This window comes from Musca vetustissima, unplaced genomic scaffold, assembly GCF_032173495.1.
Source record: "Musca vetustissima isolate MV318-11 ecotype Yass unplaced genomic scaffold, APGP_CSIRO_Mvet_v1 utg215328, whole genome shotgun sequence".
Lineage (NCBI taxonomy): Eukaryota > Metazoa > Arthropoda > Insecta > Diptera > Muscidae > Musca > Musca vetustissima.
The window spans coordinates 19,485-91,573 of record NW_026873190.1 but is presented as its reverse complement, the minus strand read 5'-3'; the positions used below and the strand labels follow the sequence as shown (position 1 = coordinate 91,573).

The 72,089-nt window shown below is 35.4% G+C and overlaps 3 protein-coding genes and 1 pseudogene across 4 annotated transcripts in view; 1 reads left to right on the top strand and 3 right to left on the bottom strand.

The window, feature by feature from the left end:
• The window catches only part of LOC133323295 (LIM/homeobox protein Awh), a 26,014-nt gene extending 21,180 nt beyond the window's left edge, over positions 1-4,834 (bottom strand). For both annotated transcript variants that reach the window (XM_061532237.1, XM_061532245.1), the window contains exon 1: positions 4,782-4,834. In XM_061532237.1, coding sequence (XP_061388221.1) covers positions 4,782-4,787 — 6 coding nt within the window. In that variant the 5' untranslated portion in view covers positions 4,788-4,834. The remainder of the gene's footprint in view (positions 1-4,781) is intronic.
• Positions 4,835-37,702: 32,868 nt separating this feature from the next.
• On the bottom strand, positions 37,703-40,156 carry LOC133323333 (serine protease inhibitor 88Ea-like; annotated as a pseudogene).
• An 841-nt stretch (positions 40,157-40,997) lies between these two features.
• Positions 40,998-41,786, top strand: LOC133323324 (uncharacterized). Its single transcript, XM_061532265.1, has one exon. The coding sequence runs from the start codon at positions 40,998-41,000 to the stop codon at positions 41,784-41,786; it is 789 nt and encodes a 262-aa protein (XP_061388249.1).
• An 11,453-nt stretch (positions 41,787-53,239) lies between these two features.
• Positions 53,240-67,203, bottom strand: LOC133323313 (protein encore). The gene is made up of 15 exons (XM_061532257.1): positions 67,031-67,203; positions 64,149-65,328; positions 63,941-64,082; positions 63,728-63,878; positions 63,333-63,656; positions 63,062-63,270; positions 62,686-62,934; positions 58,370-58,716; positions 58,127-58,302; positions 57,793-58,062; positions 57,667-57,726; positions 57,287-57,611; positions 55,030-57,224; positions 53,470-53,575; positions 53,240-53,399 (listed from the first exon to the last, which is right to left on the bottom strand). The coding sequence occupies exons 1-15, from the start codon at positions 67,166-67,168 to the stop codon at positions 53,338-53,340; spliced, it is 5,934 nt and encodes a 1,977-aa protein (XP_061388241.1). The 5' UTR covers positions 67,169-67,203; the 3' UTR covers positions 53,240-53,337.
• Positions 67,204-72,089: the final 4,886 nt, after the last annotated feature.

Below are 72,089 nucleotides of genomic sequence, written 5' to 3'. Positions count from 1 at the left end.
CATACAAAAAGTACATAAAAAACAATTTTTAGTTCCCATACAGAGTTTATTAGTATCCAGCTATAGACACAGGCCCCACCTACAGCCTTAGTATAACAACCCACTAGACTTGAGTATAATCGATTGGTTACTGTTTTGCTTAATTATTAATGTCATCGATTATTTGGACTCTTGAACAATTTAAATATGGAAATTATGAGTATCAACAACACCTTTAACTGATTATCAACGCTAATGAAATCCGATACACAATAAACCGATATCCAGGCGGCAATAAACAAAAAAAAAAAAACACAGAAACAGAAACATACGCACAGTCAGGCACACAAATCAAGTGACGATCATAATTTTTAAATGCGTAAGAAATTCGTGTGGGTGGTATTTATCATAAACATTTGGATTATCATCATCGTGTAACATGAATAAAACCAAAACCAAATGGAAAACAAAAATAACAACTCTACGAACATATCACCTCAGCACACACGAACCGACCGACCGACCGTCCGCTAATACTACCATCGAATGTGGGGAATGTGTTGAAGGAAATTAACAACAAATTGAAGCATTTAAAACTTATCAAAAAATACTCAGCGGGATGGTGGTGTATATAAGCGCAAATATCTTAGCAAAAAGAAACGATTAAGCACACACACTCATCTCCAATCGATTTGGAATTTGAATCGAAACAAACCGAAAAAAACGAAAAAACGCCACATTCATGCTGACAGATGCGATGGATGTCCGCCGCCGTCCCGACTGTAAATTTATAATAAAAAAACAGTGGAAATAACAACAACAACGGCCAATCTTATTGTTAGTAAAAGGAATTCAATCATTGTAAGACATCAAAAAAAAAAAATTAAAAAAAAAACAACTGGGTAAGACTCTTCGGTATGCCGAAAAAAAAAATTAAAATTAAAAAAAAACAGCACGATATGCATAATCGACGGATCAATGTAATACATGCCATATACTTACTACAATAAAAATCTACATTGTTTTGTTTTCTCTCTTTTTTTTTTGCTGTATCACTTCACTGGCAAAGTGAATTGAATTTACGCGATCTGATAAAAAAGGAGCCGACAACATCAGCCGCTTTTGACGAAATAAAAATGACTTGTTTCGATGGTGTTGAATATTTTCGACAGAATCACTTCACTCGCCAACTGTTGGTCTTGCTCTGCTGCCTGGCTCATCGTTGTATCGATTTAACAGATTGCCGGACAAAAAAAAAACAACAACAACAACAAAAAGAACACACCAATTCCATCCCCACCACCTCCAAACCACCTACAACAATATGATATTGCCGGGGATGCCGCAGACGAACACACTCCCGCAGCGAAGAACAACTTATTTTCTCGTATAGGCCCAATGCATTAAATGTTACTTGCCAATCTCCAGCTGGGCATTTCAAAGCGTTGATCTGCAAGACCCGCCTGTCAATAAATTTTTGAAGATGTTTTTTCCCCTCTTTTGCTTGACCACTCTTCCCATCCATCCGCTACCTTTATTGTTGTCATATTTTGTTGGGCTTTTATGATCGATCCATTGGGCCTCACAAATGAAACTATCATCGATGCATTTTCACCGATCGCCTTGACTTATTGCATTCATCAAAGCCATTTCTTGGCATTGGGTGATGATAGCTGCATGAATTGATCATGACTCAGACGTTCCGAAGTATTTGTTAATTGCTACACTATGTTGCATTTTCAAAATATTTGTAGTTTTTTTTTTTTTTTTTTTTTTGTTCAAAATTAACTGTTCTTTGAAATGAGATCTTTGCATTACGGTAGCAAAAGGAAACATCAAATCATATTTTTTAATAATAATATTTTAAATTCCTTTTTAAGTATGGACTGTATTGTAGCTTAAAGGGAAGCTACAATACAAATCAGTAATACGTTTTATATTTTAATTGAACAGTTTAAATGTAAATATATAACAAGAAGTGAGAATTAGTTTCCTTTTGGAATATAAATACATACATATATATTGGAAAGCATGTAGAATCCGATGATTTGTGTAATATAATCGGAGAACCACCAAAGAAAATATCACGAAGTTTTGCGTCGATATGACTTGAAATGGATTATGGGAAGCATATAGGAACATATACTATTTGCTATTTCAAATTAAAACTGCAGATAATAGTGAAACAATAAATTCAAACAGTTTTACAATATTATTTATTATTATTAAATATTATTATCTTGTTTCTACGCAGTTCTGCCCTAAATATGCGTCAAATTCTTCTCTTCGATGGGACCATTTTCATCTATGTCCTCTCCATCATATTATTTTAACTCTACGGTCAATAATTGGGTACATTCTGGGATGGTCCGTGTAACGAACTTTTAGTGTAAACGTTGAGAACGTCATATATTAATTGTAATAATAATATTATAACCATAAACAGTTAATTTAAAGGATATATATATATATATATATATATTTACATATATCTGAATATTACTTACTAAAACTGAAATTTTGTCAAAAACCTAATGGCTTTGGGCGGGTTTCTGACCTATGTATTGAAGGACCATGTCTGGGTCCATTTGCACCTTTTATTGGTTACAAATGCTGTAAAAATTTCAATAATGGAGATATTTGTATCAACTTTTGTGGAATCATTCTTGAGGCGTTCTTACTCATAACTGATAGAAAAATTTAAAATACTTCCATATATATAATTTTTATAAATTTTTATACCTCCACCATAGTATGGTGGAGGTATAATTTTGTCATTCCGTTTGTAACTCATCGAAATATTCATTTCCGACCCTATAAAGTATATATATTCTTGATCTGGGTAAAATTCTAAGACGATATAGCCATGTCCATCCGTCCGTCTGTTGTAATCACGCTATCTTCTGAAGGAATTGAGATAGGGTGATGAAATTTTTCATAGGGTTGTCTTTTGTCTGCAGGCAAGTCAAGTTCGAAGATGGGATATATCGGTCCACGTTTAGGCATAACATCGGTCCACGCCAAATTTCGGTATTTTGGGGTTCTTGGGCGCGTTTTTCGACCGAATTCACTGAAATTTGGTACATTGGGTTCCTATTGGGTACTAAATTTCACCACAAAAAATTATAAGTATAGGTCCACTTTTTCTGGTAGCCCCCATATAACGGTACCTCCTAATTTTCAGTATTTTGAGGATTTTGGTCGTATTTTTACACCGAATTGGCTGTAATTTTGTATTTTGATTTCTTAATAGGTACCAAATCTCTCCAAAAAAATTATGAATATAGGTCAATTTTTTTCGGATTCGCTGAAATTTGGTATTTTGTAGTCGTATATGGTAACAAATCTCCCTACCAAAAATTATTAATATTAACCCCCTTTTTGGCGTAGTCCCCATATAACCCCCTTTTTTATATTAAAATAGTTATCTGATTTGTTCTGCGTTTGGTTCTGTTGTAATCATTTCACCTGCGGAGGATAGAACGTAAGGTTCGATAATGTACTATATATGAACTATAGCCCGGATTTAGGCCTAGGCCTAGCCCCTGTGTGGGACGTACCAGAAGAAGTGGACCGATATTTCCCATCTTCGAACTGGAACAAAGTTTGGATGAAATCAAAATTTTCTGAAATGGATTTGGTCTAAAAAACGTGGGGTCTAGAACCAATATTTCGACGAGGCACATTTTCACTGTATCAAAGTGTATACACGTTCATTAGCCATAAGGCTGAGGGTATAAATATTCATTAAAAATTGTTGAAAATTGTATTTGGTGTACATTATGGTTTACATAATCAGTTTTTTAGAAAGTTCACTTTTTGGTATGTTCCCTATATTTTCATTTCAAGTACCTGTCAGTATATCTAAGGTGGAGGGTATCCAAAGTTCGGCCCGCATTTTCACTTGTTAAAATTATTACCTACGTAGATCAATAACTGTGGCACATTTGTACCCATTCAAAGTTTGCGCTGTGATTCCTTCCAACATTGGGCTATCATGCGAATTTTTTATAAAGTAGTCTTTGGGGAACTAATCTATATGAACGTACTTAAAATTATATATATAACCTAGATAACATGGGACCATCAGGGCGACTCGTAGAATTCAGCGCAACACATTGGTTATCCTTTGGTATACGGCGACTAAAACAATGATTATTGTTTTATATAGATTATCATTTTAATTCCTACATCTAGCTCAGATTCGTATAGATTAATTGATAAAAAAAAACGCCAAAAATATCCCACTTCTAAATGAACTATAGTGCAATATTTAAATGAATACAAATGAACCCGGTTATTTATTTTCATTTACTTTTTTGGTTATTGACCGTAGGGTAAATTATATTTTGTTTGCGTAGGTCTGTAATTAGTACGCAATTGCTTTTATTAATAGAAATAAATTTATTAACGTCTCTAAGATCGGAGTATTGAATCGTGCAAAAGACATTTTTTTTATTTTCATTAATACTTTTAATAAAAAATTATAGAAGAGGAATTTGTATGTTAGACCTTGAGAATGTCTTCGAGTTTCTCACACCGTTATCATATATAACAGTAACTCATCGAACTTTGAATTCATACCATTGTATAGTTATTCCACCTATTACAGTAAATGAAGTAAAAAATCAATATAAAATGTGTACGCAGTATACTTCATATAAACTAAAAATCTTCTCAAAAAACCATTCGCCGGTCAACACCGGTTTATCCAATTTCCATTTCTTTTTTATTATAATCCAAACGTAAATATTGTTGATACCGACGGTTAATCGCCACATGGGGACTGTAAAAACACTCACCTTCATTTTAAGTGCCTCCACAATTTTGGCGGTTTATAATCCACAGCAGAGATTTAGGTATGATAATTCCGAATATTTTGAACTGTCTACTTCCGATTTAGTAGGCAGCAGTGTTGAACTTATTTTTTCGTTTTAATGGGTTGAAACTTTGCACAGCCCTAATACACTTTTCCAATTTGTTGTTGGAAACTTTTCTCCATTTATCAATCAATCAATCAATCTTTTATCGACTTTTCTTATTGCAATTTCAAGAATTCCTTTATTCTATTAACTATTTATTTTATCCATGCACTTCTTGGGGGGTTCACAAAAATATTTATGTTTGGCGGTATGCAGGTTTTTTAATGATAAATCGCCACATTACCACAACAACAACCGCTTCGATTTGAATTTTTATGTTTCTTTTTATTTCAAGTATTTAATTTTAATTCACCATGAGATACGCGAACGCGGGCACAATAGATGGCCACGAAAATTGTTTGTGGCTGGACCTTTCGTACAGAGCTGCAGAGGAGCACAACCACGTCAAACACTAAAAAATTGATGCCATTCACACAGACCCTCCATACAAAACGTCGTTACAACGCAAGACCACTCGTTGGACTGATTCGAGCCAGAAGCTGAACACAAGGCCAACAGCATTCAGATGCGGCGGCAATAGCACTCAAATGGATTCGCTGTGGCCGAGTAGCGAGTAGCGGAGAAGTGGTTGTTATTTCTTGGCTTATTTTCGTAAAACAACAACACTGTGAAAACCTGTCTGAGCCAGCTAAGCAGCAACCAACCAACCAACGAATACCGACAACAACCATGATCACAAACTCGCACAGCCATTCATTCATTCATTCAATCAAACACCACCAACACTAACAACGACTAGCATGGAAGGCAACCAAAAAATACACACAACTTCATCCACCCAGATTAGTTGCAGTTTACAGTGAGTGCAATAGCTATGGGCCCGGTCGTCTAGTTAGGGTGGTTAGTGATTGGCAGATAACTGGCGAAGCGCCGCCTATTTTGGTTAAATACAAATGGAACGAGTTCTATTACTGGAGAGATCCATTTTGAGTGGAATTTCGTTGTTATGCTCTTCTTAGGATATTTCGCTTTGAGTGCGCAGCTGCCAACATTGAGTTCGTAGTCACGCTCCACACTCTTTACGGACAAGGCGAATCCAAGCAAAGTAATTTCGAACACTAGCGGCCAGAACCAAATCGACGCACTCACACTCTTGGGACATGAATCAGAACGCGAATGCCTAGGTATTTCGAGGTTTCAAGAAAATCTGGTCAAAGATGCAAACTGCCAACAACTGCTTGTAGTCGAATACAATCTTGTTTGGATGGCACTTGACCAAAACCAAATGGATCCAGCAACGCCCCTCGCGAACATCGCCATATCTTCAGCGCTGGCACCCCAACCAACACTCACATAGAGTCTTTCGTTGTTGAATATCGCACACCCCACGCTACCATACCAGCACAGAGCTTGACGCGATATTGCTGCTACATTGGCTGTTAGTCTGTTGTTGTCTCTTTCCATTCGCCTGAAGAAATGGGAGCTTTTCAAGTGTTTGAGATTACTCAAGCCCACACCACTTGTCAAAGACTTTTCAACAAGAAGTGTTTATGTATTTTTCGATACAAAGCTCGGTAAGTGCACCGTGCAAAGTGTACTTGTATTCATTGTGTTCATCGTACATACACACATACATACAAACGTAACGATATGCTTGGGTACACAGCATAGCTTAAAGCATAACAGCAACAACAAACAAACAACAAACACACGAAAATTCCGACTTCTTATGTTTTGGTAGCTCTTCCATTTTGCCGCATAGCTGTCAAACGTCAAGTACTATTAAAGGATTAAAAACACAAATTATGGATCAATGTTTGTACAAGCTGCCTTTGAGGTGGCATTTTTTCAGCTCTCCACATCCGCCTCACAAGGACTTGAGACTTTATTTACGTTCTTTGTTCTTTGTGTTGGATGCATTTATGAGCTGATGATTGCACACTTAGTTGCATTATCGGGGTATCTTGTGTGTCTGTCAGCGTCTTCCACGTTGCACAGTGGTATAAAATGCAGAGCTAGTTTGCTGAAAATAAAGCGTCATGTTTTATTGTATGTTCATTCATTATTTCGATAAGCATAGCTAAGGGAGGACAATTTTACTACATTTGTGAATATTTTTGGTAATTTTTTTCTAAATAGAGATCGCAATATTAAATATTGTGAATATTGAATATTGCAATGACATTGATATTGCTACCAGGATATTTGTGATTGCTAATGAAGTATATCGGTCCACGTTTTAGTATAGCTCCAATACAAAGGTCCAGCGACCTTTCCGGTATTTTGAAGCTATAAGCTGCATTTTCCAACAGAAAAGCTTCTATTTTGGCATGTTGGGGTTTTGAAGTCTGACATACATCTTCACAGGAAATGATCATTATAGGCCCATGTCTTGTTATAGCCCCTACATGAAGGTCTCTCCCAATTTTCAGTATTTTGTGTTTTATAGCGACACTTTCCAACCGAAAAGACTTCGATATATATATTGGCAAACTTAGAGATATATATACCTATGCAATATAATCAGATATCATCATCTGAAGGCTACAACACTTCGTTTCTTACACGATCTCCTTTTCTAACGTTCTCCTTCTAATTTCATACATATATTGAGTGACACAAATAAGTTTAAAATAAGAATTTATTTGCAGAAATAGTTCAATTCACATCTTCACATTGCCTACCGGTCAAATGACCACTTTTTTTGTGCAAATTTAATAGCGGCAACAATATCAAAGTATTCGTCATGAAATTTGGTCCAACTGATTTTTTTGTTACTAGAATGGTCATTGTTGAATTTGGAAGAAATCGGTTCAGATTTGGATATAGCTCCCATACATATATTTTCGTGCGATTTAAGGTAAATGGTAAATTTGTCGATTTGCACGAAATTTGGTATAACGTATTGAATTGAGCCTAGAATGATGTCTGCCAAGTTTCCAGAAAATCGGCCCAGATTTAGATATAGCTCCCATATATAGTTTCGTCCGATTTCATGTAAATGGGGCACCAAAGTCCCTATATATCTTTCGATTTGCTCAAAATTTGACACAACATACTGAATTGAGCCTAGAGTGATGTCTGCCAAGTTTCGTGAAAATCGGTCCAGATTTAGATATAGCTCCCATATATATTTTCGTCCTATTTAATGTAAATGGTGCACCAAAGTCCATATATATCATTCGATTTGCACGAATTTTGGCATAGCATACTGAATTTAGTCCAGAATGATGTGTGCCAATATTTAGATATAGCTCCCTTATATTATAGATTGATTTTAAGTAATTGACGCTCTAAGGAACCAATATATGGCTGATAGGAACAAAACATACTATAATTAGTATAACCTATCCGGTGACAAGTTTCGTTGAAATCGGTTCATATTTGGATATAGCTTCCATATATATTTTCGCCCGATTTTAAGTAAATTGTGATTGACATCAAATTTTGCTCAACGTACAAAATTGAGCATATAATTACGTAGTTGCGTTTTCGGATGACCTATTGATATTTGACGAATGTCATGTTTATGGATGGATCTAGGTAGATTCACATTTAGATAAATATCACATGTTTTCTTTCTTTGAAAACACTAATCTTTCTGTGATATTTTGCCCTAATTTTAAGCAAAATAAAGGTACTATTTGCTTTAAAAATTTCTCTCTTTCATCTGAAATGTTGTCGACATCAATTTTGCTCACTACATGTTGAAAACAGCACCAGCATTTTTCTTTTTGTTACCATCTTTTTGCCATATTTCAAAAAGATCGATTTTTTTATACGGAGGTTGCCTAGAAAAAGAGGCATTACATGCAAAACCCAAAAAATCGCAACTTGAAACAAATTTAAATTAACTCATTACTTATCACTTAATTTATGTGCAAAATTTCAAAGAGGTCATATCGGGTCATTTTTAATAGCTTACTGAAAGTCAATCTATCAAATTACTTTATATCTTTAAAGTCTTCATAGACTAAAGGGTTATTTTCAAGAATAGTGTCGCAAACATAAAAATGTTTTGATTTAATATAAATATGCTCACTTCTATTTATATTTTCCATTTTACACTAATTAATTATTGCAAACACAATCGAAACAATACGCACTCAAAGTTGACTCAGCCCCACAGAAATATAAGCATATTTATAGAATACATTGTATTGAGCGACTTGCACGGCCAGCTGTGTAACTTTGATTTTTTTCAATTTTGCACAGAAAAACCGGTCATTTGACCTATAGTGCATTGTTTCGAAAAAACAAATTGAATGCTTGAGAAGCACACTTGATGCGGACACCATAAATCGCCTATAACATCAAGAAGAGTTTTGAAATTTTAACATCAAGAGAGAAATTCTTGAGTTGTGGGTTCGTATCAAATAATAAAAAAATTCATTGTTATTGATACCGAGAATGGAAAGCTTTTTATGAAATATATTACTGCGTTGAACGAAAAATAATAGGGTGATTTTTTAGCTATTAACAAAACTAAACACTGACTCATACCAAAAAATTTAATTTTTATTTTTTCCTGAAGAAAACTGTTGCATTTCACTTTAAATAAAATAGTCATTATTAGCAAACTCATAGAAAACTTTTTTTAAATATAAATATAATTTTTATACATGCTGCCTCAGGGCATAAGTGTCTGCCTTGCTGGATGTTGGGCACGACACATTGCACATGGCAATATTGTTTCGAAGTCTAAACCAAGATGAATGATGAAGAATATCAGACCATTCCTACAAGTACCTCCCCTATAAATGGTCAAAATGTTGCTGAAAAATAAATATATATGGAATGGATTATCCGTTTTGATCCAAACTTAATATTTTTACTAAACCCATATCTTGTTCAAAGATGGAAATTAATGGTTCGCTCCTTCTGGTGTTTGTTGATACATGTTTTAAGAATCAAATACTTTAAAATTGTAAATATTGATATATTTTGAAAATGGTTTCAGTGGATCTACTCGCCCCACATAACTTTAAAAATTCTTAGAGTCAAATTTGCTCACAACCGTAAACATAGGCATATAATATTCAATAATGCGATATGAGGGGTAACAAATCCCCAATGTATGATCTTTAAATTAATATTAAATTTTTAATATGTATATATAGTTATAAAATTTGAAATGAGTCAAATTGACTCACCCCGTAAATCTAGTGTTAAAAAACGCTCATACATTTTGTTTCACCTTCAAATATCTTCAGTTAGGTTTACAATATCAGTCGATATGGAAAATTTATAAAAAAAAAATGAGAAACGAAATGAATTTTTTTCATTTTTTTTTTTTTTTTGAGTCCTGGAACTGGTTATTTCGACCATTTACATACTGCAATAGCCAAAAATAAAAATGCTTTTGAATAGAAACAGGAATGTGCTACAATTTATAGTTCTTTACTTATTTGTGATTGTACTTTTTAGGACAAATAAACGGGGTAACCCTTTAAACCCTCGCATGTCATTATTTAGGCACTTAAAAACATCATTAAAACAATATAAGTTTTAAAGTGCGTTTAGATTTACGAAATCCACTCGATCTCAAATGCCAATTCCATAGCGTATATATCTGGTGGAAAGGTTTAAATTTGGTTTCTGATACTTCAGTGAACGTAATTTTGGTGCGGTTATATAAACCCACGAGTACTTGACAGATATTCGTTAAATTCTCTTCATGATTACCAATCCGCAGAATAATAACTCATTGCTCATTTAGCAGACCAATAAAGTCATCAAAATCTTATCAACAAATTAAATGTTTCACATTTAATAACCCTCCGAAATAAAAGGTACATTAGAAAGGAAAACATGACATTTAAGAAGATAATATGATCTGTTGTGCATACATATTTTCATTGAAAGAATAAGGGATGAATTATCACGCACACACCCCCAATCCAATGTCCAAACAAAATAAGTCATCAACTTTCTTTCTTAACTACAGGCCAAAATGTTTGGTCGGTTTCGTTGCGGTACCTACCACTACCGACAACAGGTGAACACAGTGCAACCACACGAAGAAAGGCAATCTGTCGATGATGATTTTTTTTTTTTTTTTTTGTTAACCGCACATTTATCCATGAGATCAGATCGAAGGCAATTCTTGTAAACTGGTGAGACCGAATAAGCAGAAAATATCTAAAGTGAAACAATGCAACAAAGGTCTCTAATATCTAAAAAAAACTTGTTCTGTACGTGTAAAAACATAAATCTTCTAGAAAAAAGAACAAAAAATATTGGATTCTAGTAGACACATTAACGATAGATTCCTCTTGACGACATGTTACAGAATGTCTGGACCATGTTACACATTTGATGACCTGCAGTAATTTTCGCTGTTTTGTGGCAAACTAGGATGTTTCCAATAACTATTAAATTTTTGTTATATATCTTTCACTATATTTGTTTTTCCACTTGAATAGAAAGCTGCAAGGCCCAAGATCACAAATTGTAAATCTTTTTTATGATTTCTTTTTACATCTACAGCAAAAACCAAATTTAAGAAAAAAACATATTTGTGAATAAACAAAAATTCGTTAGTGAAAGGATAATGTCCTGTTGTATTCAATGTACTCCATCTGCCTGCTGGGAAAATTTGAAGCAGTAAGTTTATTTTAATTGAAAATTGCCAGATACATATAGTTTTATCCGTGTTAAGTTTTCAATTGACTCACACCTTATAAGGAACAGAGGAACTTCTACATCTTCTCGTTACAAACGTACCCGACTTCTCTGTTCCATAAACTATACACCACATTCATAGCTAATTGGGTCGAATGCCGTGTGCCATGATTGCTTTAAATCGATTCATTCATTAAACGGCATTTACATTAGAACTTTTTGCAGTTTTATGAGGATTTATTTGACAAACATGCAATGGAAACCCACTGGTTTAACTATATCCGGTAAACGTACTATTAAATTTGTATGGGTAGTTTTCTTTTTAATTGAAACTGTGATTTTTCCAAAACTATTTACAAAAAGTTATTAAAGTATTACGCGAACTGTAAACTTTTTAGCAAACGATATTGACAGTTTTCTAAAACTGATCAGGAAAGTTCAAAGGTATAACTGTGTGCCACAAAGTGGTAAACACATTGACCATCTGATCGTGAAACATTGTATATTTTGATAACTTATTTAAGTCGACCATTTATCGAAGGCGTGTGACCACAGTAACCATACCTATGCACGAACATACATAAATACATCAAATGACAGTCACTTACCTGAATTCGTGCGTCCAGACGTACACACACGCACACAGCATTCACAGGGACAAGTGAAATGTCACAGTTTGGTATTTGACAAGGGTCAACCTGTTGACCTGTCATAGAAAATAAATTTGTTGTGAATTTCCCAATGGCATCTTACAGTGCCACCAAATGTCTACACCTTCGCATAGCTGCATCTTTGAGGGCAATACCCAGATGCCCAACAATGGTAATAGATGAAAGGATGACTGCGACACTGTCAAGTGTTCCACGCACTTGTCTGTGGCCAGAAACATGATTTTCTCAATGTTGTCTTCTTTGAAATCTCGTAGAGGCTACCCTTTTCAGTCGGATGCTAGTAGTTGGGTAACCGATAGATGCATAGATAGCGCCCAAGCAGTACAAATGTATTGGAAATAGCGGCCGAAATCAAATGGATTGAGATTGGCCCTATCGCCGCGTCTCATTGTTACTGGTGACATTTAAAAATATGGGTTGGTAAATGGAACGAAACGAAATGGCCTCTGTTTGCCTGCTGTTTTGAATCAATTGATGGGCATTCATAATTCAAATTTATTTACATTCGAACTTACAGGTAGTCTAGAAAATGTGTATTGTTATTAAAATTTGTTGGTGGCACGACTGAACAGATACAATTTACTGGCTATACAAAGATGCATTCGATTTCGGTGTGCATTTTCAAAACAAACCACCGATAGCAAGTCATTTGACGAATTAGTCTAATACTTTCAATAAACTTGGTTGGTAAAAAAAAAAAAAACATTTCTAAAGCAATTTGTCATATTGGCCTCGGCTATCGTAAAGGTTTTAAATATATGTACACGACAAGGACTACCATAGACATTAGGAATGTTCCATCCCAAGACTATGAGCTCCATTTTGTCGCATAATGTAATTAATGAATGAAGTTAAGTTGCAATTCAGGTGGTCTTACATTTTTCTACTGATCAAGGAAATTTTAACACATAAGATAATAATAAATCGTTATTAATTTCATTTATTACTAGCTGACCCGGCAAACGTTGCTTTGCCTTATAACATTTCCATCAATACAAAAAAAGAAACAAAGCATAAAGGAAATATGAATTTTTCAATAGCAATATGAAATAATTGGGCATATTTTATTATTTTTCCAATTTATTTCTCGATTTTGTTTAGCTCGCTATGTGATATGGACTCGACGTATTGGGGTAATACGGCCTTACAAAACATTTCGCCATAGTGGGGAATTTGAATATTTTTGTACGCCTCGTTGGAATTTAGGTAACGTTGTTATAGACCCAAGAATTAAAAAAGGCACAATATTGCCTCTTATAGTATACCGATGTATCTCGACTGCCATTATAATTTATTATGAATCATTCGTCGTTTGTATGTAGGTTCTGCAAAAAGACGACACCTATCGGATAGGGTAATGATCGGCTAATATTTATGGGATCAAATGGGCCAACAAATTTATTTTTATCTTTTTTCTGGTCCATCTAGAGATCTCAATATGCTCTGGAAATAACCATAGATGTTCTCATGAATGAAGTGGTTATCATTTAAATATATACTAAAAATTATGACGTATATACTCGGATGTATGAATTGAATAAAATATCGTGCCGAACGTTACAACATGTTTAAAGTTCCAGGTGACACCTATAGTTTTCGGTAACGACTGGTTAATATCTATGGGATAAAAGGCCATGTTTATAATCCGAAAGCCTTTCTACTTTGTTATTATTATTAGAGACACAAATATGGGCAATTGTCACTGAAAATTTAAATCTATTCTGCTCCGCTCACTTGTTCTATTTTGGGTAAACAAGTAAAAAACTGTCAGTTGGTGTTTCCGACAAATATATACCCTTAACCTATGGATTGCGGAGGTCTACGGAATTATTCTCTAGGTGGATAATTTTTTTACTTGAGGTTGATAATTTTTTTTTATTAAATTGTGACTGTTTGTGGGGGAGGTATAACAGATGATGGTAGCCGATAATTGTCCCAAATTTGCCTTGTTCAAATTGGATATTCCATTCGCCTAATATTAGGTTTATAAATACAGAACATTTTGACACTTTGTGGGGATGTACCAGAAGAATTGAACTGATGCATCTCAACTTTGGACTTGATCTAGGCTCAAAATATTGATCCTTTCATAAGGCTGAGTGTATAAATATTAGTAAAAATTCCTGTTGATGTTTATAGTTGACCTAATATATATTGTTAATGTTTTGATGATGTTTCGGCTAAACGTCAATGAAAAAAACGTTTGTTTATGTTTTATTTAGTTTTTGTTCTTCCAATATTTCTATTGTCATCTTCATAGGGTACTGAATTAGGTCCAAAATTATATGTGCTAAGTTTCAAGAAAATCGGTTCAGATTTAGATATAGCTCCCATATATCGTTTTCTCCGATTTAAGGTAAATGGTGCTCCAAAGACCGTATATATCTTTCGATATGCGCGAAATTTTGCATGGTGTTCTCAATTGAGTCTAGAATGACGTGTGGCATACTTCGACTTGTGCCATATTTCACCCATATATATTTTCGTCCGATTTAAGATAAATGGTGCACCAAAGATCCTAAATATGCTTCGATTTGCACGAAATTTGGAATAGCGTACTGAATTAAGTCTAGAAAGATGTATGTTAAATTTCGTACAAATCGGTTCAGATTTAGATATAGCTTCCATATATATTTTCGTCCGATTTTATGTAAATGATGCACCAAAGCCCCTAATTATTTCTTCCGATTTGCACGAAATTTTGCATAGTATTCTGAACTGTGCCTAGAATGATATATATCAAGTTTCGAGGAAATCGGTTCAGTTTTAAATATAGCTCATAAATATATTTTTGTCCGATTTCAGGTAAATGAGGCACCCAAGTCCCTATATGCATGAAATTTGGCACAGTGTACCCAATTTAGTCTAGAATGACGTGTGTTAATTTTCGAGAAACTCGGTTCAGAGTTAGATATAGCTCACATATATAGTTCTGTCAGATTTAATGTAAATGGTGCGTCAAAGTCCCTAAATATCCTTCGATGTGCACGAAATTTGGCATGGTGTACTCAAATGAGTCTAGAATGACGTGTGTTAAGTTTCGAGGAAATCGGTTCAGATTTAGATATAGCTCCCATATATATTTTTATCCGATTTAATGTAAATGATGAACCAAACTCCCTATATAACTTTCGATTTGCACGAAATTTGGTATAGCGCACTGAATTAAGTCTAGAATGATGTGTATGAAGTTTCCTGAATATCGGTTCACATCTATAGCACCCATATATATTTTCCAATTTAAGGTAAATGGTGCGCCAAAGTCCCTAAATATCTTTCGATGTGCACGAAATTTGTCTTGAAACTGAGGTTTGCAAGTTTATAACTCGAAATAAGAACATATTGCATATAATTTAAATTCATTTTTGTAAAATGAAGTGTTCCTGTCAAAATCTTAAAATATTGGTAATAAATAATAAGTTTCGTGGAAGCTGTGATGGTGGTAATGTAAAGAAATGGGTGAAAATGTGTTGAAGCCAACGAGTTTTTTTGAGTTCCTTCCTAATTTGTGGCTAAACAACACAACGCACGTACATGTGATCAGTGAATAAGTTGCAGAATACCCCATCGACAATATGGCTCTAATGTATGATTTTTCGATATAATCACTGCATCCACCCAAAACGGATGCTGAGATTTTGAAGCCGGATTTTCGGTGTTTTTTGAATATTTCTTATAATCAGGACGCGCATCCAGATACTGGGTTGAACTGATTATAGAATCGTGATTTTGCTTCGTTTAGTGCATATCTCATGAATGTGCGAAAGACGAAAATTTGGTGCGTAAATTTTTATAAAAACCCTATTTTTTGAGTCTAAATTTAAGAAGATCCACTCAAATGTCATTGAACCTCGCGTAATTTTAGTTATTTTTTTACGCGCTGAATGTTAATGAGCCCAGCCATGTTCAATTCCGCCCAATAAAACGGCGGATATAGGTACCTTGAAAGTGCGAAAAACTGCAAAAACTTATTTTGACTAATTCGGGTATATAATCGCGTTTTTCTTCGAACTGATTTTACCTACATTCATGCTTGTATTATGATATTCGCGAATCTGTGTGAAAATAGGTCAAAAATACATCGATACGCGAATAATATGCCTATTTTATCAACAATTGATTGTGGCGGCACATCCGCGGTTCTTAACCAATTGTTTTAAAATAGATGTAATTTTGTGTTTTTCATTGAAGAATACTGAAATCTGATGCGCATAAAAATCTCATGCCTCATTTTTAGCCATTTTTATGGTTTTTGCACAGTAAACTGCATCGAGCGGCACACTTTGGCCACAAATGAAACATCGAAAAATTCATAATTATTGGAAGAGATTGATTCGGTTTTACGAAAACCGCATGCGCAACAAATGTTTTCCACGAATACGTAAATTGCATGCTTTTCAATATTGACCATTTTTATATATTGTAAGTGCAATATATTTAGTAATTTTAACGTCGAAACTCTTATTAGATGAATCAACGAATATTTAACAAACATTTAAAAAAAAATTGGAAAAATTTGAGTTATCGTGCCCGCCATTCGCTAAAAAATGTTTAGAGAAAATCGCGTTTAAAGTTTGAGAAGCCCTTCAGCCGTCACTTGATGCTGACACAATAAATCGGATATATCTTCAACAGTTCTTGAGATTTTCACTTGAAATTTTGTAGAGACATTCTTTAATCAGTGTAGATTCGAATTATATCAACAAAAATTTTGACCCCGAGAATGGGGGGGTCCCCTTAATTAAAAAATTAATTTATTTTATTTTCAGATATCTTCTATGCTTCTATTTGTTTTTCGCGACTATTATACCGTATTTCAATGCGATTTGACAAGTATGCAAAGAAAACAAATGTGTGTATCCATTTATGAAGAAATTCGCGAATTACAACAAATAGGAATCAACGTAATTTATATTTGAAATACAAGATTTAAAACCGCTATAACTTTTGCGCTCAGCATCCGAATTTGTGAACGCGAACAGATTTCTAATCAGCATATATTTCTTAACCTATGTACCAAAAATCATAAAAGTGTTCGCAAAAAAAATTTTCAAATTTTTTTAATGGAATTTTAAAAGAATTTTGTAATTTCCCATATAACTCCCATATATATTTTTATCCGATTTTATGTAAATGATGAACCAATGTCCCTATATAACTTTCGATTTGCACGAAGTTTGGAATAGCGCACTGAATACAGTCTAGAAGGATGTGTGTTAAATTTCGTGAATATTGGTTCAGATTTAGATATAGCTCCTATATATATTTTCGTCCGATATCTTTCGTTCAACTTCATGTCAATGTTATTTCGAAAAGGCGACGTCTGTTAGGAGACTATGTAGAATATACTCAAAGTTGTGAACGGTATCGTATAGTCGGTCCAGTCCGACTTCCAACATTCCTTATTGGTTAAATCTTAATTTTTTGGGCATAATTGTTGATTTTTGGCACTTTTTATGGGAAATTGTGGGCGGAAAAAAATTTTAGCGGCAACACTGATTATGGTATTGAGGTGCATACCAGTTAAAGGCGTGGGAAAATTTACCTTTTAAGAATCCACAATGGATCACTCGGTTATTTAAATATTAGTTTGGGGAAAAATAAATCCATTATTTTTATATGAACTATAGGACTTTATTTAACATGCTTCCGAATGTCCAAATATGCACCGTTTTGTTGTATGATTTGTTGCCATTTTAAAGGTAACTTCATAATGCCTCTCTCGTAGATGTCCTGCTCTCTATTTCCAAAAAACTCTAGTAGTCGATTTTCATAATCCTCCCTAGATACAAATTTTTTATCATTAAAGAAATTTTGCCATGCAAGAAAAAGATGATAATCGATTTGTGCCAAGTCCGGACTGTATGGCGGATGCATTAAAACTTCCCAAATAATCTCCCGAAGTTTCTGACGAGGCACTGTAGAAGTGTGAAGCCTAGCGTTGTCCTGGTGGAACACGACCCCTCTCCTGTTGGCCAATTCTGGCTGTTTCTGGTCAATTGCTATCTTCAAATGTTCCAGTTGTTGACAGTAGAGATCCGAATTTAGCGTTTGGCCATATGGAAGCAACTCATAATAAATAATCCCCTTCCAGTCCCACCAAATGCATAGCAGAACCTTCCTGGCCATTAGTCCTGCTTTGACCATGGTTTGAGGTGCTTCACCGCTCTTTGACCACGATCGTTTCCGCACAGGGTTATCGTATGTGATCCAGTCTATCTCATTCCGTTTGGGCAAGGCTTCGCAGGTGGAAATTCGATCCATTCTATTTTTTTCTGTTAATTGGTGTTGTACCCAAACATCGAGCTTCTTTTTGAAACAAGCTATGTTTAAATGGTTTAAAACAAATTTATGGCAGATTTTTAGCTCCTGTGTGATGTTACGACTTCTAACATGCCACATTTAACATTTTTAAAACCTACTAAAAACAAAATACCACCTTCAACAAATAATTGTTAAAAACATTAAACACTTTAGACTCTAAAGTCAATAGCATTTTTGAGTTTGATAAATGCGTACAAATACTTGTTGTGGTAAGAGGCGTAATATATATAAAAACGATGTCCTAGAGTTGACATCGAGAGGAGGAGTTTACCGGCATAATTATACAAGATAGTTTCATGTTAACTTATAATTTCATTTTTTTTTTTTTAATTTTACTTTTGCCAACATTCAGCTTTCAAAAGACAATAGAAAATTTTTCGCTTTCACATTCTCGCCTCATTCTGAATGTATAGGGAGACGCAAAAATGCGAGATGCGGATTCGAGTTTTCGAAAATGGTGGTTGAAAAAAAGATTTGTGTTGCCATATTGTAATTTAAGTTGTAATGTGTGTGGTAATATTGTAATTTAAGTTGCAATGTGTATTGCCCCATTGTAATTTAATTTAGTAATATTTTTTCAATATTTTATTTATTGATGTTTTATTTAAAATGTTTACTTTTTATTGTTATTCAATACAAATGTGAAATATTAATAATCCGCTGTATAAATGCTTTGTAATTAAAATAAATTAAAGTTTAAAAATATGGCAACCTACAATATGGCTTGTGAAACAGCTGTTCATTGTTTTGATGCAATTTGGTGCAACAACTACAATAGATTACAAACACAAGAACATTTTTTATGATGGCAAAAACACAACGAATAATGGGAAGAAATTTGCGATTTAATTAATTAATTCACAGATTATTATTTCACTACGTAATTGTGTGCCTTTTCATTTAATTTCGATATTTTATCTCCACAAGTTCTTAAAGTGGCCAGATATGATTTGCTCCTACTCCGTTATTTCTTCCTTCAGATCATGCACACGATAATTTAAAATATATATATATATATATACAGTATTTTTCGGTTCGGTTTACATACATATTTGACATAATTTGTGAAAAAGACTAGGTGCATCTCTACTAATTCAAACATATGTTTATTGCTAAGGAAAAACTGCGAGAAAGCGTAATTTGTATTTGACATTGGATCTTTTTAAATCATTAGTAGTTGCAATTATTCGTGATTACTGTAATTGAACAAACTATTCAATTAAGCGGGTTCGGATAATTGGTTCCTCGGTTAATTGAACAAAAATTTGTGCAAATTTTAATGTGCAATTAACCGAAAAATACTGTATATATATATATATATATAGGGGAGAGGGGGCACCTTTGAACAGCGCTCATAAAATCTTGGTTTAATATTTTTCCGACCCACAACCACATTTTTGTATATGACAATCTTGTTTTCTATATGCGTAAACCACTTTGGCTTGCTTTTTCAGTTGTCGAAAAATTGTACATGGGTGACCATGTTTTCTCAGTGTCATTGTAAACTTTTATTCGTTTGGTTGTAAGGGCGCAGGAAGAATTCTGTCATAGTTTTCTTTCGTCAAACAAATTTTTTGCATTCCAACAATCATTTCAAACACAACTAATGTAATTTCTTTCATATATATTTATTACAAAAAAAGGTATTATAAATTTCCGAAAAATGCCATGGGTGTGGCACCTTTGAACATGCCGATTAAACTCGAGTAAAAAAGGAGTTTTTAACTTTTGGCTTCGATTTCTCAAAATTTTAAATGGGCTAATAAGATTACGAAATTTACAGTATTTTTCAACATATTAATTTTTGTTTTTAAATCATTTTATGTTTTAAGAACTTTTGATTTAAATTTTTTAAATTTTGAACATTTTTTATATATTTTTTAATGAATTAATGTAAAAAACGATGTCGTTCAAAAATGCCAACCCCTGTTCAAAGCTGCTCCCCTGGGGGGGCAAATTTGGTTTTTTAATTTTTTTTTCTTGAGAGGCTGATCCTCATCCAATATGTCTATATTTGGCCTCCAAAATGCATCGAACTCGACTTAAATATTCGTTATTACCTTTATACATTTCGTGGCAATATTTGGTTCAGCATGCATCGTTATCAATAGGATTTCCAATGGCATTTTATTTGTTGTTTACCAGTTAAATTTGCATACAATCATTTATAATATTCTAAACCGTAATAGAATAAGTATTGTGTAAATATTTTTCATAAAAATATTTATTACTTATGTTTTTGTAGTCAGCTCCCTTTGAAATTTTAAATTTAAATTAGGTATTCTGTAATCCAGAATACCTAATTTTCCCCCTAATTTTTCCGGCCGAGGAGATCATCAAATATCGAAAATTCACACTGGCCATTTTCAAATGTACTAAGCCGACTGCGCAGCCGACCAACAGATAAATAATAAATATGTGTGAAATCCAAGCAAATCAATGAATGGGAAACGTTGAATGAGCAACAACCACCAAATGGACGGATGTAGCGTGCACGAATTGTCTGACAAAGGTATATATCGTCGTCGTCGCCGCCGTTATGGTTGCTGTTGTTGTTGGTTGATATTCCCATGGTTGAAGTAAATAAATAAAACTGATGTACGTGTTCGAACGTCGTTATGCGTTACGTTGTGACGTAGTGCATATTATAAACCAGTGAGCGGAGCAGTATAGTCGGACGGGGCCGACCATATGATACCCTGCACAACTTTCACGAAAATCTAACTTTGCGCCCTTTGCACCCTCTTGACTCCCAACTAAAGGTCAACAAATATTACTAATATTCAGTAGACGAGGGCTGTACTTGTACAGATTCTCTTTACCGTAGGTTATGTTGTGATGATGGGCTTTCAATTGCCAAAAAAAAAACCAGTAAGGAAAGTAGTAAAGTCGGACGGGGCCGACTATATGATACCCTTCACCACTATGGGTATATTAAACAGGACTATTGACATGAAATTGGATGAAATAAGATATGTGATATTTATCTAAATATGAATCTACGTAGATCTATCCATAAAGTATGTAAATCGACTTCAAACAAATATAAATGGGTCATCCGTTGGGCTATGTCTGTACTTCTAGAAAACGCAACTACATAATTCTATGCTCAATTTTGTACGTTGTGCAAAATTTGATGTCAAACTGATTAACATGAGGAGTTTGATGCCCAATTTACTTGAAATCGGGCGAAAATATAAATGGAAGCTCTATCCAAATATTAAGCGATTTCAAACAAACTTGTCACAGGATAGGTTATACTAATTTCAGAACGTTTTGTTCCTATTGGTTCTTGGTGCGTCAATTACTTAAAATCAATCTATAATAAAAGGGAGCTATATCTAAATCTGGACCGATTTTCACGAAACAACGCAGACATCACTCTAGGCTCAATTCAGTACGTTATGCCAAATTTTGTGCAAAACGAAATATATATAGGGACTTTGGTGCAACATTTACATGAAATCGGACGAAACTATATGTGGGAGCTATATAGAAATCTGGACTGATTTTCTCGAAACTTGGCAGACATCATTCTAGACTCAATTCAGTACGTTATGCCAAATTTCGTGCAAATCGAAGGATATATAGGGACTTTGGTGCACCATTTACATGAAATCGGACGAAACTATATATGGGAGCTATATGTAAATCTTGACCTATTTTCACGAAACTTGGCAGACATCATTCTAGGCCTAAATGATTAGGCTGTACCAAATTTCGTGCAAATCAAAAGATATATAGGGACTTTGGGGCACCATTTACATGAAATCGGACGAAACTATATATGGAAGATATATATAAATCAGGACAGATTTTCATGAAACTTGGCAGACATCATTCTGGGCTCAATTAAGTACGTTATGCCACATTTCGTGCAAATCGAAGGATATATAGGGACTTTGGTGCACCATTTACATGTAATCGGACGAAACTATATATGGGAGCTATATCTAAATCTGGACCGATTTTCTCGAAACTTGGCAGACATCATTCTAGGCTCATTTCAGTACGTTATGCCAAATTTCGTGCAAATCGAAAGATATATAGGGAGTTTGGGGCACCATTTACATGAAATCGGACGAAACTATATATGGGAGCTATATCTAAATCTGGACCGATTTTCACGAAACTTGGCAGACATCATTCTAGGCTCAATTCAGTCCGTTATACCAAATTTCGTGCAAATCGAAAGATATATAAGAACATTAGGGCACCATTTACATGAAATCGGACGAAACTATATATGGGAGCTATATCTAAATCTGGACCGATTTTCTCGAAACTTGGCAGACATCATTCTGGGCTCAATTAAGTACGTTATGCCAAATTTCGTGCAAATCGAAAGATATATAAGAACATTAGGGCACCATTTACATGAAATCGGACGAAACTATATATGGGAGCTATATCTAAATCTGGACCGATTTTCTCGAAACTTGGCAGACATCATTCTTGGCTCAGTTCAGTACGTTATACCAAATTTCGTTCAAATCGAAAGATATATAAGAATATTAGGGCACCATTTACATGAAATCGGACGAAACTATATATGGGAGCTATATCTAAATCTGGACCGATTTTCACAAAAATTGGCAGACATCACTCTAGGCTTAATTCAGTACGTTATGCCAAATTTCGTGCAAATCAAAAGATATATAGGGACTTTGGGGCACCATTTATATGAAATCGGACGGAACTATATATGGGAGCTATATCTAAATCTGGACCGATTTTCACGAAACTTGGCAGACATCACTCTAGGCTTAATTCAGTACGTTATGCCAAATTTCGTGCAAATCAAAAGATATATAGGGACTTTGGGGCACCATTTACATGAAATCGGACGTAGCTATATATGGGAGCTATATCTAAATCTGGACCGATTTTCACGAAAATTGGCAGACATCATTATAGGCCTAAATGATTAGCCTGTTCCAAATTTCGTGCAAATCGAAAGATATATAGGGACCGTTTACATTAAATCGGTTAAATATATATATGGGAGCTATATCTAAATCTGAACCGATTTTTCCCAATTTCAATAGGGTTCGTCCTTGGGCCGAATAAGTGATCTATGCCAAATTTCATCCAATTCGGATCATAAATGCGACCTGTACTTTGTTTACAATTTAACATGGACAGACAGACGGACAGACGGACGGACGGACGGACGGACATGCATAAATCGACTTAGAAAGTGATTCTATGCATATTCTCAAAAGGAACCATGGGTCTATCTCAATTATTTTTGCCTGTTACAAACATATGCACAAAGACATAATACCCTGTACCACAGTGTGGTGAAGGGTATAAAAAACACAAAAAATAAGTTTTCGGTCCATTTCATCCCAAAATTATTATCTGATCATCACCGAAAATTATAATCGTTGTCCTTGACCATAATTGGGATCTCATTCAAAATTTCAAAGCGATCAACGCTATATTTCCACCCTATAGTGTTGTAATGGGTTACTAAATAATGTCTGAATACGTAAGCACCTGTAAATATTTAAATGTAACTCCTACATCTGAGTACATACGACCATGTAATTGGTATCTATTTAAAGGTCAACCACTCCTCTTGAACATACTATCAACTTCTCGGGTATAGGTCCTTCAGGAGCAGATATATACGACCCAGAATAAAAATTTTGTAGTTTTTCACACAAAAGTCAAGGTCCATTTGACTCGCTAAATATTAACCGATCTTCATCAGGCATGCTTATTCTTTGGCCCGATCCCCTTCTTCATGCAAAATTTCGAGGTGTTTTGGTCATAATTGCGGCCTGCGGAGGTATAAGAAAAACCTACATAAATAAAGTTTTTGGTCCATTTCAACCCCTAAATATTAACCGATCCAAAAACAATAGGGCCCTTCATTGGCGAGAACCCATTCTACATGCAAAATTTCGTGAAGATTGATCCATAACTGTGGCCTGTATCGTGTTTACAAATTATAATGGACAGAAGGACGGACACACATGTCTAGATCGACTCAGCTAGTCGAGTTATGACGATTGATATAAAGGTGGGTCTAGGACCAATATTTCGCGGTGTTACAAACTTTTGGGGCTGCACAAAGTTATAATACCCTGACAACATAGTTGTGTAGGGTTTACCTCTCCGAAACCGTTCAAACTCGCACGTTTGTACTGTGAATAAAAGTGCATACATACACACGCACATACCAATCACCGTACGTGTTCACGTTGTTATTTTGTTCCCTCCACGAATAGCTACATACTATCATCTATTAGCTAAAAATCGATTGTGTGATTTGAAGAGCTCAGTATGATAGTTGGGGAGAAGGAATGTTAATTGTTACACTCTTTCATACACACACTCACGCAGAGAAGAAAAACTGAATATAAAGCTATGGGGTTTTTGGGGAAATAGAAAGAGCGCTTAGGGGGAAATAGAAAGAGCCTTAAGAGATTCGAAATGTAAGAGAACGTTTGAAATTCTTGTAATATTTCGAGTATATGACACAAATTGTAAGTAAATTGAGCCATGATTAAATTGTGATATTCGAAAAGAACAAAATCTTTCAAGGCAGTATTTAGAAATTGCATATGACTTTCTGGTAATAAATCACAAACCTTAACCCTGGATAGACAGATAAAAACATTATTCGGATCACATTTGATTTAGCGGGTCAAATAATTCTTAAAAAATGGCTGTCCACATGTTTATCTATTGTAATATGGATTAGGAAACACATAAGAATATGGCTTGTTAAGCTTTCAGACCCAAATACATTTATAATTTTTGTAGAAAAGTTCGTTCCCAGTTTTTACACCCTCCACCATAGTATGGAGGGTATATTAATTTTGTCATTCTGTTTGTAACTCATCGAAATATACATGTCCGACTTTTTAAAGTATATATATATTCTTGATCAGGGTAAAATTCTAAGACGATCTAGCCATGTCCGTCCGTCTGTTGTAATCACGCTATCCTCTGAAGGAATTGAGATAGGGTGCTGAAATTTTGTATAGGTTTGTCTTTTGTCTGCAGGCAGGTCATTTCGAAGATGGCATATATCGGTCCACGTTTAGACATAGCTTCCATATAAGGGTACCCTCCAATTTTCGGTATTTTAGAGTTCTTGAGCGCGTTTTTCAACCGAATACAAATGTCCCTACCAATGATTTTTCCGGGTTTGTGTTTGTTTCTAAGACTCTGTTTTAATCATTTCATATATATTCATATATATGAACTCTAATATTTAAAACCATAATCGGTTTGTATAAATGTCGGTATAGGTACACTTTTTGGTATGTTCCAAGTACCTGTCATTATATCTATGGTGGAGGGTATCCAAAGTTCGGCCCGATCGGACTTAACGCTTTTCCACTTGCTTTTATTTCTATTGTGTGGAAGGAATAAAAAATAGCTTAGAACCTATGTTCAGACCTACAGAATCTAAATACACAATTTTATTAAAATTTGTCAAGCCCTTGCGGATGAGTATTCATACGAACACTGTGACAACATAGCTTTTTCTGTTTCTAAGATTGTATGTTTTCATGGACTTAGGTATTTTTCTTATAACATGCCTGTCATTATATTTCTTAGTTACTACATTGTTTTGGAATCATAATTTATTAACAAATATGAAGATAAACAAGTAAAAACTTTAAATTTAACGTTAAGGGCCAAACATTTTATACTCTCTAACATGAGGTACACAGTCAAATACTAAAAATCAATCTGGACTTTTATATGGGTGTTATGCTAAGGTAAATTACTGCTAGACTATGGGCTATTGGAAATTTGTACGTACCGAAATCCTCAAATTGTCCAAAATTGGGGGTACAGTTTTATGAGGGCTATACCAAATCGCGGCAGATATCGATAATTTTTCGTTGGGAGATTGGACACCCAATGACAAACATGAATATCAAATTCAAACCAATTCGATTGAAAAACCTACCAAAATACCGAATAATGGGGAAAACGTTATATGAGGCTACTACGAAACTTGGCCAATATTGATAGTTTTTGGTAGGGATATTTTGGGAGGTAAAAGACGATATGCGGCACGCATAGAGAGTAGTGTGTATGCTGTTTGGTTTTTATTTTATTTATTTTTTTCTTTTATTTTTTATTTAGTTTTTAAGTCGTATTGAGATTTTAGTACCCAAAATTACGATATTCTCGGGAAGGAATTCTTCTACAACATTACTGTAATATAATTAATGTTTTCCCTTTTTTTCACATACTTAAACATGGTGCTGTACACACAATATTGTAAATTTTGATAACACATTATAATGTTAAATTAGCCCATTGAAAATATTGAACATTTTAAATCGAGAATCGAGATAGAAGAAATCGAGAAAGAAATTCGACGAATGAACCGGAAGAAGGAATTTTTTGAAACAGTGTAAATTGTTCCCGTTAAATTTGGTCAATCTCAATTTATTTACGTGGTGGTCCATCAAATAGAACACTACGTTTTATAGTAAACAGATGTGAAATACCTCCATTACCGTTCTGCTTCGGAACAGTAACGCTGAACCCTTTTTTATAACAGTGTTTCAGTTTGAATACCTACCACTTCTTTTTACCGAATGCTGTAGTTTCATTTGCCGGATTTTTCCATTGAATGTATCGGAATTACGAACATTTATTTTACTACACCTCTTTCACATGTTATTCAAAACATATCAAATGTAACTCGAGAATTCCATTTGTAATTCACAACATACAATTTGCAAGTAAAAACTTTAAATTTAACGATAAGGGCCAAACATTTTATACTCTCTAACATGAGGTACACAGTCAAATACTAAAAATCAATCTGGACTTTTATATGGGTGTTATGCTAAGGTAAATTACTGCTAGACTATGGGCTATTGGAAATTTGTACGTACCGAAATCCTCAAATTGTCCAAAATTGGGGGTACAGTTTTATGAGGGCTATACCAAATCGCGGCAGATATCGATAATTTTTCGTTGGGAGATTGGACACCCAATGACAAACATGAATATCAAATTCAAACCAATTCGATTGAAAAACCTACCAAAATACCGAATAATGGGGAAAACGTTATATGAGGCTACTACGAAACTTGGCCAATATTGATAGTTTTTGGTAGGGATATTTTGGGAGGTAAAAGACGATATGCGGCACGCATAGAGAGTAGTGTGTATGCTGTTTGGTTTTTATTTTATTTATTTTTTTCTTTTGTTTTTTTTTATTTAGTTTTTAAGTCGTATTGAGATTTTAGTACCCAAAATTACGATATTCTCGGGAAGGAATTCTTCTACAACATTACTGTAATATAATTAATGTTTTCCCTTTTTTTCACATACTTAAACATGGTGCTGTACACACAATATTGTAAATTTTGATAACACATTATAATGTTAAATTAGCCCATTGAAAATATTGAACATTTTAAATCGAGAATCGAGATAGAAGAAATCGAGAAAGAAATTCGACGAATGAACCGGAAGAAGGAATTTTTTGAAACAGTGTAAATTGTTCCCGTTAAATTTGGTCAATCTCAATTTATTTACGTGGTGGTCCATCAAATAGAACACTACGTTTTATAGTAAACAGATGTGAAATACCTCCATTACCGTTCTGCTTCGGAACAGTAACGCTGAACCCTTTTTTATAACAGAGTTTCAGTTTGAATACCTACCACTTCTTTTTACCGAATGCTGTAGTTTCATTTGCCGGAGTTTTCCATTGAATGTATCGGAATTACGAACATTTATTTTACTACACCTTTTTCACATGTTATTCAAAACATATCAAATGTAACTCGAGAACTCCATTTGTAATTCACAACATACAATTTGCAATTAGAGAATTTCATTTACAATTCGTAAAATATCAGTTGTAATTCGAGAATTTCATTTGTAATTTATAGAATAACTTTCGAAATTCATAGAATTCCATTTGGAATCCATATACCTTCATTTGAATTTCCAAGGAATGCATTTGAAATTCATAAAATTCCATTTGAAATTCTTACCATTTGATTAGAAATACATAACATTTCATTTGTTTTTCATAACATTTTATTTTAAATTCGAAAACTATTAATGTGAACATATGTATGATTTGAAATGAATTGTTATGAATTACAACTGAAATATTTTGAATTACAAGTGAAACGTGATACATTTCAAGTTGAATTATTTGAATTTCAAATGAATTTCTTGGAATTTCAAATGCAATTTTTTGAATTTCATATGAAAAGTTTAAAATTACCAATAAAATGTTGTGAATTACCAATTAAATACTCGAATTACAAGTGAAATGTTATGAATTGCAAATTGAGTTTTCGAATTACGAATGAAATTCTCGAATTGCAATTGAAATGTTTTGAATAACACTTGAAAAAGGTGTATTTCGATGGTTTTTGCCAATTGGTGACATATTTGGCTGATATTTTTTTTTCGGTTATATCTTCTATCTTCTTCTATATTATGTATGTATGTATATAAAAATGAATTGCTGTTCGTTAGTCTCGCTAAAACTCGAAAACGGCTGAACGGATTTTTCTTATCTTAGTCTTCAAATGTTCGTGCAGCTTCAGGAAGGTTTAAAAGGTGAGAAAAATGTTTTTTTGAGATATTTTGGCATAAAATTGTTGGTGGATCATTCCTAAAAACCTTCATCTGTCAATTATTGAAAAATTTCAAAATATTTAATTTTTTCAATTGAATTGACATTGTATTGAAACAATTTTATGTGAGAATAAAAAAAATTATTGAGAAGTATGTACATATATCATTTAATGTACACGCTATCATTGTATGTACACGTTGTCCATAAATTGCACGTAAATTGTGGGTCGAACGATATGATTCTAAGATATATGACCTAGATTATTTTTCTTGAAAATAATAATAATAGTTCCACAGAGCCACGTTGTTCCTTAAAATACCTAAAATGTTGCTATGCCACGGGAAATACCATCATAATCATAATCGTTGGTTAATGTTTTTGAACTCATTAACACAATACCTCGAATATATCCGATATCAAAATTGTGTGTCACAGAGAAAACTAATTTAAACCAGTAAGGAAAGTTCAAAAGTCGGACTGGGCCGACTTTTCTTGAGCAGAAAATCTCTCTACTTAAAATTATCAATATTGGCCCAAGTATATTTGGTATTTGGCTGTAATTTTATATTTTGGATGATCATCGAGTAGAAAATGTTCCTAACAAAATTTGGCCAAGCTTCCGAAAAGCCTCCATATAATGGCACTCCACATTGTACGATCCTTTGGGGATTTGTACACGTTTTTCAATCTAATAAGCTGTAATTGGTTGTTTTATTTGGTAGCATGAATCCTAATAAAATTTTCAACATCAGTTCACTCTTCTGTATTTTGGGGGGTTTTGTCACGTGTTAGAACAAACTTGGGTGTAATTTTATATTTTAGATGATCAGTGAGTACAAAATCTACTTACTAAAAAGTATCAATATTGATCCAAGTTTCCGGGTAGCACCCATATAATGGTATCCCCCATATTTTCTCATGTGGTGTCAAATCTTTATACCAACAATTAGTTAATCCCCATTCCCATTGTATGTCTAAATATAATAAAATATGTCATTTCGGGATATTGGGGGTGAAAAATTATCTATTTAGGACCAAGTTTTGATATAGCATATAAGTACAAATCCCGCCCCATTTTCGGTTCTATAAAGACTGTGAATAAAAAACAGAAATACGCCATAATTATTTCCCGTTCAATTTTCGGTATGTTGAAGTTCTTACTCCCGTTTACCAACCTGAGTGTTATCGGTAGTTTGCATGTTCAATACTATTCGTAACATCGGACGGAGGTTTTGGTAAAACCTTCAAATTAGATAATATGTCTTGAAGATTTTTTCTAATATTGCTGATTTTAGTTGTTCTCTTTCCAGCTGATCTCAATGATCGATTTTTGCACATTTTTGGTATCGGATATATGAGAGGTGTTCTGTTTATAAGCTCAAAGATATTGAAAAATGATTAGGCTTATAACCACCTGATTTGATATTTCACGTGGCATAGCAACATTTCTGGTACTTTAAGGAACAACATGTTCATATTATTATTATTATTTCCAAACAAATTAATCTAGGGCATGGGTCTTAGAATCATTCATATCCTGAATGGACACGAACTCGATTCAGAATGCCTTCTGATTTTCCCTCCTTGCATTAGTCCTAAAATGTACGTGCATTCTATGGAAAACGTGTACATACAATGTTCGCGTGTACATTCATTGATATACTTTTCAATTATTTGTTGTAGTCTCCTAAAAATGTTTCAATACAATGTCAACCCAATTGAAAAAAATTCAAAATTTTGAAAATTTTCAATATTTGACAAATGGAGGCTTAGGGAATGATACGATACCGATTTCCGCCAAAAATGTCTCAAAATAACAACTACGACGTGGTGCAATCCAAATAGCTCGATACTAAATTCGTGAAAATGAAAATATTTTGCAAAATACTTTTTACAAAATTTTCGCGGTTTTTTGACTTTTCCTCATCTTTTAAACCTTCCCTGGAGCTCCACGAACATTTCAAGACTACGATAAGAAAAATCTGTTCAGCCGTTCTCGAGTTTTAGCGAGACTAACGAACAGCAATTCATTTTTATATACAGTGAGTGTAATAAGTATTTTGCCTCAATACAAATTTGACAAAATTCCAATATATACGTCTAAAGCCAGCATACTAAAGACGTAAAATGAATTATGTGTGATGGAATATGTTTGTGGACATATTTAGATCGTATTTCTGCAAGAATCATTGCGATAGACCTATTGGTCTCGAAGATATCGGCCGAAATCTATAACAACCCAAAAATGTTTATCACAAAAAAGTATTTTGCTTTTTATTATTATTTTAGAAAAAAAATATTACATAAAACACGTTTGGTCTTTTTATAGTTACAATTGCGGTTAACCACATACTATAAGCGATTTGTCGACGATTCCAATACATCACGGCATTTTTTCGTGGGTATTTTCTCACATTTACATTCAATACATTCTCCATCAGTATTTCATATAATATTTGGTATTTTCTCGTCCTAATCTTAAGATAAGAGTATTAAACATAGTCATTGCGGCTTCAAAACATCCCAAATATGTTTAGAATAATAAAAAAAGAGGTTTTGCAAAATATAACGCGAGGACAGAACCTTAAAAACTATTGAAACTAAAATCCGACAAACAAATTATTAAAAAAAATCGCGAAACCCAATTTTTCTAAGGTCGAAAATTGTATGGTCCAGTAATATTGATCTAGGAACCAATATATGCAATTGAAATACCAATAAGGGGGTCAGATTCAAAGATATGAACAGTTCTAAAGCAATAGTAATAAAAAACAATACATGAGGTTGGGAGAAAACATCATTATTCGTCAAATCCTATTGTCTTTTGAAAAACTGTGGTTGCTGGTGGCGAATACGCATTCTATATTTTATCTCCGATTAACACCATCAGTTGCGAATAAAATGCAGTAGGGAATAAACGGGTCGATCTATTTATTTTCGAAATAAGATGTATTTCTATTGCCAGAAAACCGTCTATATCTTTGAATCTGACCTCCTTATTGCTATTTTCATAGAATATTTTGGTTCCTAGATCAGTAATAATTAACCATAAAGTTTTCGAAGTTAGAAAAATGGGGTTTCGCGATATTTGTTTAAATAATTTGTTTGTCGGATTTTGGTTTTAATAGTTTTTAAGGTCCTGTCCTCGCGATATATTTTGTAAAACCTCCTTTTTATTATTCTTAACATATTTGGGATGTTTTGAAGCCGCGACGACTATATTTAATACTCTGATTTTGAGATTAGGACGAGAAATTAGCAAATATTGAATGAAATATTGCTGGAGAATGTATTGAACGTAAATGTGAGAAAATACTCGCGAAAAAATGCCGTGGTTTATTGGAATCGTTGCCAAATCACTTATAGTATGTCGTTACCCGCAATGGTAACTATAAAAAGACCAAACGTGTTCTATATAACAATTTTTTCTAAAATAATAATAAAAAGCAAAATACTTTTTTGTGATAAACATTTTTGGATTGTTATATATTTCGGCCGATATCTTCGAGGCCAATAGGTCTTACGCTGTGAATCTTGCAGAAATACGATCTAAATATGTCCACAAACGTACTCCTTCATACATAATTCATTTTACATCTTTAGTTTGCTGGCTTTAGACCTATATATTGGATTTTTTTTCAAATTTTTATTGAGGCAAAATACTTATTACACTCATTGTATATAGAAGATAGAAGATGAACACAGTGCGCTATCCAAAATTTATCTCGACACAAAATCCAATACAAAACTTGACATACATCAATCTAGACCTAATTTAGAACACTGTGCAAATTTTGTCTCAATCGGACAAATATTGGGAATTTGGTGCACCATCGGACGAAACTATATAAACTATATAAAACAATATAAAATCGGACGAAACTATATATGGGAGCTATATCAAAATCTGAACCGATTTTCACAATCGATAGATCGAATCGACCTGTACTTTGTTTCACAAAAATACATGGACGGACATGCGTAAATCGACTCAGAAAATGATTCTATGCATATTCTCAAAAGGAACCATGTGTCTATCTCGATTCCTTTTGCCTGTTACAAACATATACACAAAGACATAATACCCTGTACCACAGTGTGGTGATTGGTATAAAAACCGTTATGTCAAACTCTAAAGAAAAATTCGGCCAAAGTCTTTATAATACCGAAAATGGGGGAACCTGTATGTAGGAACTATATCAAAACTTACGCAAAAAATATCGCGGAATGACTTATTACAGCTACTACAATTATATTAATTTTTGGTAGGAAGATTTGACACCACATGAGAAAATACCGAACAATGGGCGATACCATTATATGAGGGCTACCTGGAAACGTTGAAAATATTGATAATTTTTGGTAAAGAGTTTTTGATCATACAAAATAAAAACAAATTACAGCCACTGGACCAAACTCCCCAAAATACAGAATATTGTTAGTACCGTTCATTCTACCAAATAAAACAACCGAAAGCCAAATTGCAGCTGATTAGATTTAAAAGCGTGCCCAAATCCCCCACAGCATCAAAAAATGTGGAGTACTATTATACATATATGTAGTAAGATTTTCTGCTCAATACGTATCCCTAATATAAAATTAGAAGCAATTCTTTCAAATATTGGGTGTACCGTTATATGGGATCAACCCTAAAAAGTGAACAATAGGAGTAGTACTAATGTATGTGCAAATTTTCAAAACTCTATCGTAAATTAAAAAAGCTAACTTAACATTGGACTACCGATATGAGGAACACAGAAAAAAAGCCACCCCGAAATGTTTGATTAAAAGCTTCATCAGCGTTCGACAAAAAGATGTCGATGACATATTTCAATAGTAGTCGGAAATGTTTATCAAACACCAACAATTCACAAAAAACCATCAACAAACGAGTTTGACCAAAAAAATTATTAAATTTGTTGCACAATTTTTAATATATATATATTTTTTTTTTTTTTTGTAATATGCCATATTATTTTTTATTACGTTATTACAAAGTACTTTGTTGAATAGATTGTAAAAGATGGATAACAAATATATGTTTTTATTCGGTATAGAGCTACACATTTAGTTTAAAGCTGTTAAAATACTGAAAATTTGGAGGTATTTTTGTGGGAGAGCTGTAATAATAAGGGTAAAAATCGGCAATTGCTGTTTAAAAGGTTTTGTATCGTACTACAAGAAATTTAATTTGAAATAATAATAATAATTTGATAAACAAGATTGTCAATATGAAAAATATGTTATCGATTAACAAAATAAAATTCAACAAAATTTTTAGTATATATGAGACTTGCTTTATCAAAATATTTTCGAATGGGATTACAATTTTTTTTATCGGCGATTGTAAATATGAACATTATTTTTATCGGCGAAAAATCAATAAAATTTTAATTGGATTTTTGAATTTTTTTATCAAATGGTTACAATTTTTTTTTCTGTGAATGGGATTACAATTTTTTTTATCGGCGATTGTAAATATGAACATTATTTTTATCGGCGAAAAATCAATAAAATTTTAATTGGATTTTTGAATTTTTTTATCAAATGGTTACAATTTTTTTTTCTGTGAAGTCTTATAAAATGGGAAAAATGTAATTAATTCCCAAAGTCCAACTTATATGTGCATATAAATTTATTAAATTTTTTTCAACGAATTCAAATATTAATAAATGTATATCCACAGAAACTTTAGAATGCAAAATAGCAACAAGACTCGCTCATAAACATTAAATTAAATTGTAGATATTCAGTATTGTAATGTGCTCTGATAAATACCAAGGTATTACAAAGATCTGTACACTCCACCTTATAATGTAGGGTATACAAACGAATCTAAAATGCCAAAAATTATACCTCAACAGTATTGCTAGACAAGACAACGTTTGCCGGGCCCGCTAGTCATTTATAATATTCTAACTCGTAATAGAATAAGTATTGTGTAAATATTTTTCATAAAAAGATTTTTTACTTATGTTTTTGTAGTCCCCTTTGAATTTTGTAGTCCCTTTGAATTTATTAGCGAAAAATTTCGCACAAAATGTCATCTCATTCTCCTACTCCCTGTAATACAGAATACCTAATTTTTCCCCAAAGCGGATTTTTTCGCTTTCGAACTTCATTCAGAATAAGGCGAAAGCGAAAATACGAAAAAATTCACGTGAAATGTTTTTCAGAATAAGCCGAAGGAAAAAAGCGAGTAAATTCACGTGCAATTGACATCCAGAATAAGGCTGTATAATATTTTTATGTAAAGATTTGTTTAAATATTATGAAAAATGTCTGAAAGTGGATCTGTGGATAACTATGTGGAAAGCGAAAGATCCACAACATAATCGCATTTAATCCACTTGATCCGATTGCAGTATGTGACAAAAATCGATTTCCAAATATAAATATATTGTTAAAAATTTTAATAGAAATAGCAGTAACCACAGCATCAGCTGAAAGGTTTTCTACCCCACGTCGAGTTAAGAAGTAGCTGAAAATCAAATACAAAGTCCCCGTTCTTCTATCTGTGCATAAGTCTGTAGTAAATACTGATCACATACATGAAGTGCTCCAAGTCTTCTAAAAATACAAGGCTTGATTTGAAATATACATTATTTTTATTAATATGCAAAAAAAAAATTAATATACATATACGCAATACATTTAGAGTAATTAAGTTATATATTTTTGTGAGCTTAATGAATATAAAATATTCACACCTATTTCGTATGTCGTCGTAGTTGTCGACGCCGTTTCTTTGTCGACATCACTTCGACATTGATTTGGTATTCCGTAATGCCAATAGGTGGTATGTGGCGATGTGTTTTTCGTGGGTCTTTTCCAGGATTTGGCGCAGAGTGAAAATCTGGTCAATGGTGGATTTGCCAGGTCTGAAGCCACATTGGTATGGTCCGATGATGTCATTGACCATTGGCTTCAATCGTTCACACAGCACACTGGATAGCACTTTATATGCGATGGGAAGGAGACTTATTCCTCTATAGGTGGCACATATCGTTTTGTCTCCTTTTTTGTGCACGGGACACAGGATGCTGAGGCTCCAATCATTGGGCATGCATTCATCTAGCCAAATTGTGCTAATCAGCTGGTGCATGCTCCTGACCAGCATCTGGCTACCAGTCTTGAAAAGTTCGGCTGGTAACCCATCGGCTCCTGCTGCTTTGTTGTTCTTGAGCCGATTAATTGCTTTTATGACCTCATCTTGGCTAGGTGGTATACATTCTATACCTTCATCTCTTATTGGTTCTGGGGTATCTTCTTCATCGCCACTATTTGATACTAGAAGCTTTTCAAAATGCTCCTTCCAGATCCTCAACACGCTGTCTGTATCTGTCAGCATGAAAATAATTTTAAAATTTTCAAACTTTTTCAGTAAAATTGAAAATGATGAATGAAAAGTAAAAAAAAAATAGTTTTTAGATATGCAGAAGGATGTAAATTTTGTTGTCTACATGATGCAATATGCATTTCTTTCCCCTTTGTTCTAATTAGAGTACAAAACGAGAGACCAAAGTGGGGAAACCCAAACAAAAATTCTCCATTTTTTCAAAATTTGACATTTGAGGTGAGAAAATATAAAAATGTATTGAAAACAACAATATTTTCAAGAAAAATGGAAAACATGAATTAAAAGTAAATAGATAGGCGTTGATATTATAGTCAGGAGAAAGAGAATTATTTTTTATATTTAGATCCATATGTGATTCACGCAAATATGTTACAATTTTGGTGTAAAACAAGAAACAATAAGTTTGAAATAAAAAAACTCTGATGATATGAATTAAAGCGGTGTACACACTATCATTTTTGAGTGACAGTTTCGATAACTTATCGGTTGTTACAGTTTTGTTGTGTTGTTTGTAGCGGCCATATTATCATTCATGCCTTTTTTCAAACCGACATTCAAATTTATAAATTGTGCTAATAATAAGATGCCGTAAAAAAGAAATATATTAATAAAAATGGATGATAAAAAAATTGGATGTGAATTTTTAATAATAATAATCAAAAATAGGCTTCGAATTTTATTAGTTTCTTAATGAAATCTCGGTCTCCCAATTTTTTTGTGAGATTGTTGTTGACCATTATGTGGATTTTTATGGGCGATTTTTTTTTTTTTGATAAATCAGCATAAATACAATTCGCTCAAAATTGTCATTCGCATCATAAATGTGACCCGTACTTTGTTTACAATTTAACATCAACAGACGGTCATGCATAAATCTACTCAGAAAGTGATTCTGTGCATGTTTTCAAAAAGAACCATGTATCTACCTCCTTTTTTCATTTTATTGTTGTATAAATTACCCTAACGATCATTGTTATTATTATTATAATTTATTCGAAATAAACAGGAAAACAAATTAAATAAACTAAAAATAATTATTATAAAAAAAAACAAAAAATATAAAATAATATTAAAAAATAAAACGAAAATTAAGCAAGTCCTCATTTTTTATAAATAAAACAATAGACAGAGAGAATAGGGCAAATGTCGTAGTATTAGCAGCAGCAGTAGAAATTAAACTGAAAGAAGAAGAATAAACAAATAGAATGGAAACGAGACGAGTAAAAAAGTCCTAGGGCAGAGAAATGTGAAAGAATCCCTTGTCTGTCTACTTTTGTGTTTTTGGATCACGATAAATGCCTGTGAAGAGTACAGCCTTGGCGGTATTATCATAGATCAGGAACATAAATGGATGATTACATTTGAATTTGGTTGGTTCGGCGGGAAGTGCTGAACGGAAACTGAAAACAACTATGGCTGCTGCAGCAGTACTGCCCTCCTCATCAACCTTGATTTTGGCAACATGTTTGGCATCACAAACATCAGGCTTGTTTCGGTGGAGAAGCCACTCGAACAGATTGTTGATGCCCAATTTGCGTAGAATCGGTTCCAATTTTGCAATCCAGTTGTTGATTTTCATGCGTCCCTCTTCGGCTTTGGTTCTGAAGTCCAACGATTCAAGTTAATCTTGGAAATTCTCCTTCATGCAGGTAGCCAAATTGATGGACTTATCGAAGTAGATACGATCGGCAGCTGTGAATTCCAAAGGCATTTTCTTGGTACGGCTGTAACGCATTTGTTTCTCCAGGCGATAGCCATTGTTGACATGTTTCTTGTTCTTGGGCCACTGCAGACGTAGTCCCTGAACCAGCTCCTCAGTGTTGATATGCTATCGGTTGGTTTCTCATAGCTCTGGAGAAATTTGCACGACTCAAAACACCAAATCTTCGCCTGGTAAATATTGTCCGCTCCAGAAGTTTCAGACTGCTTTATTTTTTTTTTTTTGAGTTCCCTTCTGTAAGACGAACGAATTGTGCTGATTTTCCTTTTCACGTCGTCCACAGTACAATTTTTTATACTTTTTCAATTTATGTAGCAGTTTTCCATACGATTTCATTTTAATGTCGCGTGACATGTACTCTGGACTGGTTATGTCCCAGAGACACCGTTGCATTTCATAAATTTATTGTTGAAATTTATTGTCTGTCTGGGGTTGTTGTATTTTCGATAACACAAAACGCAACGGATGGCTCAACGCGAGCATTCTGCTTAGCCCTAGAGTGTCATTCAAAAATTATAGTGTGTACATCGCTTAACACTCATGCGACGATGTCGACTATTTATCGATATCTCCAATTTTTCTGAAATTTTTATCACAGGTGGATCTCGTCTCCCTGATGGCGAAAATTCATGGGAGAAGTCCGTACTTCTCGAGATATGGACCTCTGAAGTTGCGGAATTCATATGCTCGCTCATCTACTCATCTCATATTTAAGGAAGGCAAAATTTGACTTTTTTCATTTCGCACCAGTTTCGTCCGATTTTATGTAAAATTATGCACAGACTATTGAATTAGGTGTTGTTTGATGTACATATGTCAAGTTTTGTATTTGATTTTGTGTCGAAATTTTATAGGGAAAATTTGGCAGATGGTCGAGACAAAAACAACGGTTTTTGTTGTGATACATCACCATATTATTGCATCATACTCAAAACCAACAAATAAAATGGCATTGGAAATCCTGTTGATAACGATGAATGTTCAACCAAATATTGTCACGTACTATATAAAAACAATAGGAAATATTTAAGCAGAATTTGGTCAATTTGGAAGCGAATAAAAACATTTTGAGTGGAGAAAAATCACATAGCCAAATGATTCGTTTAACCAACGGCGAAACGCGTCGCAAAATGTTGACTTGTGTGACTTTACTTTTCATTACAGAACTCAAGCAAGCTGAACTTCGAAGCCAAAGAAAATCATATATTGATGTTCGCCATAACAGTGAAAAACTCAAATATAAATTATGAAAGAACAAAAATAACGCTACCAAAACTATTGTTTCTTTCAAATTTATCGTCTGCATGATTTGAAGGACGAAATAAAGTAGGAGGGGCGTTTTGACGTCTAACCATGGCATTATTATACAAGGTAGTCTCATGCAGTCATATGTTTCCAATTTTTTTCATAAACTTGCCGTTGACAGTATTCAGCTTTCAAATTTTAAATGAAAATATCTTCTTTTGAAATTTACGCATATTATGTGTTCAGTGGCAAAAATTGCTAAATAATTTATATTTATAAATATTTTGAAGTTCCCTGCCTCTAAAACATATAAATAAAGGATGTAACAAACATGGTAAAATCCTGAGAGCAATGTTCAGCTTTGGAAAATAGATTTTGTTTAATTTATTGAAAAAGTTCCAATCGACATACATTCAATTTTATGGTATTTTATTTTTCATTTTATTTGAAATTGATATATGAATTCCAAATTAAAAATGGTGAACCACCATTATCGAAAATTGGAAACTGCAGCTACCGTTTTATGTTTTTTTATGAATTTTATTATTAATGAATAAAATTCATAAAATAAAAAAATGTGTTTTTGATTTACAACACAAAATACATCGAATTGTGCGCGATAAATCTTGCTGAAGAAATTGACACAGTAACATTCAGTAAGTTCTCAGCGTAGAACTGTCAAACTAGCTCTCTTTTCGCTATCTTTTACTGGAGTTTGGAGTATACAGACAACATCCAGTAACATTTGGTAACCATTGTTGTAAACAGACACAGCTATTATCAGCATATGTATAATGTCGCGATTCTCAACTTTTCATTTCATGGAGTTAATCGATGTGTGAAACTGATTTTCATTTAACAAAACAAATAATAAATTTCAAATTATTTCAAATGAAAAATTGAATGAAATAAAATTATTGTACCATGGTTGATTTGTATCATGGCACAATAAATAGGTACTAGCGCAGCTGACAATCTTGCAGCGTTTTTCATCCTCAATGATGCCACATATCTCGCAAAGGTTTGAGTTGCAGATACCGATTTTATGAAAATAGTTTTTTGTGTATGTCCCTACGGGGAGCAGAGCTGAATGCTAACGTACGCGTCCACAGGTTGCGGATAGTGGGAAGCCCAACACTATTCGTTGGGTAACTGTGAATAACAAATAAACAGTCGCGGACAATCAGCGGGCTCAGGGGTAGAGTCTCAGAGGAAATGACCGAGTACCTATGATCCCTGAGCCGACGAGGCGAGAATGGCGCCCCCTTTATATCCATCTCAAAGGTCTGGGACACTACCTTCTTAAAGTGTCTCCCCTAACGCTGGGGTGTCATGCGACCTCGTGCCTATCAGCGTTCTAGGGTTTGCAGTCAGGGTCCTGACAGTATTAGAACGGAGCCTTGTTGATAACTGGGCGCCACAACAAGTCTTTCAGGCTTAGTTGTCAAGTCCTTACCATGGTAAGAGGCTATGCCATGGTCGACCTCAATCCCTCACTCACATCACTTCTATGGAGCCAACTTTTAGTGCCTGTAGTGATGTCGCGAGATTACTCAGGCAATTTGCTGTCGAAGCAGTTCTGGCACTGATCGTTAAGATGGATGATTCATCAGTACCAGTATCTGATAGACAGGCCGATGCCAAGGAGATTGCTGCCAAGAAGATGTACCGGAGAGCAGTTAACTACTGTAAACGATACATCGGACGGGAAAGCGACTCCATCACGGGGAAGGAGTTCCTGTTAATCAAGAGGATCCTCAAACTCATCCTTAAGTTCTCCAGGAACTATCCTGATAATATTGAGAGGGACTTCTTGATTGACAGGATCCCCCGACCCAGTACTAGGACCACAACGGTAGTCCCTTCAAAGAAAGAGAAACCTGCTGATGGCCCTGGTACATCTAGGAAGCTAATACCTGAGACTTCTAAGCCATCAGCACCCCCCAAGGGTAAACTGAGTACTGAGACGTCCCAGACATCAGCATCCACAAAGACGGAAGGTAGGGGACTGTCGAAGTCGGCCCGAAGGATAGCCCGTAAAAAGGCCTCAAAGAAGACCGATAAGACACAACAACCCCCTGTATATCCACCTTCTGCCGAATTGCCAAAGCCGAGAGCCAAGGCGGTGACAATTGGGCAGTTGTTAGTGGATGAGCAGAAAGTAGTGAGCGCGATGGAGGTGCCTGTGTCTTCTGGGCATACCTCTGCAGCGGTTGCAAACCCGGGTGCCAAATCTCGGCCACAGCCTACGGCTCTCAAGATAATGAGGTCCTCGGAGGAGCAACAACCTGCTGCAAAGAGACCCACACAGTCGTCGGTCGTAAAAAGCTCTGCTTCGTTTGCGTCGGTGGTAGCGTCGAAGGAGAAACCTGCTAAGAGCAGGTGACTCGAAGCAGGTAGCCCAGACACCTACAACGATGCAATGCGACTCTGCTGATTCAAAAGAGGTTCCGGAAGATCTGCGGGTTTATCAGCGAGGGTAGATGGGTCGACAGTCATCTGAAGGACCTCTTCCTATCCGACGAGGTTGATCGACAGAGCCTGCGGTTTGGCCTGACCTCCTCATACAAAGGAGACTTCAGATTTCCTTAAGAAGACAATTAACAACCTGGACCCTCTTTGGGAAGGTAGTCGCCTGCCAGCTGTAGCGGTCCGAGAGATACCAAGCGGTATGCTAACCTCGGTGTTTAACCCAAAACCTTTCAAGGGGCTTGAGAAGACACTGAGGTTATTGGAGAAGCAGAAAGACGTCCTTCAGATGAGGAGGTGGAGAATCCTCGCCTCATTTGAAAGGAACGGCGGTGTCGTCGCGAAGTTCGCTACTGATTCTGCGGGAGATGAAAATTTGAGGAAGAACAAGGGGGAGCTTGTTTATGGAATGGGCAAACTCTGTTTCCGCCTCCCATCACCAAAGCAATAAGCAGACAGCAGCAAGCGTTTAATGTGGTTCAGATCAATCTGCATCACTGTAGAGCAGCAGCTGCTGAACTCCTACTCACCCTCTCTTCCTTAAATACCGACGTCGCGCTCAGGCAAGGTGACTGCTCTGGGCGACAAAAATTACACGCTTTTGTCCACCTCCAATGGAGAGAAGGTGAGAAAATGTATTCTTGCTAAAAAAAGAGCTAAATTTAATGCTTCTTTCTAATTTCAGCGGATGGTCATCGAGGATGGTATTCACGCGATATTCTTGAACTGCTTCCTCAACTGCGTCCGTGTGAATACTGTTCAATCCTGCTTGATAGGCCTGTTGATCTAGAGGCTCCCTTTTGTATCTCTGGACCTCTCTCTCCAGATCATGGAGATCCTTCCTGACATGCCTGGGTGGTGGGTGCCTATCCATTAGGTAGCGGTTCGGATGGCTGCTCCTATAACACCCAAGCAAGTATTGCATCGACAACATCTTGTTGTGTTGACGCACAGGAAGGATCTTCGTCTCCTCATGCAAGTGGTCTACTGGAGTCATGAGGAGACACCCTGTTGCAGTTCTCAGGGCGGCATTTTGGCAGGATTGAAGATTTTTCCACTGCGTTGCACTAACGTTAGCGGACCACACTGGCGCCGCATAGTTTACCACAGACCGGCCTATTGCCTTATAAGTCGTTAACAAGGTTTCCTTGTCAGCTCCCCAAGTGCTGCCGGCTAGCGACTTGAGAACCTTGTTTCTGCTCCTGACTTTGTCGCAAATAGCTGTGGCATGCGCGGACGACTTGTATAGGCTATCGAATGTGACCCCTAGAACCTTGGGGTAATTAGTGGTCGGAATTGTGGACGCCTCGACCTGCACATTCAAAGATAGCCTCATTTCCGCTGTCCATGTGGTAAACAGTGTGGCCGTTGATTTAGTGGCGGATATTTTCATATTCCTCGACCGGAAAAAATCTGCGATATCTACGAGATAGTGATTCAGCCTCTCGCAAATGTCATCAATTTTTGGTCCTGACGCCATAATCGTGCAATCATCCGCATATGTCACGATCTTTATGCCGTCCGGTGGGCGTGGAATTCCAGAGAGGTAGAGGTTAAACAGTTCCGGAGATATCACCCCTCCTTGGGGAACTCCCTGTTTAACTCTACGGGCCTTCGATTTCCTGTCTCTGAATTCCACGTACGACTGGCGTCCACACATATAGTTCACGATCCAACGTTTCAAACTTGGCCGGAGGGTTGTTCTCTCGATGTCCTCGAACAGCTTGGCGTGACTGACGGTATCAAATGCCTTTGATAGGTCTAGCGCCACCATGACTGTCCTGTTACACGGCCTGTTCTGGTTGAGTCCTTCTGCTATGTGTGCGGAAATGGCATGCAAAGCTGTTGTTGTGCAATGCTGTTTCCGGAATCCATGCTGATGATCAGCAACCGAGTAGCATTCACGAATGCTGGGGAGTAGTAAAGCCTCAAGTGTCTTGGCTACTGGCGACAAAAGTGAGATCGGCCTGTATGACTCACCTTTGCTGGCATCCTTGCCCGGCTTCAGTAGCGGGACCACCCTGCCCATTTTCCAGGCGTCGGGAACTACTAGGTTGGATAACGACAAGTTGAGGGCTTTGGTGAGATAATCTACTCCTGGCTCATCAAGCTGCTTCAACATCACCATTGAGATTCCATCTGGACCAAGCGCTTTGGATGATTTCGCGTTCCTGATGACATTTGCAACATCCTCCAACGTAAATTATGGTGGTTCCTCCTCCACCTGAAGAGAGCGTATACGGCGCAACACTCTTCTCTTCGCCCGGTCACTCTCGGGGTGCTCTATAAACTGCCGGTTGAAATAACACGCGCACCTCTTCGGATCTGTCACCACCACGCCGTTAAATGAGACAGAAGTCCGATCCTCCTTCTTTCCAGGGTTCGAGAGCGACTTAACCGTTGCCCACAATTTACTCACTCCGGTACTGATGTTGCAACACTTCAGATGCTCTAGCCACTTTTTCCGCTTATGCTCGCCGACTAACCTGTTCACTTCCAACGTCAGTTCTCTGACTCTGGGGTTAGTAGGGTTAGAACGGCGAAGCTCATCACGCTCATTCGCTAGTCCCGCTGCCTCTGCTGGGAAGTTCGGTCTTAGTTCGGGTATACGACCCGCAGGTATATAGCGAGCGGCTGCAGCAGTGATGATGTCCCGGAAATTCCTTTCTGCTACCCGAACGTCAGAAGGGATGGGCAGTTCTCTGAAGCGACGATTGGTGAAATTTCTGAACTCTTGCCAATTGGCTTTCCCATGATTAAGGAAAGTACGGCGTTCAGAAGTTATGAAATCGGGTGGTCTGTTGATGGATATGATGATAGGGAGGTGGTCTGACCCCAATGATATGACGGGTTGCCAAGCCACGTCATTCGTCAGACCCGGAGACACGATGGATATGTCCGGTGAGCTTTGGCAGTCTCCCCTCATCCTGGTGGGTATGTCCTCGTTCACCGTGCAAAACGTTGAGCTATCAATTTGCTGGGCCAGCGCCATGCCCCTCTGGTCATTACCTAGGACGGAATGCCATAACTCATGATGTGCATTGAAATCCCCTAGCACCAGACGGTTATTGCCTTCCAAAAGATGACTAATGTCTGGCAAGTAACGCGGGGCACAGCTATTTAACGGCGGAATGTAAACGTTAAGCACCTCTACCTCGGCGGTACCACATTTGACCGCTACCCCCATACATTCCATGTATGGGTCACTAGAGTCTAGCTCAAGCGAGATAGGTCTGTACTGGACAGAATGGTGCAATAGGAATGCTAATCCTCCACCTCCACCTCTTGTACGATCCTTTCTAATAACGTTGTATCCATCACAACTCTGAAGACTACAGGTGTTGTTCAGCTTCGTTTCTTGGATCGCAGCGACCATAATACTTCTTCGACTCATAAAATCCACTATCTCGTTGATTTTCCCTCGAAGTCCATCGCAGTTGAATTGAAGAAAAGATACATTTTCAGGAGTTGCGACAGCAATGTGCGGTGTTAGCGGCTGCGGCGCAGGTTGCTGCTGCGGAGATTGCGGGGAAGTCACGTAATCCGAAGACGACGACGATGATGACGTGGACCACGGTGACGACGACGACTCGCTGGGGACTGCATTGGCGCAGCAAGAAGCAACGTAGTCCCTTTCGCTATACTCCTGTATCCGGTTAAGGCCGGATCAACTCCTGAAATGTACCCATTCTCTGCATCCGTTGCATCTCACCGAAATAGATCTGTGGTGGATGCTGTTGTGACAAACTGAGCAGAACCATGGTCCGGGGTTTGTCTCAATCCCGGTACGGACCAAAAGAATCCGGAGCAAGCATTCCGGGTAATGATGCTCCCATGTTGAAAAAATACACGTAGTATTTGCTGGGTTGACAGCCCTTGGTCGGAAGTTGATTCCTCCGAGTCAATCCGGTGCATAGAACCGGCCGTCGTGGGATTGACTTATACTTACCTATGGTTGTCTTGTTTGGATGCTGCTGACAAAATTGAGCTTTGTACAGCGATCGGCTTCAATCCTGATCACCGGAGCATTAAGAAGTACACCACAGGCAGCCTTGAACGCAATTTTGAATCTCCAACATTTGGATATTCTGATTAAATTCCAGGCTGCCAGGTGTGCCCTGAGACTCCTGGAAACGGATGCCTTGAAATGGTTATGACCTCTTTTGGGGGAACAGTCATATCAGTGACTATACTCCCCCTCATAGGGACTTTAATGACATCAAAGATGAATTTCCTAGTAGCGAATCCTGGACTAGTGGCTCCTTACCTCTGTCTGGTCTGTCAATCTTTACAGATGGGGTAAGTTGGAGGAAGGCACTGGCGCAGGCGTCTACTGTAGGGAATTAGTAATATACAACTCATATAAACTCAACAATAACTGTAGCGTTTTCAAGCAGAGATTCTTGCAATCACGAAAGCGGCCGAGATAGTAAAGGCACTTAATGCCGATATCACGGGACCGGCGACTATATATGTCGATAGTCAGGCGGCCCTCAAAACAGTGAAGTCGCATACTATAAACTCGAAAGCAGTTCTTGATTGTAAGTCCGCTTTGAATGATATACGACAGATAGTTGGTTTATGTTGGGTTCCAGAACATAATGACATTGAAGGGAATGAGATAGCCGACAAGCTTGCTCGAGATCTGTGAAACCTCCCATCAGCTACTTCATTGGCAGAATCCGTGCATTCCATTGCGAGGTAGTTGGTAACAAATGGCTAAGGGAACCTGCTTGCAGAATCTCAAAATCTATCTGGCCTGAATTCTCTCGTAAAAGAACGTCTTCGCTTGAAACACAATAAGAGGGAGACAAAAATCGTTGTGGGGATTATAACAGGTCACTGCAAAATTAGATCTCTCACTTCTAAGTGGGACTCCAGTGAAGAGGATTACTGTCGTCTATGTGAGGACGAATAAGAACTGGAAACAATTGAACACGTCCTCTGCAAATGTCCATCGCTGATCAGCAGAAGACACAAACAGTTTGGAAGATATGAAATTGATAACCTACTCTTCTTCTCCAAAATAGACCCAAACCAAATTCGAGGCTTTGTCAAAAATTTGACTTGGCTAAAATAACCTCTCTTCCGCTCCTTTTCTCTCACTATCTTTTCTCCCTACTCTTCCACTTTCTCTTTTCTTTTCTTTACAGGTATATATGGGAAATTACAAAATTCTTTTAAAATTCCATAAAAAAATTTGAACATTTTTTTTGCGAGCACATTCATGATTTTTGGTACACAGGGTAAGAAAAATATGCTAATTCGAAATATGTTCGCGTTCACAAATTCGGATGCTGCGCACAAAATTTATAGCGGTTTTTAATCTTGTATTTCAAATATAAATTAAATCAATTCCTATTTGTTGTAATTCGCGAATTTTCTTTGCACACTTGTCAAATCACATTGAATTACGGTAAAATTGTCGCGAAAAACAAATAGAAGCATGAAGATATCTGAAAATAAAATAAATTAATTTTTTAATTAAATCGAAATGTTTTTTGAATTTTCGATTTTTTTAGTATGGTTAACTGAATACGGTTTTGCCTTAATCTTGTAAAATATGCGACGCTTTTTTCTTCATTTTTTTAGATGATTGTTAAATATCGGTATATTCATCTGATAACAGTTTCGACGTTAAAAATTATTAAATATACACCTAAGTCTGCTTTTACACGGTAGATTGGTTCCAGAAGAAGCCGTGTAAAAAAGGGAATTCCCCTAAATTAGTGCTATTCACATTTGCTTTGACCAGTAAAAATTGTTTGTACGCGCTAAAGGGGAATTCACTTAAATCTTTAAGCTAGTGTTCGCAAACTATCGATATTATCGATGGTTTCAGACTTTTTTCTTTCATAAATACTTTTTTGTGATATGAACATACTTCGCAAAAATTAAATTTGACAAAAAAGTTTTAGTACATAAAATTTCAAATCGCGCTAAATGTAAAAAAATCTTAAATATTCAATTTTCAAACCGTGTTATATCAAAACCGTGTAAAAAAAGGATCGTGTAAAAACAGACTTAGGTGTATTGCAGTTACAATACATAAAAATTATCAACATTTAAAAGCATGCAATTCGCGTATAAGTTGAAATCAGTTGATGCGCATGCGGTTTTCGTATAAACCGAATCAATGTCTTTCAATAATTATGAATTTTCGATGTTTAATTTAGCGGTCAACGTGTGCCGCTCGATGCACTTTACTATGCAAAAACCCTAAAAATGGCTAAAATGGCATAAAAAAAACTAAAATCAAGCGGGGTTCCACGGAATTTGAATGGAATTTCTTAATTTTAGACTCAAAAAATATGTTTTTTATACAAATTTACGCACCAAATTTTCGTCTTTAGAACCCAATTGCAAAGAAGCTACGATGAGCACATTCATGAGATATACACTAAACGAAGCAAAATCACGAATTCTACAATCCTATAATTAGTTTAGTCCATTATCTGGATGCGCATCCTAATTATAAGAAAAATTCAAAAAACACCGAAAATCCGGCTTCAAAATGTCAGCATCCTATTTGGGTGGATGCAGTGATTATATCGAAAAATCATACATTACAATCATATTGACCATGGGGTATTCTGCAACATAGTCACTGATCACATGTGCGTGCGTTGTGTAGTTTAGCCACAAATCAGTAACCGAAACAAAACAACTCGTTGGCTTCAACACAAAAGCCGAAAGTCCGGCTTCAAAATATCAGCATCCTATTTGGGCATCCTATAACCACTGCATCCGATTATATCGAAAAATCATACATTACAATCATATTGACCATGGGGTATTCTGCAACATAGTCACTGATCACATGTGCGTGCGTTGTGTAGTTTAGCCACAAATCAGTAACGAAAACAAAACAACTCGTTGGCTTCAACACAAAAGCCGAAAATCCGGCTTCAAAATGTCAGCATCCTATTTGGGTGGATGCAGTGATTATATCGAAAAATCATACATTACAATCATATTGACCATGGGGTATTCTGCAACATAGTCACTGATCACATGTGCGTTGGCTTCAACACATTTTCACCCATTTTTTACATTACCACCATCACAGCTTTCACCAAACTTATTATTTTTTACAAATATTTTAAGATTTTGACAAGAGCACTTAAATTCATAGAATTTAATTTAAATTATATGCAATATGTTCATATTTCGCGAGTTATAACCTTGCAAACCTCAGTTTCAAGGAATTTAAAAGATTTTTGTAATTTCCGATATACATAAAGGATGATCACAATGAACATTGTCTCTCATAGGTTGTCACAACAACCGTACATCCCTAACCTAACCTAATGAGTTCGATGATTTCAGGTTTGAGCTTTTGCGTTTTGTACCAGGGGGTTTCGAGGGTTCTGAGAAACCCGATAAAAATAAGCACCTTTAGTACATAAGATGTTCTTTATTGGTTACCGAATTCTCTACATAAATATGACTCGATACGTTGGTAAGCATCGGTGACCCAAATAGAAAGAGGTATGATACATCTACAATCAACTGTTTGATCGGCGTAGTGATCTGCTACTTCATTTGGTGAAATCCCAAAGTACGCGGCGTCCGTATGAATATCAGCTTTCGTATGTTGGATTGTAGGATCTTGATGTTAATGATGGCAGAAATATCTGATCGATATTCCTTCGGATACGTAAAAAGCCTTCAAACAAAGTAGTAAAAAGCTTTCAAACATTCTCCAAATACATACATTATTATTTGTGTTGAAAAGGTTATTAAGATTAAAATTGACTTTTGGTATGTTCCCGAACCTGCAAAAATGTACTTCTTTTTACTACTACAAGAATTTTTTCCTTTATGTTATCGAAAAAAATTGAAAAAAGTAGTAGATTCTTGCATTACGGGAACGCCATATTCTACAAAAATCTTGTTATAATTGTAGTCCGGTTCAATAAATTAAGGAAGAAAAGAGTATGCGAAATGTTCTACAAAAAAATCCTCATTCGATTATATTGAACAAATGTAATCTCAAAAAATACACACAACAGATACAAATCACGAGCAATTTCTTCATGTGTAATAGGGCCCCCAGGAAAAAAATATCATATGGCGAATTATTCCTTCGAGACAAAAACAAATGGTTTTTGTTTTGATACATCGCCTTATTGTTGCATCATGGTCGAGTCTATGTCTTTGGCACATAGTAATTCGACGAATTCTTTGGCAGACACTCTTGGCTAGAGCAATTGGATATACCCATAGCTTCACTTATGCTTCTTTCAAAATCATGTTGGGACATTTTTAATATCCATTGTGTTATGATAATAGTTGTGTCTGGTTACTTTTCCAGTAACATTTATTCAGTAAGTTCTAGTTCAGAGAGTAAGCCTTTCTTACTCTCTTTTGCGATAATACTGAAAAAAGTAAACAGACAACATTTAGTAAGATTTAGCAAATAAATAGCTGATTCAAGAAAACATTTGGTTTGCGCCAAAATAAACAACAAACAAAGGACGAACACAATTATTTGTATAAAATGAATAATAAAAGAAAAATTGATCTCGTATGTTCCCCGGGAACATTTAAGCTCCCTGCATCAATACATTGCCCTCTATCTGGAACTTGCCTAAAAATATATAAGGAATTAGTTTCCAATTTAATGAAACTTTGCACTACTTACGAATTTTCTTCCATTTTCTGTAATTAACTTCAAATTAAACATTCCAAATTAAAAAAAATGTTTTAAATAATTTTTGTGAATAAAATTCTTTCAGTAAACTCCAGCAACTTTGTTGTTGTTCAACTGTCAAACTTGCTCTCTCACTTGACTCTCTTTTACTGGATTTTTGTGTAAACAGACAACATTTAGTAACATTTGGTAACAATTGTTACCAAATATCGAGTTAACAGACAGAGCTAATATTGATTGCACACACAGCTTTTACAGATGAACAGGGAAAAGCTAAAAATGGGAGCTGTAATTTCGAATAAAATAGAAGAAACAAATTTATGGGGGAACAATAATAACCTTACAAAAACGGAAACGTCACAGTATAGCAAAGTTGCAACACATAATAAAGAAAGTAGATAAGAATTGGCAGCTTTAGGAATTAGAGGAGATAAAATATCGAAATTAAATGATTCAAATACATATTAATCTCGCAGATTTCTTCCTATATATATATTTCAATGTTGTTTAAGCCATCATGCAAACAAACAATTTATTCTGTTATTTAATAATCTGTTTGTAGTTGTTTCCCCAAATTGCATCTACAAATAATTAATTTATGTTATTTTATTTGCAAAGCCTTTTTGCAGTGGACTCTCGATATTTCTCATTTCTATTTTTGAGAAGGTAAAATAACATAAAACATTAAAACAATTCAAAATTAAATTACACATTATAAATAAAATTACGATATGATAACATGAATCATCTTTTATCTCTTCATTCGGAATAGGGCGTGAAAGAGAAATTAAGACATGTTTCTTTCTAAAAATAGAAGTTAGAAATATCTAGATTCCACTGTAAAAATGCTTCGAATTTAAATGAAAATTAATGTTTGAAAATGTGTTGTTTAATGCTGTGTAATTTAATTTTTTGCAACGTAGAGCTTTACCTATACGCATACATACAACGTCATTCCTTCACAATATGCTAAAGCAAGACAACATTTGCCGGGTTAGCTGGTTATAACAAATCTAAAATAAAAAGAAATAAAACAGAATAATCATGCATAAGAAATATCTATTTATAATTGAAAAGTGTTATAAATTTTGCAGGAATTTATTGATGTTTTTGGTTTCGAAAAGATAACAATTCTTGCATATGATACAATCAATCAAATCAATTTTCAGTGAAATTTTTATAAACAAAAATTAATGAAAATTATAGTTAAATAATAACATATATATGGGTAAATAATAGTAATGGATACGGGTAACAATACAATAACGCTTTTATTTACAATTTTCTGTATATGTATGTACATTTAATGGTCAAAACATACACCATCCATTGCAAGAGAAGGTGGAGATTAAAAACATTTCCGAATGAGAATTATAACAAATATGTGATAGTGTTCGATTATTATTTACTCACTGAGAAGAACGCTATTAAAATTGCAGCGTAGGCCAAATCTGAAATCCATGGAAAAATCCGCAATGGAGTCATTTATTTCATTTTATTTAATATGTTATATATTTTTTAAATATATATATATATTTTTTTATGTATATATATTTGAATAATTTCATTATGCTACCTTAGGTAACTATAAATATTATTTATTTTAAATATATATTGTATGTATATATAATAAATTTCTTTTTTAAATACTATAAAATTATTTGTATGATTTTATTTTTTCATTATATATATATATTTATAGTAACAGCCACATGTATCAATGAACTATATATGTATGTATTTAATTTTACATACACCGTCATTGATATATGTGACAGAATATATTTCCATGTATTTTGTATTTTTTATACATTTTTAATATGTATATATATATATGTTATTCATATACACATACATACATACATATTATATATATGTATACGTATATATAGAAATTATCATCGTGTATCATAAATAGTAATTTTTATAGTATATTTATAGTTATAATAATTAAGTTTACTCTTATATACTCAATTAAAATGACTTAATTATGTCACTGGTATATTTCTAATGTATCCGGGTCTGTAGTTATGTATATATGTGTTGTGTCGGTCAGTGTGTGTCAGTGGAGGCGTGTAATTGAGGGGAGTGTGTAAACGTTTGCTGTTCTGAGAATCGGAATTTAAAAATTATGTGTTTAATTTTTTTGCTATCGTTAGTTATTCTCTATATATTTTGATGGCACAGAAATTGTTGCACAGACATGTTTCCCTTATTAATCGAATGGAAGTGGTTGCTGCACTGTGACGGTATCATCTCAAGAAAACAGTAGTTACACCTTAATCGGTTTCGATGGTTTCAAGATCTTGTTGTTATTGTTGATGACATCTTATTGTAAGTATATGCAGTGAGTGTATCTGAAGTTGTGGATGTGGATGTACGTATTGATGAGAATTGAATTATGTGATTGTTGTCTATATTTTTGGGATATTTCTTTCTCTCTACCTATGTATTAAAGCCAATGTTTTGTAGTATTATTAATTTAATAATAAATGTGTATTTATCTGTTTTTTCCTTCTCAATGGTTGTCCGAATCTAGGATACTAGGCCAGTTCGAAAATATAAAAGAAACTGTTTTTGCTTTTCCGATGACACACGGCGTGCACCTGCTTTCCATTTCTGTTTGTGACTTCCTTAATGTTTAATGCTGCGTCAGTTTATATCTATTTTATAACTAGATCTAGTATTTTTTATTAGATTAGTTAGTTTTCATCTTGTTGTCGTTTTAACTTATTCTAATTTAAGGTTTTTGGTATAGCATCATTGTGTTTACTCTTTTGTTGTGGTCATGCCATCAATTCAACCGGGAATATCAACGGGGTCGTGTCCCTTTGTAGTTGGGATTGGGATGGCGACCTGGATGCCGAGGCTGGGCTGTGAAACAAATAACACGTTTTAAAATAATTTTGTTTGAATAGTAAATTGACAAATAACACTAATTTACCTGGTATCATCATGTTCATTGCTGGGTACATGCCCGCTACCTGTGCAATGGGAGGTCTTAAATCTGTCGATGGAGAGCGACGACTATTTGGTAAAGCTACGGAAGGCTGTAAATAAAAGAATAGATGAAATACAATAAAGAAATGTAGCGCGAAACGTAAAAGGATTTTTATTTCCAAAAAAAATTATAACGGAGGTCTGTATGAAAGTTGTGTCCAAAATTGTATATCGATCAAAAATCCATAAAATTAAAAATGTATCATTTTGTTTGATTCAAGACAAAAAAATATTTTTAGAACCAAGCTGTTGGTCGTTATTCACTCGATTTCATTCGATTCATTTTCATTCGAAATTTCAATTGCATTTAATTTGAGAATACTACCTAAATTCGAATTATTTCATTCATACCGCAGCACTATAGGTAATTTCGGCAGTTTTTATGCAAAAAATCATTCTGAAATGAAAGCCTTCTAAATTGATACCCATAGGTCTCAAATTGCGATTTGTTTGCGTTTTTCGTGATATATAATAATTTTGGAGAGAACTTCAGAATAAAAAAAACAATAAAATTTAAGGCAAAGAACCATATACAACGTCCCCGCAAGTAAAGTTATTAATAGCAACAATTTGGACAAAAAATACATCAAATTAAAGAGGGAGTTAGGTTATTTTGCATGCATTTGTCATCAAGATGAACTAAATGGAACTTTTCCGCGAAAAAACGACAACTGAATTAAATCAAATTTTGATTACAAAAACCCACATATAGGATGTCGAAGGAAAGATTATGAGAAAAACAAAAAAATGGAGTAGAGCTTGGGTTCCTCTTAGAATATAAACCATACGCTTTTCAGCATTACAAATAAAAAAGTGAAAATCTGTGTTTTCTCTTTCTTGTACATATAAATCATTTAAAAAGTCAAAAAATCGTTTAACACCACCGTAATTAATTTTTGCCCCAAAAACAGGGCAAATTACCCTTAGTGCACATCAAAATAATTGAAGGTAGTATATATTGTAGAGAATAACAACTCTGCATGTAATTGCATATTCCGTCAGATATAAAATAAATATACGCAAAAATTTTTGGTTTTTATTCGACAATTTTTCAACATATAACTAAAAACGCGTAAAATTAATAAAATGCCACAATTTCTTCCCAAATATTAATGGGAATATCATTTGTTTCATTCTTAAAAGGTTTTCATTTCAATTAACACGATGTGCGCGCACAGGTCCGGTCCTAAAGTATTAAAGTTAAAATATGAGCAAGAGCAGTGCGAAAAGATCAGAAATATTGAGGCCGCGCTCAACGTGTTGAATTTATTTCAATTAACACTAAATTTATATACAATTATTTCAATACTATTTAAAAACAATGCACAAAATGTATTTATTGTTTAGATAGAATTATGAGAAAAATTGTAGCTACCGACCTACACTTTGTAATAATTAAAATGATTCAATATGTTAGTAAATAGTTCGAATTTTAAATTGCAATGGAAAAAATAAAAATGAAAAACTTTTTCCATATATAGGAAATATAAATAATTGCACTTACGTGGGCAAAATATGTATGACCATATTTAAAGTACAATCCGGATGCTCCCGGGTTGTATGTACCCAATAATGGCTGAGGATGGTGATGGTGAGCAACTGTTGCAGCAGCAGCAGCTACTGCTGCTGCATTCGCGACGTCGGCTGCTGCCGCGGCCGCTGCTGCACCTCCTAAAACGGCTGTGGTCGCCTGTTGGGGCATTGCAGCTGTGGCAGTAGCTGCCCCACCTGCAGTTGTTGCTGCTGTTTGCAAATGTGGTGGAATGTGTGCAGGCCCTCGTGCAGTTGTTATGTACAGCGATGGCGGTGGTGGTGGCGGGTGATGAGTAAGAGCAGCTTCACCACCATTGTTCTGAGCATTTATCATATATGAGGGTGCGGCATAGCAGCTGGCTGCAATCGGAGTGGCAGCGTTGGAAGAATTATGTATACTGTTTGGTGAATTATTGTTGCTATTGTCATTGCTGCTGCTCGCGTTTGTGCTTGGTGAATTGCGTTGAGAAGCCGGATTTCGCCGAGATTCCACAACACCTCCACCACCTGCGCTGTTCGAAACAGATCCCTTGTGACGGAATGCCGCTGCTGCTGCATTTAGTCGTATTGGAGGCTTCGCAACGTTAACTATTGGAACTGTACTCGGTGTCATTTCAACATTTGTCGTAGTCGCAAAATTGTTATTATTCACGTTTGCACTCCCGGGATAACTGGGTGGGCCACTTAATAGGGGGGTTTGGGGTTTCTCGTTGACACTACTACCACCAGATCGTTTAATCGAATGTGCCCTAGAGTTTGTGCTACTGCTGCCTGGCGATGCTCGGGTATCGTTGTTATTGTTATTGCCCAACAAAGACGGTGGCTTGGTACCACCGCCACCACCTCCATTACTATTGTACCCACCCGTGTTTGTTGAATTTTGACGACTTAAACTTGCGCTTTGGTAGGCAATTGTTTTCTTTCCACCTCCGCTACCATTGCCATTGTTTCTCTTCTCGTACGTATTTGAAGGATACGAGGTATGGGGACTATTGCTATTTCCACTACCGGATTGTTGATTCTGATCCACATAGAAATGTGGAGTCGAACTGGCGCTGCTGTAGTGTGCCGCATTGTTATTCATTATGGGAGGTGTTGAAAATACAGGAGGGTTACGCTGAGAGTGAAGCTGCACCGAGGGTATTGAGTGTGGTGTGCTGGGTGCCGATTGCGAGGTACTATTATTACTCGTGCCTACGGCGATTCCTGCGCTCCCGCCCCTTGTCATATAGGTGGGATTTCCACTTCCATTTTGTGCTGCATTTATAAGCGATGCCGGATCCACTATTGGTATTGCAGCCGGACCTGGACCGTGTATTGCATGAGTTCCCGTCGGTATGGCCGCATGTGGGTTCGAATGGTGAGTTGTGGCATAAAACGGCGTAATCACAGTATTAGAATGATGAGTAGTGTGTATGGCTCCTGCTGAAGTGCCAGTAGCATGAGCTTGTATTTGTGGGTTGCTGTGCTGAGAAAGAATCGCAGCTTGCTGTGCCATTCCCGCCGCAGACTGCGGACCTAGTGCTGGCGTCGCGTTAGCAGCATATGGGAACATGTTAGCCGGAAAAATTGTCGCATGTTGTGGTAAAGCATACATTGTTGCTGTTGCCGAAGTCGCACCGCCAGTGCTTAAATCTGAAGTAGTTGGTGTTCCGGTAGCTGCTGCCGGTGGTGCTGTCGCTGCTAATGTCAGTGTGGGTACTGGGCCCAATTGATATGTCGTTGCACTGACCCCATTCGGCAATGCGGTAGCTGTCAACACCTGTGGACCACCGCTTACTCCACTGCTGGAGAAGTGTGAGGGATTGGGTCGTTTTATACGGCCTGTGCCGTAGTATGTAGTACCGCTGTTGTGATTGTTTCCACCACTAGTCATAGCGGAGCCGGTGTTGACGTGCTGTTGATAGCAATTCGGCGCTGGTCCATTTTGAAGATTAGCATTCTGAGGGCATCCACCACTACTTCCTTGTGTACTACTAACATTTGAAGAACTGATTGACGGTCCAGCCGTCGAATTGAGTCCACTAGGTCCTGATACATTCACGCCGCCTGCGACGTGAGCACCATTAGCAGGCGCAGCTTGTGGTGGAGCCTGTGAAGTTAACAGTGATGTGGCGGGTACTGCTTGTTGAGGTACATAGTATGTCATGGTTTGGCCCCAGTATCCTAGAATTTATATGTTAATCCACTTCAGTTTAGAATATTAAAATTTTAAATTTTGTACTTACCGTTATATGGGTAAGGATATCCAATTGGATATGTTGTCATTGGTATTTGCTGCAGTTGACCTGTTGTTGAAGCTGGCGCCGCAGCGGGAAGTGGTGCCGCTGCCGCCTGAAACTGTTCTCCGGAGTATATCACTTGGCCAGGATAAATAGGAGTGCCATTTGTTGTTGTAAACTGGGCAGTTGGATAAGCGGCTACTGGTACCATCGTCGTGGTACCACCAGTCGGATATATTGTCTGCGTTCCGGGTGGTAAAATACCTGCAGATTCTCCCCGCTGCTGTGTAGGATCGAATACAGGCATTAAATATCCTTGAAACTCTCCTTCCTAAAAATATCAACGTTAAACACATGCTATCTGCGCACAATTCACACAGACTTACCACAGGCGGTGGATAAGCGTAGATCATTCCCTGTGGTACAGCATAAATGCTTCCATCGGGCTAAAAGAGAAATCAAATTATGGTTTACTTTTTACAATACGGAATGCGACTTTAGTGTGTCCATACCCCTTGCTGATATGTGGTAGTACAATATGGATTACTTCCACTCGGAGTATTTGTGTGAAATACTGTAGAACCATCAGGAGCCTGGTAGCTTTGGGTCCAACTAGTTCTAGGTTCCTCGGAAGACCGTTTGGTCAATGTGTCGTTATTGCTAAACGGAGTAGAGCGTGCCGAAACGGGTGTTTCACGGTTCTGAGTTTGCTGTTGTTGGTGGTGTGGATGCGTTTGTTGTTGGGTTGGAGTCACAACATTTCTGGGCGTTTGGCTTGAATTCTAAAAAAACAGTAGGATGTATTTACACAGTGAGAAGATTCATACAAGTTATTATTGCAAATACCTCAAACTTGGAAAGATCTTCCTGCTCACTTATGGGAATATTAGGACTTGTAGCTTGGTTCTTGAACTTCTGGACTTCAATACGGTCGTAGTTCTTCGTTGATGTTGTGGTAGTTATACTGAGACAGCCATTAGCCGAATTATCACATTCATCGTTATCATCTTTATTGGATGCATCTGCAATATAAGAGCAACATGCTATAAACAATATTGTAATGTCGTGTGCTTGATTTTGTCTATTTACCACCACCGTCATTGTAATTGATAGCGTCCAAATTCTTGCCAATCGCATCATCGCCTTCATTTACCGTTTGTGTTGACGACTCGGATACAGCCTCCACAGCAACAGGAGGCGGTGTTGCATCCATAGGACTGAATTGCTGTTGACATTGTTGGTGCTGCTGTTGCGACGCCATCTGGTAACCCTTGTTTGGCTTCTTTACAGTACTTTGCATAGCATGCTGTTGTGGAGAAGAGATACTCTGCGTCGAATGGTATATGGTGGAATTGGAACTGCCGCTACCATTGTTACCACCAACAGGCATGGCTTGATTTGGTGGTGGATTGGACGGGTCAAAATGATAGACAGTACTGTAACCAAATAAGAAAACGTGGAAGGAAAAAATAAATTATTTTTATCATTGTCATTCGATGAAAAACAAATATTAGCCAACAGATGATAGTCCTTATGATGTTTCAGAAAAAAATATTTTACCCATGTTCAGAAATTGCAAAAAGTGATAATACCGCTAGAAAATTTTAAGATCTTAGGGACAATATTAATTTAAGTATTGTATTGAAATAGTACAGATCTACAAATGAATGAATTTGTATTTTTCGAATGCCAGTAAATATTACGATTAGAATACTGTTAACCAATGGAGAATACAAAAAATTCCAGGTCTAGAACGAATGTTGAACTGTAGTGCTTATCGATAGCAGTAAATATTGTATGAATATATGTGTTTTCAAAAAAAGACACTGTTCGACCAACTGAATAATAGAGAAAAAGAAATGTTCTGTTCTGATTTCCAAAAATTAAAATTGTTACACTCATATCGTTCAGTATCGGAACATTTGTTTTTCACTATATTTAGTGTGTAGGGCGGTGTCATTCTATTGAACACATTTTTAAAACCAAACGTAATTCTGTTCTTAAAAAATGTAACGTCGGAGAAAGTAGTAATGTATTAGTAATTGTAACGCCATTGTCCTTAACTTTCTCAATAAACAGAAGTGGAATAACTATGTATTGGTTTATATATACAAACAATGGTGTTTAATTGCAACATTTGGGAATTTAATTTAAAATCAATATTGTTTGTAATTTGAATTAAGGGGACCCCCCCCCTTAAATTAACTTCATACCATGGCATGTGTGAACCAGGCGGGTACGCTAAACTTACGCATAGTATTACATAGGTAGGTGGCTCGAAACGGAACATTTCTTCTACAAACCAAACTTAAATTTTGCGTTGGTTCGCCTGTATGAAATGCGCTTGGAATTCTCAGATTACATGTGATATAATTCAAATTGTTTTAGAAATTTTTTCATACGAAAAGTTTGTAATCTATCTCCTAATACATTGGCCGAAGATTTACCATGTCCTAGAGATGTGTTGAGATAAATGTATATTAGGGTTATGACTTTTTTGCAACCTCGTATCCCAGTATCATATTTTGATGTGTTTTTACATAAGATAAGATAAATCTTAATTCTATGAAACAACTTCACACACAAAATCATTTGAAATTATTTTATTAACGAGAATTTATGAACAATTTTCTGAGCCATTGTAAGCACGTATGTAATTATCCACAAGATTTAGAGCACCACAAAATGACATAACGAAATGCATTTAATTGCGAAACTCTTTTGTCCCATAAAATGCGACTTTTCGTGCAAATAATAAAAATTCTACTTTTTTCGGTTTAGATACACACTGGTGGCCAAAACTATAAAAATTTTAGATTATGTATGTTCTATGTATGTTCTGAATTTACCCATTGTCAAATGTTTTATCACTGATAGATACCTTAACTGTATCTTCATGTACAGTTGGTTTTCTAATGGCATACAACATTCTTAGATGTGCTATTTCTAAGAATGTTGTATGCCATTAGAAAACCAACTGTACTTGAAGATACAGTTAACAAACATCACATGGTGGCCAAAACTAAAGCAACTGAAATTGTAAACAGAATAAATGACCTGTCACTTTTTTAAAAAAATAAACAAATAATTAGGTAATTTATTCACTTTTAAAAAACAACAAATATAAACGCAAAAATAAAAAATTTCTCTGTTGTTGATCAGTACGAACTGATGTTATTTTGTTAAAGTTATTTTTATTTTTGAAAAAGTTATACGGCATTTATTAACCTTGCAATTTTAGTTCATTTTGTCTTGGCCACCAGTGTATATGATGAAAAATAAAAAATTAATTTTCTTTCGAAAACAATATGAATTTCACGTGACTTTTAAATAATTAAAATATTGCTTAGTTTAGTCATTTATAACAAAAGCTCATCAGTTCCTACCACAACCCTAATGTATATGTTTGGTAATGTTAAAGTAAAAGTGTTATGCAGAAAAAACATTTATGGAACGTCGGATTACACAGAAAAGCATTTGCATATAAAAAGCAGAAAGTGATGTGCAAACAGATAACTTACAAAATCTTGTATTTTGTGTATTGTAGTCAAACAAGCTGCCGAATTTAAGGACTCCTTGTTTTGTGTTATGAATAGTATGTGCAGAGCGTACATGCGTAAATTTATATACATTATATACCGATAATTATTGATAATTCAATCTTGGATATCACAGCAAATCGAAGCTACAGAGATTTTAGGGATTATCTTTCAAATAATAACAACAGTCCACATTTTCTCGGGCATTATAAATATGTAATTCTTGTCAGTTCTTGCAAAACTAATTAAAATTTTAAAATATAGAGTAAATTGGGTACTTTATGCTTTGTTGGCAAGTATCAGGGTAAGGTGGTCTTATCGATATCAGTTCATTCACATACATCGATGAAGTATGGATACTACAAATTTAAAATAGCCCCAAATAAAAAATGTTGATAGAGATTGGCCCAACGATTCTAACACTGGTGGGAACAATTTGTCAGTAAAATTTACTCAGTAACGCCTTTTGAGAGAATATCTACTAGAATATCTCAAAAAATTTAAAAATTTAAATTAATTACAAATTGATATCTGTCGGTAGGCTTTACCGACTACTTTATTTTGTTGATCGAATTGCCGAAAATGTTCGTTATCAATAGTTCAGTTATTCATATTTTTCAGCTTTACTTATAATCGACGTGGCGCCTAAAAATATTCAACTACCAATCTAAACTAACTTGAAAATTATTAATTGTAAAATAACATTTGTAAACTTACAATATTTTCTCTTCCGAAGCCTACATGAAGACTCGATGAAAGGCATGCTTGATAGCCCAATAATGTGTAACAATCTGTACAAATTGTTCCTGAATGTTGTTCAATAACTAAAAGTTCGATAAATTCAGACTGATAAAATTTATTCTGCTCGTATCGTTGTCAGTAAAATGAAGAAAGTAAACAATTCAAGTTTCGAGCAATAATTGAAATATTTACATTATTTTGAAGATATTTAGCCATATGCATTGTATAGATAAACATGAATCTAAAATCCAATTATTAAAAATTGATATTTTGTATCGTGTTACGTAACAACTTCAAATTACGACCTTTGTGGAATATATCACTCATTTACTGTTATATCAGACTTCATGTTGTGTAACAATTTCATATGAATATCACTTATACAGGCTAATTGAGGAACTGTAGAAGTTTATCTGTTCTATATAAGATGTGAGTCAATTAAGTATTTGCCTTTTTTATTCATGCCGGCCTTGCAGCAAATGAGCGATATAGGGTTTATTGTGAATACAAATTTTAGATTATGATCCTATTACTCATCGTCAAACGTTTTTGATCACTGCAGTTAAGGTATCTTCATGTACAGTGGTGTTTATAATGGCATACAACATTTTTAGAAACAAATACAGCAAATTCATGTGAACAAATATTGAACAACATAGCACTATGTTTTCAAGAATTTTTATTTAAAATTGTCATAATTACTCACTTAATCCTTATCCACATTTTAAATAATAGGGAAATCATTGTTTTGCTTTTCAGAAGCCCCACAAGTGTTATGATATATTTAAAAAGGCTTATAAATAAATACCTTATTTGATTTGAATTTGCAAGTGCCTGAGCATTTGAATTTTCCAAAGCATTCTGGCCAAATTGTGCTAATTATTTCTAAATATTATTGTGAATGAATGTTGTATGCCTTTATAAACATTAATAGTTAAAATATTGAATATTGCACATGCTTCAATTAGTGGCGCGACTTTATATCCATTTGTTATTGTTAAGTGCTTGCTATGGAATATTAAATCGAATATAGACGCACACATATTCGTTCTGAGGCTATGCTAGGTATTAGTGGTAAAATTAAAAAATGTATTTTTTTGTTTGGATTAAAGTTTTGTAAATTACCCGTCTGCATTTAAGATTGGTTGTAGGGTTTGTGGATTGATCAAAACACTGCCTTTCGGCACATTTGAAATATCTGTAACAGCCCAAACAAGTCCACAAGAGGGCAGGGATTTTGTAGCATCAATGTTCTCCCTATTCGTGATGACTGAAGAATGTTGTGGCATATGCTGTTCATCATTGCCGCCATAAACATCGGTGGGCGATGGTATGACCGAATCGGACTGAACCGATTGTGTTCGTGTTTTATAGCTAAACAACGGAGTGGCAAAATTAGTTTTTATCCATGGATTGGTTTTCTGTTTTATGCTTCATCGCGAAATGTTTATGTCCAACATGGTTTAACTTAAAGATTATACAAGTCAACATTTTAACTTACCCACTACTCGAGGGCGACAGTCTCCATGATGTACTTGCACTTCCTATTGATTCTTGCTTGGAGAAGATTCGATTGTTACCTCCACTGTTTCCTTTATTAGAGTTAGCAGAATCGCCTCGCATCAACGGAGGAGCACCGCTCTGAGAAGGTCCATAATTATTATAATTATTTCCCTTTGTCGCCACACTCCCAGAACGACCATCGGGAGACTGTAATTGAAAACGTCCATATTGGTTACAAATCTCGAATATTGTCTAGCAATCAAACATACGTTTTGTATCTTGAGTACTTTTCCACTCGAACGGCCACGAGAAAATTGCTGCTGTTCGACTGAACTTGTCCAGCTGATATAATTGTTATCCTCATCCGTGCTGCCACCACAAGCCTCATTCTGACTTCGATTAAAAATACGAGAACGAGCACGGTCATAGTCTTCCTCACGTTCCTCAAAACTCTTTGCCTTGCGGTCCAACATACCACGATCTGGACATAAGTAGCTACTTTGTCGTGCCTCATCGAAACTGTGCGTGTCCCGCTTTAATATAGACTTCCGTGAATCGTCACGATTGTGTATGACCAGCGTTTTAAATCGTATCTACGAGAAGTTACAAATAAAAAATAAATACTTAAGACCTCATTTTTGATCAAATATGTATGCCAACTTACATCCGGTATGCGAGTGTTTTTAGTCGGTGCCACAATGACGCACTGTTGCGTTTCGGTGTCGACATTATGTTCCATGCCAAAAAAGGCTGCAGTTCGATGTATCAACATACGATTGTACGACGATGCTTGAGGAAATCGTATTTCGCCCCGTCTACGCGAAACAAAGACAAAAATGTTGAATGTGCACACAGAAAGTCTGACAATATTACTCACCCTCCTTCCTGCACAAATTCAATAAGGTCCTTCTCGACCTTCAGCAGAAACTGACGATCTTTAACATTTTTGTTCAACGTCTCTTTAAAGAAACTGAGCAGATCGGTGCCGCCGTGATCTGTGTACTGTTCGTTGGAATTTTCTGAATTTGTGAAGACTAAAGAAATAAAAATTGATACAAATTATCGAAAGTGCAGTGGATACGCACCTCTTGAAATAAATCCGGATGTGTTGTTGCTACTGTTCAAGCTGCCATCCATGCTGCCCCCTCCACTTGGACCACCGCCACCAGCACCACAACTACCACTGGTGTTTGAGTTATTACCTCCACTGGATCCACCACCGCTAATATTTTTCAAACGCGGCTTTGATCCTTTCGAATTAGAATTGGTGCGATGCTTTTTATTTCCACCGGTACGTTGTTGATGATGTTGGGATTGTTGCTGCTGTTGATGTTGCTGGCTGTGATGTTGCTGTGAGTGCGGTTGCTGCGAGTCCATGTAATGCATATCTTCGCTAGAATTCACACTATTTTGACTATCGTTGCGCGGACAGCGATTCTCCTTATCGTAGACAATGTACGACGTCGCCTGCTGTTGCTGCTGGTTGTGACCTCCATCGTTGGGGTGCATTTGATAATTCATTGGTGAATTATAGACGCTATTGGTTTGTGAGGATGAGCCATGCTGTTGCTGCGACGGCTGGGAGCTGTCCGTTATCTTTAAAGCTTTTTGTAAAGCACTACCTGCGTTATATGACTGTTGCTGGGGTTGACTGTAACTCTTATTGGACACAGAGGCAGAATTTGAATTGCTCGTGGCCTTATTGTGCGTATCGTTAAGTCCCGATACTTCGCCATTAGACTTTTTGTTGTTGCCCGCATTTCCTTCACTATTGTTGTTGTTGTTATTATTATTAGTTAGACTATTAGAACGTTGGTTTGGTGGCAGTTGTTGTTGCCCGTTGTTGCTGTTGTGACCACAATTGGATGCTGCTCCTCCAGAAGTGCCAGCGCCTCCACCGCCTTTGGATTTAGGAGGAGTTAATTTTGGAAACTCTGTTTCATTGCAGAGGGCAACATTGGTATGTTGTTGCTGCTGCTGCGTTTGTTGGGATAACTGTTGCTGTTTGTGTTGACTAGTTACAATCACAGATGGTGTATCTACTATTGGGGAATTGCCTCTTGTTGATGATTGTGTATGCAATTTATTGTTGTTATTGCTATTCGGTTCACCAACATCTATGTGGTGATGCTGTTGCTGGTATCCATTCGGTGACAATTGCGGCTGCGAAGAAGACTCAGATGTTCTGGGTGTGGGAGTTCGCGGTGGTGATGTAGCCTCTCGCATGGCATGACTCCGTGTCAAATGTTTTCCCTTCATGGTACCCTTAAATTAAAAAAAAAAAAAAACAAAAAAATTAATTAATTTCGATCTAATCTGGAACAACTTTTACTTTTATGAGTTTTGCCTGTAAGGGAGATGATCATTTCAATGATTTTTAAGTCAGGTTTTCCCTTTCGAGTTGAGCTTAATCATCGAAGTTTTTACAACGAAAACGAAACCTAGTGGAAGAACTTACGCACCCACTATTATGGGACGCATTTCACCGTTGGTTAAGCCACTTTGTGGCTTTACAAAGATCGTAAGTTGATAAACTGTATTCATATAGCAGTAAATACGAAGTTGCATCTGCGAATTTGTCTATGTCCGACATTTGTCTTCACTCTAGAAAACGTCATTTTCAAAACAGATTTTTGTTGTAGCGATGGAAAAACTTTTGATTTTTGTACCCAATACGGAATTTAAGACCTTCAAATCAAAGATTAAAATATGTGTGTGTGCTATGTCTAAATCTGAACCGATTTTCACGAAACTCTATGCTATGCAAAATTTCGTGCAAATCGAAAGAAAACACGTCACTCTAGACTCAATTTGGTACGCTGTTCAAATTTTAGTCTCAATCGGATAATTATTTGTCACTTTGTTGTACTATAATTTTGTTGTAGTTACGTTTTTTTTTTCAGAAAATATCATGTCAAAAGGACGTAACTGACATAAAACCTTTAAGAACGCAAAAAATAATATTTTATTCAAAAAATAAATACGACTCTGTAGTGCATTTAAACTTTGAAAAAAATTCCAGCCATACTCCATTTTTATAGATTTTATAACGTTTTTTGCTTCTCCTGTAAAATTAGTAAAAGTTTAGTTACGTTCGTTTGCATTTATGATGACGATTCGTATGTTGTTAGTTATTTGTGTGCATAATCACTACAAGAAACAATACCGTCCAAAGGGGGCACATTTTAACATTATGACTTCTACCATTAAAATAGTATAAAAATATTGAAATCGAACTTAAAAACCCGTTTTTCTATTCAAAGTAATTGTTACAATATTTCCTAATAATTACAATTTATAAAAGTCCAATAGCTATGAAATACTTGTATGGGGAAAACTGTATATAACAACAATGAAAACGATAAAATTCTATCTTCATACCTAAACCAAAAAGTGTCTGACTGAAAGGTAAGGCACAGAACAGCCTTGAACTCTGCATACAAAATTGCGTAATTGTTTGTATATAAACATTACAAATTTTCTAGGAAACTCGTGGTGATTGACACACAAACTCCTAGAAAACTCACGCTTAATATGAACTTTCAACGATGCATGTCTGGATTTTTTGTTTTTCCACCATTCGTTCGTCTTCGTTATCGACTAACCACACAATAACCCAATTTGTGGACACAACTGCCGTAGGGAAGTGTGGATACACACACTCTACCTTCTATAGTCATTCTCAACAATTTTGTCGAATACTCCCCCCATCCCCCAAGTTCTAACCTTGGCACATCGAACGAATTAATGACAGCAGCACGAGCGGGCTAACGTGCATGTGTGCGTCTTTCCATAGCTCTGTGCGAAGTCCTTTGAACACAATGGAAATGAAACATGCGCACAGACACATTAGTTTGTTGGGAAAATTATCGAGTGACTCAGAATTTGGCGACTACACAACGGATCGGGAAATGTGCAGTAGAAGGATCCCACATATGCTTGGAATATATGTCTCTCAGATACTTACCCTTCGATTCATTCCAAAACTGTTTTGCCTGCCCAATGACTCTTCGCTATTGTATTCCTTTTGTTGTTGGGCCTGATTGGATGAGGACATGTTTGGAATATTTGTAGCCACGGCTACTTGAGACTTTGTGGAACTCATAATCACAGTTAATGTATTTTATTTTATCTGAAAAAAAAAAAGAAAGAACCCGTAATTACATTTTAATAAACAATATTCACGAACAACAACAAACTAAATTATACAATTATAAATGTATGTACTAGTGCGTGTGTGTTTTGAAGTTTTTAGCTTGTAATTAAATGTTAGATTAGTAGAAACGTAAATATAGTGTCAATGTATTATACATATAATAGAACATCTCCACAATAAAAATGCAATATTTCTTTAACGTAAAGCATTCACAAACAAAATGTTGTAGACTGAAAATGCGAATTTGTTAGCGTTTGTGTAAGTTGTGCACCTCAAACCACCATGGCATTGAGAAATTGAGAAAATATGTATGTATATATGACGGGTTGTTTAACCGCTATTTATAGCTTATTGCGTGACTATTATTTCTTCCTGGTGCGAGAGAAACAGGATATTGTCTTTAAAATGAACAAATCGCACAGTGAGTTAAAACGTTTCTCATGTTGTCAAACGACTTTAACTACTAATCGATATTTCCAACATTTTCATTCATTCCATTTATTATACTTTTGCATGTATGTGTATGTCGACGAAGCCGAGTGATATTTTGAAAGCCTAAACTCGAGGTTTATTAATAAGATTAAGTTTTTTTTTTGAATGTAAGGTCGCCAACTTAAAAATAATATTGCAATCCTCACCCATTTCCGGCCCTGACGATCGAGAGGCCCTCACCATGAAGGGATGTGAAACTAGAAAACTACCGGCTACACTTTTCAATTTTAACAATTTTTAGCCGGTCGTACCTGAATATACTATAAAGTTCAATTAAATGTGAAACATTTATTTAAACACGTGTATACAAACATACTGTCTTTTATAGACCTCAGATTTTGCTAAAATAAAGTGAAGGAACATTCAGTTCAATTTCACCTACCGAAAACTCGACCCGATATTGTAAGGATAATTATAAACATGCCAATTAATTGGCTGATTTTTTAAAATTTTAGACTCTTTAAGGCAAAACATATTTCTTTTTGGACCAAAAATTGCATTAAAACGAACTGAAAAGTTTTAATGACAATGACACTCCGTATTGTGTGTTTAGATGTTGTAAAGGGTGACATATTAAGAGTTATAGAAAACTTGAACAATCGCATGTAATTCAGAAAAATTCACAAAATCTTTATTGATAGTACCAAAGATCTTTATCGATATTGCCAAAAAGATAATAGCTCACAAATCACGATTTAAAAAATGTAATAAATCTGTGATGATCTATGGTTGAGTTATTTTTTATTTAACAATGTTTTACGCTACGATTTGCAAGAGGATTCAATAAAAAATGATAAAAGTTTACCTTATTAACAGATTTCACTGCATAGTGCTTTAAGTCGAAGAATAAACGTTGCAATTATTGTTGTTGTTAAATTTCACATCAGATGATTATGCATTTAAAAACACATATAAAAATAATTTGTAGTAATAGTTTTTAATTTAAACAAACTAAATTTAAGTATAGTTTTTTTATTTTATTGTAATTTATATTGCACTAAACACGTCGAAATCATCTTTGACGTCATCAAAGTTTTCCTAGTTTTGCAATACAAAATTCCAGTTATTTACGTCGGCAGTGAAATTGGCCAAAGTGAAGTCATTGTCATTTCTTTGAGTATTTTCATATTTTATATCAAATTTATTTTTGTTGCGTTTTTTATTTTGTTTTGTGTTTATTGTTATGTTGTTTATTAAATATCACATTTTAAATAACTAAAGTTGTATAAAAAAAGAAACAAAAAACTGTTAAAATATTACAAAACACTACCGTTGTCTACATCGTATCCAAACGCTTGTTAACAACAAGGCTTAAAAGGTAAGTAAATAACACATCGAAGTTTGCAGTATTAAAAAAGGAAAATTTAAATGAGACAGTCACACCATTACAACATCGTATGGAGGTCAGGGAAATGCTATCCTACATCAATACCAGACACATATAAACTAATTTAAAACAAACCAGTGAGCGAAGCAGTATAGTCGGACGGGCCGACCATATGATACCCTACACAACTACCACGAAAAACACACTTTCAGCGGTTCTATATTCTGAGCCTGGGCAATATTTCGTGATATTTGCACCCTTTTTACAGATCATAGATAAACAACTCCTATTTCTAAGTCTTGAATATTTTCCAAAATGTTTTTTTCTTGAAGAGAATTTTTACGCCATACAATAAAAAATTGGTCACTATAGGTTTTGGTTGATTTGACCCTCGGAAAATTGACCGATCATCATCTAAACAGCCGCTCTAAGTATTTGCCGCTCTATGTATTTGTATATAATAATTGCCTCTAAAGCGACTAGAAAATCTGACAAAATTAAAGTTTTCGGTTCATTGCACCCCCTGAATGAAATCTCAACTTCACCGAAAACTATAAGCGTCGTCCTTGACCATAATCGGAACTTCAGCGCGACATTTCCGTCCTCTAATGGAGTAATAGTAATAATATGCACATAGTCTCCTTGACCTTATTACGTATAACTCCCGCATCGGAGTACATACGGCCATACAATTGGTATCAATTTGAAGGTCAACAACTCATCTTGGACATACTATCAACATCTAGAGTATATGTCCTTCAGGAGCAAGTAATTGTAATTTTTCACACAAAAGTCAGGGTCCACTTGACCCACTAAATATTGACCGATCTTTATCAAACCAGGCATGCTCATTCTTTGGCCCGATCCCCGTCTCCATGTAAAATTTCACGATGTTCGAACCATAACTGCGGCCTCTGGAGAGACCAGAAAAACCGACAAAAATTTAGTATTTGGTCCATTTCATCCCCTAAATATTAACCGATCTTTATCAAAAACAATAGGGGTCTTCATTGGCCAGAACCCATCATACATGCAAAATTTCGTGAAGATTGGTCCATAACTGTGGCCTGTATCGTGTTTACAAATTATAATGGACAGACGGACGGACGGACGGACGGGCACACATGTCTAGATCGACTCAGCTAGTCGAGATATGACGATCGGTATACTTAAAGGTGGCTCTAGGACCAATATTTCGCGGCGTTACAAATTTTGGGGCTGCACAAAGCTATAATACCCTGACAACATAGTTGTGTAGGATATAAAAACCATCATAGTCCCATTATTAAATGAATTACAGCGCCATATTTGAATGGGTACAAATGTACCACGTTTATTGATCTACGTAAGCAATAAAATTTAAAATTTTATATAAATTATATATATTTACATTATTGAATTCCTTAAAAAAAAAGTTCCAAGTCTTGTTGGAATAGAAAATTATTTCATTCATTATTATTATTGAAACATATTATAAAAACGGCAAACTGGAATTACGTCTGACTATGTTGCAATCACAACATTATTGAAAATGTTATAAGCGTTGCAGTTTAAGATCCGTCAAAAGTTCGTTTGGCTTCTCAAATTTCCGTGGATATAACTTTTGTAATAGAATAGATAATAATCGAATTCATGGAAAATTAATTTAAATAAATACAAGAGCCCGAGTTGTCGTCATGTACGATTCGGATTTAATTCAATTATTAAGCTTTTTTTATATTAAATAAGCTTTATAAGCCTCCCGCGATAAAGTTCGCAATATTTAAGATATAGTTTCGAAATTTTGCACATACATTGCTACTACTCCTACAATGTTTGGTATTGAAAATGGGACCGATATATAATTTTGGGGAAGCCCCCATATAACGGTACCCCCAATATTCGATGTTTTAAGTTTTTTTCATGGGTTTCATTCTTATAATTGGTTGAAATTTGGTATTTTGGGTTCACATTAGGTAGTACAACTGCGGTCAAAATAATAGCAGCGTAATGCATTTAAATATTCCTACTGTTTTCTGTTCAATTTATAGTTAAAACGTTACCAATTGCTATATCGACGCCTCCGAACCATAGTATGCTAAGTCGACTTATCATGTTTTAAAGTTCATTTCGTTTTTAGATACTACGGTCCTTAATTTAAACCAATCCAATCCAAAGTTATAAGCAAAAATGTACTTAGCAGGGCACGTAAGATTTAAGAAACTTCCACACCATAATGTGGTAAGTACACTTAGCATATTTCGGCTTGGAATTTTTTGAATTATTTCGAATGCTAAGTAAACTTAGCATATTACAGCACGGTCTTTTCTTTGTGCCGAGTTCGCTATGTATACTTGGCATTGCCTATATTTTGTTTTTAGTGTTTCTAAGTTCACTTAGTTTGTGTGTGTAGTTTGTGTGTGTAAGTATACATAGCATACCTTAGTTTGGAAAAAATAGTCGACTGATAAATAGTGATAATAGTTATTTATATTTAGTTTTATATTATGTTATAAATCTGATTTCGCTTCTAAAAATGAGAAGTAATAACTACAGAGACCATGCTAAGTAACAAAGAGGAAAATAAAGGTAAGCAATTTAAGAAGAGATTAGTTTATAAAATATTATATCTTTGTGCATATATTTGTAACAGGCAAAAGAAGACGAGATAGACCCATAGTTCCTTTTGAGAATATGCATAGAATTACTTTCTGAGTCGATTTATGCATGTCCGTCCGTCCATCAAAATGAAATTTCGGTGCCGGCTCCTTAATGATCTTGGGAGAATTTTATAGCGACGGAATGCTTGATTTGACATTTCCTAGTTGCCGGATATATTCAATGGAGTACGTTCAAGTCTTTGAAGACAAATTATTGCCATTTTGGGAAAGCAGCAACGATGAATGAATGAATATTTAAAGTATGAACTGGTCCGCATGTTCCTACGACCAGAATGTGACCGAGAACATAGGGGGAATCTTAACTCGTCGTATCTATGCGGAAAACCGCCAATACCAGACTGTTTTTAACCTCAAAGAAGTAATAATCGATAAATGGCGGTCAATCGACGAT

Excerpts from the sequence above, each read along its gene's own strand:
- LOC133323324 (XM_061532265.1), top strand. The coding sequence starts at position 40,998 with ATGGATGATTCATCAGTACCAGTATCTGATAGACAGGCCGATGCCAAG.
- LOC133323313 (XM_061532257.1), bottom strand. The coding sequence starts at position 67,168 with ATGAGTTCCACAAAGTCTCAAGTAGCCGTGGCTACAAATATTCCAAAC. Across the intron at positions 63,879-63,940 it reads GAATTTGTGCAGGAAGGAGG|ACGGGGCGAAATACGATTTC; the intron begins GTGAGTAATATT and ends TGTTTCGCGTAG. Across the intron at positions 57,225-57,286 it reads ATATCCTTACCCATATAACG|GATACTGGGGCCAAACCATG; the intron begins GTAAGTACAAAA and ends TATAAATTCTAG.